General features: G+C 38.4%; 1 protein-coding gene across 1 annotated transcript in view; it reads right to left on the bottom strand.

The window, feature by feature from the left end:
• The window catches only part of LOC104247233 (homeobox-leucine zipper protein HAT5-like), a 1,946-nt gene extending 1,467 nt beyond the window's left edge, over positions 1–479 (bottom strand). Inside the window, exon 1 of the mRNA XM_009803193.2 lies at positions 92–479. Within this exon, the coding sequence (XP_009801495.1) occupies positions 92–185 (94 nt within the window). The 5' untranslated portion in view covers positions 186–479. The remainder of the gene's footprint in view (positions 1–91) is intronic.
• Positions 480–72,089: the final 71,610 nt, after the last annotated feature.

Here is a 72,089-nt window from a genome sequence, read left to right as displayed (position 1 = left end):
ACCAAAAACAAAAGTCACGAACTATAAACATACAAGAAAAAGTAAAATAAATACTAGTCTACATTTTTAGCAGGGTGAAGAAGATTATTACCATGAAAAGTGGGAGAGGAATTGGAAATCCAGAGAGAATCAAGAACCTTAGAAGGTAGGGGAAAACTTTCATTTGGAAGTATAAAGCTATTCATGTTAGAACCTTCATAAACTCTTGCAACCTCCACACTTCCTTCTTTTTTAGTAAGTGGAGAGGAGAATGAAATAAAGAAAATGGGGTTCTTGAATTAAGTTAAAAGTTTGTCAATTGTTAGTATAACAAGCTTGTGATCAGTGCTAAGAAAATGTCAGGGGTCATAGTAAATAAGAAGAAGCAGAGAAGAGAGATGAAGACTCAACATGGAGTGAAGAAAACAGTGTAAGAAGCAGAGAAAGAGGGAGAAAAAGAGAGGAAATAACGAAATAGGAATAACAAGCTCCCTATAAGTAGCAGGAGTCCGACTCTGGAAAATGGGGCTGCTGTTTTACTGTTGAATTTACTAAATTCATCGTAATTACTCTTTTGTTGTTCCAATTTATGTAATATCATTTCTATTTAAAGAGTCAAATTACTATAATTGTCTTAAATATTTTACGGTTAATTATTAGTATAATTTATAATTATATGTAGAGGCGGAGTCAGGATTTGAACTTTATGGGTTCTAAATTCTACGACAGCGACATAAGTTGTTAATAACTATGTTCTGAATTTTATTTTGTACATATTTAAAGTTAATTTCTTAATACGTATAGAGTTTGGACAAAAGTTACTGTGTTCGGCCGACTTTTACTTTGGCTTCTAGCTCCGCCCCTGATTATATGTATAGTTTCACACACACATACATATATTATTTTTTTATTTAAATTTCTTTGAAGAATCTTTGACAAAATTAATATCGAAAATTAAGTAATTTGACAAACATATTCTGAACCTTGGCGCATAAAATAGACATGAGGAAGCACTAATCGAGTATTTTTTAATTATGAAATGTCGCGTTGACAATTTTTTAAACTTAAATCATACTAATAAATATGATATTCCAAAATTATCTGAAAAATGACAAAACTGACAGAATAATATATTCCTAAAAATTAAACAAAATAGTCTTATTTTGAAATTCAAGCTATAATTCTTAAGCCATTTTGGGATAGAGAAGGAGCACTTTATTTCATGCCCTCGGCTTCTCTTTTTCGTTTTCTCTCCGCGAGGGGTAGACCTAGTGTATTAGTTATGCATTTGTCTAAATCTAGTAATTTTAATCCTAATTTTGTATACGTGTTTAAAAGTTCATTTAATTAGTGTAAGAAAAAAAAATTGAACCCAATTAATCATACGAATTGTGGTAAAATTTCATACTTGAACTCATAAAATTCATATCCTGAATTCCTCTCTTTAGCCACATGCCCACATCTCCTATATGGAATCGGAAATAAAGACAGCATACTTCTCTACATATTAAATTTCAATAAGATACAAGTTTAAATTTTTGAATGTATGTCAAGAAAAATTTAGCATTGTACAAGAGTAGTACTAAAGTGGAGGTCGGGTTTCTGTTAAGCAATAGTACTGTTCTTTCGGTTTGAAACCATTTGGACAACCCATCCTTAATTTCCTTCCATAATTGTCCAATATTGGACTCCAATAAATATACCCTTCAAGCCATAAAAGATTTTCAAATTTACATTCAGGAATGGAATAGGACCACCTTTGATAACATATTTCAGAAAGAAAAAAAAGCCTTCTAGCAAGATTACAAGGGATACAAAGTTCACCCAAATATACAACTAGCCAGTTCCTACAAAATTTAGAAAAGGATCTAATTACTCAATTTAATGTTATTCTATAACTCGAAGAAGAGTTTTGGAAATTAAAATTCAGGATAAATTGGCTACAACATGATGATGTCAACACAATTTTTTTTCATTTAACTACACTACAAAAGCGTCTACGGTACTAAAAGACTCCATCGGTAACTAGATATTAGACCAAAAAGAAATAAATGATTCAATCCAAGAATATTACCATACACTATTCACTACTAGTCACCCCCACCACACATTCCATAACTCCAACCCAAACTCCACCAACACAAATGCTTACTCAATATTGGAATCCCCAATTACACACACATAGAAATCATTGAAACCTTTAAGTCTTTCCAACCTTTTAAAGCACCGGGGCTGGATGGTTTACATCCTTATTTTTTTCAGCATTACTGCCCTCAAGTGAAATCCCAAATCATCTCATTTTGCGAGGAGGTCTTTACCACACATCACATTCCTTCAAAAATTAACAAAACCTATTTATCTCTTATACCTAAAACACAACAACCTACATTAATCACTCAATACCGACCAATTAGTCTTTGTAACATCATTTATAAATTAATTACAAAATTAATAGTCAAACGCAACCCTTCCTAATCAATATTATTAGCCGTGAGCAATCAACCTTTTTACCCCATCGACGAGCCACTCACAATGTCATTATAGTGTAAGAGATTATGCACCACTTTAGGAAAAAAAAAAGGGCCATGGCCTCTTTTTTACTAAAATTAGACTTAGATAAAGCCTTTGATAAGCTTGAATAAGGCTTTATCCATGACACACTTTACTATTTCCAATTCCCACCTTAGTTTATAAAGCTAATAATGTCTTGCATTACCACTTCTTCAATATCCACTTTAATTAATGGCCAACCAACTCCTTTTTTCTCACCTTCAAGAGGCATTCGTCAAGGAAACCCCCTATCTCCTTAAGTTTTCATACTCTACAGAAATGCTCTCCAGGAAAATTCATATTGATGTAGACTACCTTAAGTGGCACCCTATAAAATTATCTAGACATAGTCTACCATTATCTCATCTACTCTTCGTCGATGATATTATCTTAACCTCTAAATTGACCACCAAGAGCATCAACTCCATTATTTATACACTAAACCTATTTACTAGAGTGTCAGGGTTAACTATTAACTACACAATATCAAAAATATTCTTCTCCAAGAATACATCCAAGAAAGCCAGAGAAAGTGTGACCACTGTTTTCCATATGAATGAGTGCTTAACTTTCGGCAAATATCTTGGATACCCTATTTTCAACACAAAAACTACTACATCCAATTTTCCGTTCCTAATCAATAATTTTAAAAATAAATTAGCAGGGTGAAAAATAAATTTTCTAACAATGGTAGGACGAACTACTTTAATCAAAGCTACTCTTAATTATTTGTCTAACCATATGATGCAATTAATCAAAATACCTCCTAATGTCATTACCAAATTAGAAAGATATCAACGAAATTTTTTATGGGGTACCACACTACGGAAACGCAAGTTACATGTAATTAAATGGGAAACAACCCAATTAACTAAGCAAAATGGTGGGTTGGGTATACATAACCTCAAAGATAAAAATAATGCTCTATTGGGATCCTCATCTTGGAGACTGTTTCAGTTTTCTTCCTCACACTGGGCTAAAATACTCCTTTCAAAATACTTACGAACTACTACCTCCAAAACTGTATCCTCCAACTGGAAAGTTATCACACATGGGTGGTCTTCATGTCAACTTGGCATCAAATGACACCCCAATAATGGAAGACACATAAGCTTCAGGGATGTTCCTTCGTTAGACACTAATTTAATTCTAAGGAAAATTATTGAAGATCCCTTACCCCAAAATGTTTAATCTTCACCACTATCCCTATATATAACGTGAAATTCCATAAGTTTCCAAAAAATCTCCTTTGATCTCCCAACCCCTCTAAAGGATTTAATTGCTAATTATTATATTCTTACCATCACAAACCCTAATACACATGACGATAGCTACTGGGGTCTCACCCCTAGTGGAATCTTCACGGTCAAATCTCTTTATCAAACATTACATTCTTATGTACAAAACAACTCCTTCCAATGGCTACGGAAACTCCAATTACCCTAAAAAATAAAATATTTTTTTATGGTTTATGAGCCATCATCGCCTACGCACATCCAACCACCTCCATATCGCCTAACATGCACACTGCCCCATCTACCACTCCCATGAGGAATCTATAAGCCATCTTTTCTTCCAATGCCACCATACCCAAATGCTTTGGCAACACTTAGGCATCAACTTAAGGGATGTAAACTTAAATAGGTTGCATGAAAATACCCCTCAGAAACTATCTCAATTCATTTTATGAACCACTATACATAATACTCAAATTTTCCCACACATCTTATGTCACGACCCAAACTGAAGGGCCATGACTAGCACCCGACCACACTTGCCGAGCACCAACGTACATTTCATCTAACCTTCAGTATTATCTTTTAAGGCTGACGAGATCAATATAAATGGTAGACCTAGATCATGGACAACCAGCAATAAAATATGATGGCATGAATATACATAGCAGGGGATGACCAGACAATCAAGAAACTACATATAAGGTATGAGCTACCACGCTACTATGAAAGACTATACAACAAAAACTAGCCGACAAGGCATACCAAACTATACATGAGCCGACACCTGTCTATGAGCCTCTAAAAGAACATAAGTGTTGCAACATAGCCGGAACAGGGCCCCGACATACCCATAATGTCTATAACAAAAATTGCATACCAAGACCAAGGCAAGTCCGGAGAAGGGATCTCGCCAATCACCGCTGAACTGGACAGTCTACTGTGGTGGGGGAGCTGCACCTGCCTGTCTATCAGGACCTGCAGCACGACATGCAGCGTCCACAAATAAAAGGACGTCAGTACGAATAAAGTACTGAGTATGTAAGGCAAAGAACCATAAATACGATCAGTAATGTAAGCAAGGATAGAGAATATACAACCTGTAACATCTTAGTACCTCTAAGGGCTACTTACATGAAATGCATGATACATATGTATAAATACATAAACCTTTAAAGCATTCGCCTCTGTGGGCATCATCATCATCATATCGTACCCGGCCATAATAGGCTCGGTAAAAAAATATACCCGGCCATCATAAGGCTCGGTAGAATCGTACCCGGCCACGTGGAGCTCGGTAAAACCCAACTGATCAGTGGTTGCACAATAGGTGCCGTACCCGGCCAACTATAGCGTGGCTCGGTAGAGTAAAATAGATACATATATATAATGCATGCTCGACTCATGGAATCACATTCTAAACCTTTCGGAGTGACGTAAGGTCGGTATCCTCTGTACACGTTATTAGGACTAACTCTTCACTATGAACCTTATAAGAATCAGGAAGTACCAACAACATTGATAACATAAGAATAAGAGAAGCAACATTAACATCAATCGTTCCATAAGAGGGAAAACAATGTAAGTACTGCTAGCTTCTAAGAGTAGAGTATCTTGGAAGCTCGTTCATTACATTATGTACAATCGGAGTCGTGCAAAAGAAGGAAAGGGATAGCCTCACATACCTTGTATATACTGCCCCAATCTCAAGCTATGCAATTGTCAAAACTCCTTAGTCTACAATAAGAGAAACGATACTATCGTTATCATTTAAGCGTCATAACTATTATGTATCGACCACAACCTATTTTACGATGAAACGGACAGCACCTCCCCTATATATATGACCTCACACCATTCAAAACAGTCACCAAACAGCCCAAACAACATCAATAATAAACATATTGAGCCTCCCAAAATAGTCCACACACAGCCTAATCACTCCATACATACGACGACCACCGTAGTCGTGTCAAACAACCTGGAAATGTTACGAATAACTATCAGCCCATAACCCTACATATATATGGTGTTTCTCCACACCCTTCCTCCTCCAAAACTCCACAAGATAGTAGTAAAATACGCAGCCCAACAACAACGCAAAACAGTCCACAAAACAATAACATTACTACCAAACCTTTCGATATATATCTCACAAGTTCTAGCTTCAATGGCTTAGCCGCAACTTGGATAATCTTAAATACATATAGAGTAAGAGGTTCCTTACCTTTATACAGAAAGAACAACTCCAATTTGACCTTAAATTTCCATGAAATATCCCTCCAATGCTGCCACAACAACAAAAAAGTGAAACTAGCGATCAATTAGTGTTTTTCGGCACTAGAATCACTTTAGAAGGCTTGAAATCACCTAGGATTGATATTAAGAACATGAGGGAGTATTTACAGAACATAAACCCTTTAAAACAACCTCCCACACGAGCTGGAACGACACAAAAATGAGCAACAACAAGAAGAACAAGAGACTTACTAGCGCCACGGAATTCCCGACACTTGATTTGTGTTGTTTGCCCTTTTTTGGGTCTTGAATCTTGAGAGAACCTTGAGAGGATGTTCCTAGGGTTCTAAGGTCTGAAAACAGTGAGAATAAATGACTTAAACCGGGTTGGAGGCATCCTATATAGGTCCAAATATCTTAAACCGCCTTAGTGGGCCCCATAGAGAGGTGCTTGGCGCAGTCTCGCAAAAACGTGAATATCTCTCTACTCCGAGATCGTATCGATGAACGGTTTAATGCGTTGGAAACTAGACTCATAGATCTTTAATTTGGTTAGTAGATCACCCCGTAATTCCTTGTAAATTATGATAAAAGATTAGAAACATTTGACCTAATGTTTAAGTAAAATTATGAACCTAAGTTGCGACAACTTTTGTCGACTTTTGTTTCATAACTCGTTTGACTTCAAGACTTATGATACGGATATTATATGATTAAAATACCTTAATAAATGACCTCTTGAGTGTATTAAGCACTGCTAGATTACCTGAAAATACGAGTTACAACATCCTTGATTCGTTTAACTTCTAATACTGGTTAATCACCCTTATACACTCTTGTATCACTTAAGACCAATAGGATTGACTTCTTATCATCTCAAAGATAATTCCTTCTTGGATTTATGTTAACTAATATATGGCATGAACTAACACATGTGGATATGGGTTGTAACATCTTAATTCCTTACACTCTTTGAAACTTATGAAAAACTAGAAAGCGTACTACTTTTTAAGGGAAATACATAGCCCCTAACCCCAAACAAATCATAAGCCAAGCTACTGAATATTTCTACCTAGGCTTTAACAATCCCACCACTACCTCACAAAAAACACATATGCACATCAAATAAAACCTTCCTAATAATAGTTCCTTTAAACTTAATTCTGACGGTGCATGTAGCCTAACACATCAAAAATAGGATTTTAGTGGAATGATTAGAGACTCCACATGTAAATGGTTACTAGGATACATGGGTACAAGGTTTATGGGAAACCCAAACAATATGAAACTTACGGCTTTACAGGAAGGGCTATGACTTGCCCTACAATATAATTTCACACCATTGGAGGTCAATGTGGATTCAACTGAGGTAATTTCTTTTCTCCACTCTCATAATTCACGTTACTCATACTTGATTAATGAATGCAGGTATCTCCTACATCTACTGGGTAGTCCTTGGGTGACACATATTTACATGGAGCAAAATCAAGTGGCAAATAAGTTGGCCCAACAAGGGGCAACTCTACCTATGCATGCCCCCATTACTGAATTTTTGGAACCACCTCATTTTGTTATGCACGAGTTCATAGATGACCAACATGGAACACTTCACAAAAATTCCATAACTTCTACCATGAAGCTGGACCACCCCTTCTTTTGTTTATTTAGGTCGTCCAACTCTTGTAATATTAACTTTGACACTCCAGTAGAAGTTGGTATCAGTGCACGTCACTGTTTTTGTAACATTGTACCACATATTGCTCCTTGTATTGTTCCTTAATATATGAAATATGCATCTTTGATTGACAAAACAAATATTACTGTTCTTGTTGAATCTCTGTTTGATGTTCTATGTAAATCTAATATTACGTGATTAGTTTACCACATAAATTGAAAAGGCTTTTGATCTTAAGTAATGTAATTATGTGTAACAACCCAGCCAGTTGTTATGAGTTTTAGCGCTTCATTCTCTAATTTGAAACTTCGGAAAAGGGCCAAAATTACCCCCTAACCTTTCGTTTTGGTTAAAAAATACTTCTCGTCCACCTATTTTATAAAAATTGCCCTCACCGTTAAAAATCTGGCCCATTCATGCCCTTATTTCTGACGGACCTTTGCTGAATAAAAATATATTTTATTATATAAAGTTTGTAGTATGATTCAAGAAGTTCACATAGTCATACAATTGAGCAAACGTAAATCATAGAACGCACGTACTCCAAACATGGCATAATAGAAGCCTATAATCTAATTCAGTCAAAATCATATATAACACCTGCATATACACTCGTCACCTTGTATATACTTCGCTTTTCACACATTCCAATTAGAAAAATTAGGTCATATCCTAAGGATTATTTCCTCACAACAAGATTAGGTAAGATACTTACCTTAACAAGTCCAAATCAACCTTCCAAAATCGCTTTTTCCTTAGAAGTCACCTCCAATCAGCTCGAGTCTAGCCACATACAATTCAATAACATCAAATAAATCAATATAAATCAATTCCAAATAGTAAAGCTTCAATTTTTATACAATTTTCAAAGAAATCAACCAAAAGTTAATACTGGGTCCATATGGTCAAAACCCGAGTCAAGGGGTAAATACAATTATCCATAATCCTACGAGTCCAAATATGCATTTGATTTTCAAATACAAGTATAAATTACATCAAAACCTCAATTTACACCTCTTTAAATTATAGGCAAAAACTCCAAATTTCATTCCAAAATTCTATTTTAGGTGTTAAATATCCATATAAATTCTCGAAATAATACCAAAAATGAGTAAGTAATCACTTACCCCAAAGTCTTGTATGAATATTTTCAATAACAAGTGAGGTTTGCTCAGTTAGTAAAAACACCTCCACCCATGACCGTTAGGCCCTGGGTTCAAGTCACACTGGAGGGGAAGAGTGGAAACACTATAGATTCTCCTAATTAAGAAGGAGTTTTAATATATATATCCAAGAAAAATTACCCATCTCCAATTCTAGGGTTCAAAACATAGGAGAATGAGCTAAAATCCCAAAATTTCAAATATTAACCAAACTGTAGATGTTGCATTTGTGATCTAGGGCTCACAAATGTGACCCTCACAAATGCAGTCCTGGGTTCGCAAATGCAAACTAGCCCCCTAAGTCTAGAAGTCGTAATTGCGACCAAGCCCATCACAAATACGACACTAACCTTGCAAATGTGACACACCCATCACAAATGTGATGGTCACAAATGCGACACTAGCGTCGCAATTTCGAAGCTTGCCTTCCCAGTCCCCTATCACAAGTGTGTGGTTAGGTATGCAAATGCGAACCTTGCACTTGCGAGCAGATCATCACAAATACGAAGACTGCAACACTAGCAAATCCCAAACTTAGTAAATCAGTATGAAACCAATCCAAACTCACTCGAGCCCCTCGGGTCACATTTTAAATATCTGCACAAGTATATAAACCTCATATGAACTCGCTCGTAAGCTCAAAACATCAAAATAATATTTACAATCAAGAATCAAGTATCAAACCACAAGTTGCACATCTCTTTTGCACATGCCTAACCAACTCGGAGCACAACCAAAATTTGCACACAAGTTTCATACAACAAAATAAACCTATTCCAAGTTCCAAAATAATATTCAGAGTCCAATATCATTAAAGTCAACTATCGGTCAAACTTGAGAACTCTCTAATTCTTTAAATTGTCAACTTTCAGCAAATATGCTCAAAGCCATACGAATCTATTGGAATCATCAAATCACTAATCCGAGGTTATTTACATAAAAGTGAAACTTTGATTAACTCTTCCAACTTAAGGCTTCCAAAATAAAACTAAGTGCTCCAATTCACTCCTGAACCTCATGAAAACCAAAACACCCATCTCCACAAGCCACAAACTATTAAATATACATATAAAAAGCATCAAATATAAAAACGAGGTTCAAATACTCAAAATGACCGGTAGGGTCATTACTTCTAGTTAGTCCATTGAACAAATTCAATTGTTAGGGTCGATATCTTCTCTTGTAGTCTTTGTTGGGAAATTGCGAAGGTTATCAGACGCGCTTCTTATCCTTTTAGACTCGGTCAGGAGCGTTGGAGTGAACCGAAATACGATTGACGAGGTGGTGGTTGGTTTTGGTGAGTCTAACATGCTCTAGTATAGCCCATATACAACAATGCTTAGGTTAGCAAACCTTGAGTCAGTTGAGATGCAACTAGGCCATATGCAGGGCCATAGGCTGGGGGCGGGGGGAATTCTATATAGATCGTTCGTTTAATGCAGTAAGGTCAAATAACAGAGTAGGTCTTCAGACCATATGTCCGGGGCACACTCTGGGCGTGTATATTTCTTGATCATTATAGTACTCATACTACACTTTCTGTACATTTTTGTGTAGATACTGAGCCTGTCACCAGTGAAACCCAGGAGACCACTTAGGAGTTGATTTAGAGACTCATCGGTGAGACGCCATGCTTGGATTCACAGCAATTTGAGTCACCTTCTACTGTTTCTTTTATTACTCCTACTATTTTTACTATTCAGACAGTGACGTATTAGGAGAGAACGTTTTCTTAGTAGCTCATGACATCGTGACACCAGTCTTGAGGATATTTTAGACATTTTCACACTATATTAGACTTGTTATCGCGTCATTAGACTTTATTTTATATAGTCTCGTTCTTGTTTATCCCAGATATTCATTTGCCTAACAAGTAGTGTCAGATGTCATCATAACCTTAGTGGGAATTGACTCGTGATATTATGTAAATGAAGGAAGCACTGTCTGGCCTAGCAAACCTGCTGACCAAACAACTTGATCAATCTGCGTTAGTTCTGAATTTTGCATTATGTACGTGCTCGAGCTTAGGCTTTTCGCGCTGTCACATAAAAAATGCCATTAACGTGTTAAATCGTCTGTTTTATTTATTTATTTATTGATTTATTTATTTACCATTAAAATGCCTGTTTTCTACTGATCAGAGCAAATGTTATAAGTATATAATATAATAAGGCCTTCGTTTTCCTTTCAAATATTATTTTGTTCTGCTATGGCCTTATGGGAAAAAGTGAATTAAAAGATTGGTCTTCCATGCCAAATTTATTGAACTGCTAAAGAATACATTTAAAATTTAATACAATAAGATGATGAAGCTCTATCGTTGGCTGAATTGCGTGGTCGATAATACTCCCTCCGGTCCAAAATAAGTGATTTTTTTGGATGTTTTCATATAGATTAAGAAATTTACCTTTTAACATTAATTAGCAATTGAATTGACCATATTAACATTTACTATCTCACATAAATACTCCTAACACATATTCCAACACTATTTACTCCAAGGACAATATAGGAAAAAAATAATTAATTCATTCTTAAAATCGGAAAAAATCATTTATTTTGGACTGCAAGAAAAAGACAAAAAAATTACTTATTTTGGACCAAAGGGAATATTACAATTATATGCAAAGTAGAAGACCCAAATGGTACTGCCTTTTGCCTATTGAAAGTTGGCTAAAAAGTTTGTGCCCCATTGATGTGAACTACAGTGTCCTAATTGGAAAGAGCAATGTCAAATATCTTTCAACTCCTTCTAGTGTTTAATTGTCATATTACTAGAAATAATTATTCTAACATACTTTATCCATTCACTTTTACTTGTCCAATATTTTAAAAATAGATTTTTATTTTTACTTATCACTTCTAGCATATCAAGAGAAGATTATTTACCTTCAAAATAGAATAACAATTAAATTTGTAAGTGGTTTTAAAAATACACAGATTAATTTGATACAAAACGATAAATTGAGTTAGAATGAACAAATAAAGGTATAGTAAATTCAAACCACGCGAGGAGGATGATTCCAGCCTTAATGTAACGTTCAATCTCGATCCGGGCTCACAGTGGCTAATATTGATGAACAAGAAAAAGAGCTTTTAATAATAGTAAAAATAGTAGTATATTGCTTTTGAATAAGTGTTACAATGTGTCTAATGAATTATCAGGCCCCCTTTATATAGTAGGGGAGTCCTACTCTAGGTACAACTCCATAAAAGGTAAAAAATCTTCATCGATACATGTCGATTTATCGATACGTGCTGAGATCCACGCCGTGATATCCGGCCCATCGCGGACATTACGACCTTCTGTTGGTTGTGCTGATTGCCTGACAATATTTTTTGAAGTCTTTCATGGTTAGGACCGATCCCGGATCATAACCCCGATATTCTCGAGGGTGAGTGTCATGTTCCCGGGCTCTGACTCAATGAGACCCTTACCTTGATTCCGGTCCCTTGTCATCATGTCTCAAGCTTGATTTATCTTATCGGAGATATGGGGTATACCATGAACCCGGTTTTACCCGTATACAGATAGTCCCCTTGTTTCTCGAAGAGTAAATGACGAGAAACGACATGAGCCCCCCGATTCCTTCTTCTATACGACGTGACAGAAACAACAAAAAGCCCGAAATGTCTCGTCAGTCATGTCATATTGGCCTTAAATGTGTGTCAGCCTTCGGTTAGCCATCCCTGGACGCGAAACGTCGTAGAACCCCTATAAATATCCCCTCTGTTGTTCATTTTTTATTTTATGTCAAACCTTCTACCCTCGTACCCTTAGGATTACTCTTTTTCATACTCTAGCATTTTTACCCCCGTTACTCAAGGTTCTTCAGTACGTTGCAAAATTCTTACTCATCATCCACTCAAGTCAACACATCTGAGCTTCCAACTTTCAACCTTTCTCTATCTTTTTCAGGCTTTTCCCTCATAACATTGGGAAAATTCTCAAAATTTATTCCCTAAAAGGATGCTCCTTCTTAGTTGCGGCCGACCATTGAGGTCGAGGAGATCGCCCCTAATATGGTTGTTGATGTACCGACAGAAGAGCCCCCCTTGAAAATGTTCATTTCTAGGGGTTGATCGGTCACTGACGACTTCAAGGTTGAGAAACCTTCTTCTATACAGGGTCAGCGTGAGGAGGCCTCGAGATATATCTGCTCAATTACCAAAGAGGACCTCCCCACGATCCGAAAAGACTTCAACTGGGTCGAAAAGGCATAGTGGTCCCCGACTCCGAGGAGGCCATTACCACCCATGTTGAGGGATATCTAAGTGTTTACACTTATCCCTTTATATTGGGCCAGGTGGACCCAGTCATCTTAGACTTCTGCAGGAGGTATAACGTATGCCTCAGCTAAATTCACCCATCACTATGGTGGATCGTGATCCTCCTCCAATTCTTTGTGAACAAAATCGATGGGTGCTTGTTTACCATCGATCATCTATTCCGCTTGTACAGTCCCCGAATCTTTTTGAGGGGACTAATAAAGCTTGTACGCGGGGCTAGAAAAGTCCCATTTTCGAGCATCGACGAGGACCAGGATCGAGGTTGGTAAGGGCATTTTCTCCGGGTGAGACCACCGACCTGATACCTGCTGTCACACCTTCTTTTTACCTACAGATCCGGAAGGGTATAGTATAAGGGATTTTTTTCAATTAAAGGACAATCGAAACGAGATTATTGCAATTAAAGATTCAGAGTCGCCACTTGGGATAAGTTGTGGTGTCCCAAGTCACCGGTTCAAATCCCGAGTCGAGGAAAAGGTTGACTTTGTATTACAGTCCGCGAACCAGAAATCCGAGTAAGAAATTCTGTTAACCCGGGAGAAGGTGTTAGGCATTCCCGAGTTCCGTGGTTCTAGCACGATCACTTAACTATTACTATTTGGCTTAATTATCCGATTTTAATACTTGTTTTAACCTATGGTGCAATTTTAACTTTTATAACCGCTTTTATTCAATTTTAAAGAAGATTTGAACGTCGTTTAAAACACGTCTTTGGATTGCGCCACATGAAATGCACCCGCAATCATAAACATATTTTATTCAACGTTTAAGATTTGATTTGGGTCACATGAAATGCACACCCGAGTTTGAGAAAGTAATATTATTAAACTAACGCGCCTACAGCAATTTCGCATTTGCAACTTTGCGAGGGCCATGAAATTTACTAAATGGCACGCCTCAAGTTCTAAGGATAACAAAATTAATTAAGGTACCAATACAAGATTAATTAAATCGAGGGCCATGCAATTGTCATTTTTGTTTGGCATGGCGCTCCTTGAATTATTCTTAGCCAACAGGTTTCTACATTAAATCACGAGGGCCATAAATTGTTTTTGTTGTCTAATATGGCACACCCCGAATGGTTAATAATCTAATTAATTAATACTACATGGTTAAAGGCTCCCTTGAAACTAACTAGCATGGCTTATATGAGGAAATGAACGAAAACAATCCATTTATATAAAGGGCTGTGAGCACGTGATTTTTGCCTCACGAAAACTACTCCAAAATAAATCAAAAATAAAATTAATTTCTTTTAGTGTGCAATTTTAGAATTTGTGTTGCGTTTATTAATTGTTTGTGTTTTGTCCGTAAATGTTAAACGTTGTTATAATTAAACGAAAATAAAAATACATGTTGCATGCATATCTAGGATTTAATTATGCATTTAAAAAATAATTGAAATAAAATCACAAAAATATGCATTTGTTCTAGTTTTAATGTTTCACTTTGTGATTAACGCTTTGTCTATGTGTTAAATAATTGTTAAAAAATAATTAATATTTTTGTAAGGTTAAAATTGTTTTATAATTTTTATTAGGATTTTTTATACTTAGGATTAAAATTAGGAAATGTAAAATAAGTTTTAAAAACTAAAAAATCGGACCTGGACTGAAATCCAGGCCCAAACCAAGTTACCCCCCCACAGCCCAATCCAAACAACCCAGGTCCGGTCCAACTCAGGAAAAAATCCAAACGACGACGTTTGGTCACATCTCATCAAGGACCATTGGATTAAATCAATCCAACGGCTGAGATCCCCTACCCTTACCTGGAACCCTCTACCCGATCCATTGCCCTGATTCAGCCCGACCCCAACGTTAAACCAAACGACGTCGTTTGGTTAAGTGAGATGATCCTGACCGTGAATCTTACTTGATCGGACGGTCAATATCCATCCACCCCTTTCCTATATAAATCCTAAACCCATACCCCGGCCCCCTAACTAAAACCCCCCTCCTTCCTTACTATTCATCATCTTCTCCGAATCACACCCCTAACCCTAGCCGCCCTCATTCCCCACCGCCTGAAACCCGGCGGCAACAACGCCGCCGGTCACCACCTTAACACCCCAGACTCCTCACAACTTCCTCTTCACGGATCTGGCATTAGTTTCCTTCGAATCAGGCCCCAACTCTTCGAATCTTAAATCGAAGGTTGGCCTGAAAACCTCATCTTCTCCAATTGCCTCCAAAATAACATCACAGCTTCCCCTAAATACCCTCACCACGGATCTGTTAGTAGCATGGCTCGAATCCTACTGGAACTGCTCGAATCTTCATTTGAAGATTCGAGTGAAACCTAACCCTACCCCAACTCAAATCAAACTCACACCAGTTATCCACCCGACCTCCCTCGTACCTAGAACACCATTGATTTGGTTCGAATATACCTAGAAATGTTCGAATTTGAGATCAAAGAATCTGAAACCCTAAAAACTTTCACTCGTGGAATCTGTCCAATCCAAATGAGGGATTGAGGTATAAGAGACTTTAATTGAGGTATTCTCAATTGAGAATACATCGAATAAAGTCTGTTCAGCCTCAAAAGGTTCGAATCCAAGTTGCCCCTGTGTCCGTGTGAATTTGAAGAAGTAAAGGTATTTTCCCTATTTTTCTTTTGTTTCCTATGTGTATAATGTTGTTTGTTTCAGTAGCTGGTGTAATTTTTCATATTTGTTTAGTTGGTTCTGTGATTCTGTCTCATACCCGTCTATTTGATCAGAATTATACTATTGTTTCTGTCAGTATGATTATTTACAATGTGTGTAATCGACTCGATTAAGTTCGTCGATTAGTTATATTATGAATTCTCGTTTATGATAATACTGATTGAAACAATCTGTTTCTATTTTTATAGACTGTTTGTTGACAAATGTTGTAGATAATCAGTTTAATTAATACTCGTCAGTTAAATCACCTTTGTTTATATTTCAATGAGTCTGTCAAAATAAATGTTGTGTATATATTGTTTCCTGAACATTAAGTTTCAGGGCATTGTCAGTATATTGACAATGCTTTTGTGTTTGTTTGATTTTAGTGCAAAGTTGAAGTTCAGTTTGAATTATTGTGCTGAATTCAGTGTAATGTTATTGTGATGTTAAGTTTGAATTCAAGTTTACAAGGGTTGGGTAGATACAACTGTGTTAGGAAGTTGATTAGGATTGGTTCTAGCTGTTTAAATTAGAAGGATAATTAAGCCTGGACAGATTTTAAAATCTGTTTTGTATCAGATTCTAAATTTTTAGTTTAAAGGCAGTAATAACAGTAATTACAGTAGGATTTTTGGGGTATTTCTGGGATAAAACAGTGAGGGTAATATGTTAATAGTAGTGTGCTGAAAGTGGAATGTTAGTGGCTGTTAATTTAATGGGATAATGGGAAACAAAGGGTAATGGAAATGCTGGAAATCAGGAAAAGTTCACTTAATGAGATTTAAAGTAGTTAAAAGCAGATTTTGGATATGATTTTCTGGTTTTTAATAGAAGAAGGGGTCCAGGCAACACTTAAAAAGAAAGGGGCAGACCTGTATAAATACAGAAAACAGATTTTTAAGAAAGGGGGACTGATTTTAAGATCTGATTTTAAGAGGAAAAGGAGCTGATTTTTAAGAAAAGGAAGAGATCCAGAAAGAGAAAGAAAAAAAAACAGAGGAGGAAAAAAAAATCTGAAAAGGAAAGAGAGGAAGAAAACAGAAAAAGAAAATAGAAAAGAGAACATTCACACACACACACACACACACAATCTGAAACAGATATAGAAGAAGGAAAGAAAAATCAGAAATAGGAATCTGAAACAGATAGAGGAAAGAAACTGAAATCTGAAATGTTATCTTTCTAGAATCTGTTCGTTGTTTGTTTGTGGATTTTGTTCGGTTTAAATCTGAAATTTTTCTCAAATTTTCTGTCACTGTTCATCTGGGTTAACGGGTATTGTTCAGACTTGCTGTGTTATTGGTATATTCTGCCGGTGTTTTGTTGCTGCTATTATTGCTGAAATTTACTCCTTCTACCTTCATTTCCAGGTACATATCTTTTAAACTCATGTTGTGAAGAGCTTCAACATGACAAATAAATGAAGCTTGAATTGTAATTCTGTCTTCTATTCGTTTAAGCTCATTAGTTTAAATTTCAGCTTTGTTTCATGTTGGTTAACTAGTAGTGAGTTCTACACGATGGCTATAAGTTAATTGTCTTATTTTGAAATTCGTATAAAAGCTTTGTAATAATGTTATCCATTTCGAAATCTCATTAGTTTAGTTATATTTGAATTGTCAAAATAGGGAACATGGCAGAAAGTTGGCCATTATTTAAACTTTATGGCATTGTTAGTTAGGTATAGCATAATATGGAAATATCAAGGAAAAATACGTTATTAGTTTATTTTGTTAGTTAGTTAGTTGTTGTTTAAAGCTAGATGATGTTGGTTGCAATTTGCTATATTTTGGCATAACAATGGTTATGTTTATAATCAATAGTTGAAAGATGCATTAGTAAAATCCGCTATGTTCACAATGTCAAAATATGGCGAATAATGTTGTATGCAATATCTTTTTATTAAGTCAACAGGTAGACTTGTTCTCTTTCTTAATAACAAATGGCCTAGGAATTTATACAATGCGAAAGTTAGTGTTTAGCAATAATTCACATAGATTGAGAATCAAATTGGTTTGATTATATATATCCCAAACTCAATCACAAGCAGAATTAATTAAAGTAATTTCGCCTATTAGATTAAAAACAAGTATATGAGAATGAGATGAGATGTATAAGCACGAATTGCAACATTTTATATCAATGGTATGTAGAAATAGAATTTGCATTAAATAAAAATAATGAAAATTCTTCGAAAACATCTCTTCCTTTCATAAATCATTTTTTTTAGTTTCATATGCAATTCATTTTTGGGTATATATGTATATTGTATTTACGAGAAAAATGGTAGTCTTAATCACACTTTGTTTACTTTTACTCCTAAAATTTGAATGGCCCGAAAGAATATAATTCACACGTAAAAATATAATCAGCGGTCAACATTTAATATATTGTGAATTCTTTTCAAAAAATTTAAGGGAACCTTAAATGGGAATTTCTCATGATTTTCACATAAAAATGTATGGATATAATAAACAATTTGTGGAAAATCCATAATACCATTAAGAATATTTTGCGTGATTAGGGATGCGTTCACGTAACCTGATTATATTTTTAAAAAGCAAATTCGGATTATGCGTTCGCGCAACTTCGAGTGATTATTTAATAAAAGGGATTTCTCCGAGGATGTTAAAATAATTTCATATAACCAGAGATGTGCAGTTCACTGTTTAAATATAAGGGTGATGATGTTCTTAATTTTATTTTAAATCTCGAACATATGATTTTTAATAAAAAATATAATATGGTCAATCTTATTGTGTACACGTATGCGTGACACGATTCTTTATATCTATAAAATGTATAAGGCAAATATACGTACGCGTGATTCGTTTCAAAAAAAAATCTTTAATTTGTAAACAATCTAAACGACGGCGGTAATAAAATCATGCAATAAAAACGTATTTAGTAAAATCAAGATAATTAAGCCAAGAATAAAAACAGTTGAGCGACCGTGCTAGAACTACGGAATTCGGAAATGCCTAACACCTTCTTCCGGATTAACAGAATTCCTTACTCAGGATTTCTGGTTCGCAGAATAACAAGCAGAGTCATATTCTCCTCGATTCAGGGATTAAAACCGGTGACTTGGGACGCCTTAAAATTCCCAGGTGGCGACTCTGCAACAAATAAACAAATCCCGTTTCGACTGTCCTTCAATTGGAGAAAACTCCCCACGCGCCCCGCGAGTGCGGAACAAGGAGGTGTGACAGCTCTGGCGACTCAGCTGGGGACCGAACCCAGAATCTCTGGTTCAGGGTTTAAAGAATTCTAGCTTAAAATAACTGTGATAATTGGCTTTATTTACTATATGATTTTCAACTGTTTATATGCTTAATATGCTAAATGTTGCTTTTTACCGCTTTAATATTATTTGAATTGTGAATATATACAACTGCTACGAAACCCCCTTCTTTCTGAGTCTTCTGAATTTATGGTGTACACGTGCGCGTGACCCACCTTTCTGTTAAAGTCATACCAAATAAGACGGAGTTGGGACAAGTAACTAGGCCGGGTAGACTTTCGTGCTCCCGGTACGTTGTCCCCACTTCGGCTCAAACTGTCCGTTTGGGTAAGCCAGGTTTAGAATAATATGCCTCAGGTTTTTACCTAGAATAACTCAGCCATGTACCGGATCCCTAGTAGGAACGTCTATTTGCATCATGTACATCTGACCTTGGAGACTCAACACAGGGGTTGGGTCTGTCTAGGACAGGTGAACCCGAAATAAAAAGACCATCCTGATGCATCCTACTTGCTACCTGTGCATTCATTTGCCTCGAACATGCTTGTTGACCAGCTTAATTGAAATCATTGTGAGAACCGAGGAATAAAATGGGTTGTTTTAAAAAATTCCCAAAAAATAGTTTTAAATCTTGAAAAAAGGTGTTTAATAAATAAATAAAAAAATTGAAAATGATTTTTTTAGTGTATATTTTCAAAATGAGTCTTGACTTTATTAAAATTAAATTTCAGATACAAAATGAGCACCACACAAAACCCCCCATCCACGAATACAGACGAGTTTCTATTTCAGCTTCAAATGTGGTGGTATGAATTAGGCGAAGATGGTCAAAAATGGGTCGTCAAGCATTTGGGAAATCTCACGGATATTATGAAAGTTAAACCCCGTGATGATCTGATTGCGGCGTTAGTAACTTTTTGGGACCCTGTTCACAATGTCTTTCGTTTCTCTGATTTCGAGCTTACTCCTACATTAGAGGAGATAGCTGGATATGCTGGTTTTGACGGAAGTCTAAGAAATCAAAACCTGATATTCACAAAGGCTCCCTCGGTACATCGATTCTTCGGTCTTCTGAACATCAGTAATCAAATCAGGAAAAGCAATGTCATCAACGGATGTTGTTCTTTCAACTTCTTGTATTCAAGGTTCGGAAAGTCAGATGGATTCGAAATTCATGAGAAAGGCCTTACTAACAAGCAAAACAAAGACACTTGGCAGATTCACCGTCGCTTTGCCTTCATGGTGGCTTTTCTAGGAATCATGGTCTTCCCAAACAAAGAGCGAACAATTGATATTCGCACCGCAAAAGTTGTGCAAATCCTCACCACCAAGGAAAATCACACCCTTGTCCCCATCATTCTCTCAGACATTTATCGGGCGTTGACTTTATGTAAATCAGGAGCAAAAGTCTTCGAAGGATGCAAAATTTTGTTGCAAATGTGGGTGATTGAACATCTCCAACAACAGCCCAAGATCATACAGTATGGGCCAAGAAATGATAATTGCATCGAGAGTTATGAGGAAAGAATAAAAGATTATAAGTCTCCAGAAGGGATAGAAGCATGGGTATCTCATCTAAGGGTTTTAACGGCAAATCAAATTGAGTGGACTTTGGGATGGCTCCCGATGAGGGAAGTGATACACATGTCAACCTCAAATAGTTATTTGCTACTATTGGGATTGAGAATCATCCAGCCATATGCACCCCTAAGAGTCCTAAGACAACTAGGGAGATACCAAGTAGTTCCTGATGATGAAGATTTGAGTATGCAAGTAATCGAATTACACCCGGAAGCCACTATTCCCGAGGCTCTAATTCAGCAGATGTGGAATGGATGTCGATACTTGAAAAGTGATACTCAAGTCCCAGACACTACAAAGGGTGAGATAAATCCTGGATATGCAAGGTGGTTTGAGAAACGGTCTCGCATGGATGATGTACCAGAACCTGAGCTAAGAAGGCCAACAAAAAGACCCCATATTCAAAACTTTAATGATAAAATCCAAGAGCGGTTGATCTGGGGAGAAAAGGAAAAAGGGTACAAAGCAACTATCCATGCCCTAAAGGAAAATCTGAGGAGCCTCAGTCTGGAGGAAGATTTGCAAGCACAAGAAGCTGAAGGCGAGAAGAAGAGTCTAGCTTGTGAGAATGAAAATCTTCATGCTCAATTTCAGAAAATGAAAAAGGCTTCTGAAACACCAATGAGGAGTTGGAAAGATCAAAAAACCATCGCCAATCTTTTTGAAAGAATGCAAGATTATGATTCCATTCTTGCTAAAAACGAAAGGGCGTTGAGCAAAGCAAAAGAAAGAATCCAATAATTAAACGAAGAAGCCAGGTCTAATAAGGAACGCCAAGATAGGCAATCCGAAGAAGACAGGGCACAATTCAAGAAGGAAAAAGACCATTGGATACGATCAGAAGACCAACTTCGTGCACAACTAGAAGAGGCAAGAAGATACAACAGAGAGCATCAACAAGCGGACATCGACAGAGAAAGAGCGCAGGCAAGATTAGAGCAGGCCAGACTCTGAGCTCTATTAGAGTCAGCTCTAGATCGTGAAGACCGTGTCAGAGATATAGCCACCACTCGCCAGCAGCAATTGTAGAACCAAGGCCAACGTCTCCAAGATTTCAGGGCACAAATCCACGACCTGGCGGTCTACACCTCTCAAAGTTAAATAAAAGACCAAGAAAAGCTGGGATGACACAAGCAGCCAAGCAAATGCATAATAGAAATGGGTTATTTGTCTAGGAGCATTGCATCTCAACGTGTAATTATATATGTGTTAAACTCTCAAAACTAACAAGTTTGTTCATTTCCAGAATTCAAGCAGTTAGTTTCTCTAAAGAGTATACTGGCATATTATCATTATCACACGAGATCAAAAGGACCAATACCCGAAAGTATGTCTATCCCAGATGTTGACACAGGTATTGAGCTAGAGGAGATGGATGTCGGGAAAATGAAAGAAGAGATGTTTAAACTCAAGCAGCAAATGGCTGAGATGTACCAAGCCTGGTCTACAGGACAGTTACCCCCATCTTACCCAACTAACCCTGCTCCATCAATGACCCAAACTCAGGATAATATTACCACTGAATTATCCCCAAATTTCCCCATTTACCAACACTACTGAGGCACCACCTCTCAGACACCGCAGTCTCCCCCTCCTAAACCAGTTCCATACTTTCCCCCACCTATAACTCCTGTCTTTGTGGCACCTCCCACAGCTACACTCCACAAATCTCCAAGTGAGCCTACATTCCAGGCCCAGGACAACCAATATTATCCCCCGGAGCCCACCCTCAAAGCCTCCGAAATCCATTCAACTACTCCTCGTTTTGACCTCCCAACCGAAATTGACAAGCCAGCCAAAAATGCTGAACAAGAAGAGATGTTCAGGAAGGTCAAAAGCCTAGAACAATCGTCCCGAGACATACGAGGGCTAGGTGGGCAAGTCAGTGTAGCATACAAGGATTTGTGCTTGTTCCCAGATGTACAATTACCAGTTGGCTTCAAGATGCCTAAATTTGACCTATACAATGGGCACGGCGACCCAGTAGCCCACTTAAGGGGTTTCTGCAGCAAGATGCGAGGAGCTGGGGGAAAGGACGAATTATTGATGGCTTACTTCAGTCAAAGTTTAAGCGGATCAGCTTTGGAGTGGTATACACGCCAGGACCATGGGAGATGGTACACCTGGGATGACCTGGCACAGGCATTCGCATACCATTTCCAATACAATCTGGAAATCATCCCAGATCGACTATCTTTGACAAAATTTGAGAAGAAACACAATGAAAGTTTCAGAGAGTATGGCTTCCGGTGGAGAGAACAGGCAGCAAGAGTGGATCCTCCTATGAAGGAGAGCGAAATGGTAGACTACTTCCTCCAAGCCTTGGAACCAACTTACTACGCCCACTTGGTTTCAGCGGTTGGAAAATCATTCAACGAGGTAGTGAAGATGGGAGGTATGGTGGAAGAAGGCCTCAAGACAAATAAAATTATGAGCTATTCAGCAATTAAGGCAACTACTCAAGCTATTCAAGGCGGGGTAGGAGGAATCGGAAGAAAGAAGGGGAGAAAGCAGCGGTAGTTGATTCAGGAATTTGGTTGAGACCCAGAGGTTCACCGCCTTACTATAATCAACAACGACCTCGCCAATCAACTTACCACCACAATTCATCCCAACACTACTATCACCCTTCGGAGCCTCATTTTCCCATTAACCATGCACAAGCATGCAATCAGCCACCTGTTCACGCTAATTGGCGTGCTCCTGCCATACCAGGTACTTACCCACGAGCCTATCCCGGACCAGGTTTCAGGCCTAGGCCAGCATTCAGGGGAGAAAGGGAACAGAAAAAGAAAACCTACACTCCATTGGGAGAGTCTTACACTAGTCTGTTCCACAAGTTGAGACAGCTGGACATGCTAATACCAATACAATCCAAGCTACCCAATCCTCCTCCAAAGAATCTGGACTATACCATTAGCTGTGAGTATTGCTCCGGTACACCAGGCCATGATACGGAGAAATGCTGGCATTTAAAAAATGCAATACAAGAGCTGATTGATACTAATAAAATCGAGGTTCAAACCCCCGAAGCTCCCAATATCAATAGAAATCCAATGCCAGCCCATCAGGAGGCCAATATGATAGAAATCATACAAGCTGATGGGGAGACAAAGAAGCCATCACAAACTGTCATGATGATCAAGTCTCATGAAGCCAAGCCAGATAAGCAGTTAACAGAGGAGAAGCCGGTAATTAATCAGAACAGAGATGGTAATGAACCATATGTGGTAGTCGAGAAGGGGTCTTCGAGCAAAGTTGCCACAAAGCAAGAAAGGTTGAAAGTGATAGTACCAGGGGTTGCCAGCAAACCCATTGTAGTCATGGAAGGAACCCGTGTAGATCGGGTTATTATCAAACCTGTAACCCAGCTACCAGTGATCAACAACAAAGCTATTCCATGGAACTATGAACGGGTGACTGTAATGTACAAGGGAAAAGAAGTCAAGGAAGAAGTATGTGAGGTGCAAGGCTTGACTCATTCGGGAAGATGTTTTACGCCCGAAGAGTTAGGAAAAACTAAAAATAATCCAACACCAATAAAGAAAGCTGTGACAGAAGAAGAAGCGGAAGAGTTTTTAAGAAAAATGAAACTCCATGACTATTCTGTTGTGGATCAACTGAAGAAGACACCCGGTCAAATTTCATTGTTGTCATTACTGATCCATTCAGAGGAGCACCATCTGGCTTTGATGAAAATCCTGAATGAGGCTCATGTTCCTGAAAAAATCTCTGTAAATCATTTGGGAAGAATAGCCAACAGAATCTTTGAGGCAAACAGAATTACATTTTCTAATGATGAATTTCCTGTGGAAGGTACTGAGCACATCATAGCTCTTTACCTCACCGTAAAATGTGAAAACTCCGTAGTAACCCGGGTATTGGTTGGCAACGGGTCAAGTGCAAACATCTGCCCTCTCTCCACTTTAAGCAAATTGAAAATCAAAGAGGAGAGGATCCAGAAGAATAGTATCTGCGTACGGGGGTTTGACGATGGAAGCAGAGATTCATTTGGCGACATAGTGTTGGAACTGACAATAGGGCCAGTTGAATTCACAATGGAGTTTCAAGTACTGGACATAACTGTTTCTTATAATTTGTTGTTGGGTCGACCATGGATCCATGCTGCTAAAGCAGTCCCGTCAACACTACACCAGGCGGTCAAGTTTGAATGGGATCATCAAGAAATAGTTGTGCATGGGGAAGAAAGTTTAAATGCTCACAGCAGTGCCATTGTACCGGTCGAGGGAATAGAAAATGACCAGGGACCATGGGTATACCAAGTGTCCGATACAGTGTCGGTAGAGAAAATTCCAGAGGGGAAGTACCTTCCGAATCCAAAGATAACCTCTGCATCAGTCATGGTAGCCTATGAAATGTTAAAAAATGGTTTTATACCCGGCAAAGGTCTGGGCTCATCTTTGCAAGGAATTATACAACCAGTATCTCTCCCCGAGAATTGGGGAACATTCGGTTTGGGGTTCATACCCACTGTCAATGACGTGAAAAAGGCCAGAAAGCTGAAACAAAAGGCATGGGTTCTTCCAAAACCAGTCCCACATCTATCAAAGTCTTTTTTCAAGACCAGTGCTAAAAATCGCCCGATAACAACAATTCCTAAATCCCTGGTCAATCCTGAGGAGGAATTAATTGAAAGATTCGAGAAATTGTTTGACGATGTGAATATGGTGGAAAGTGGGGAAGGTTGTAGCAACGCAGAAGTTCAATTCGTTAGGCCAGAAACAAAGCTTAATAATTGGAAAGCCACTCCTCTCCCCATTCGAAAGGAGTCTTGGTAGTTTATTTTGATTTTCTTTCAGTTTGTTTGGGTTACCTCAGGGTTGTAATCCCAATGCTTATCTTACAGTTTGTTTGAAGTGTGCAAACCTTGTTATCTTTCATCATCCAATAAAATACAGTTTCCTTTTTCATTATCATTCCTGATAGTTTTCTTTTTCTCTTTCTTCTTTTTCTGTACAGTTCTTTTTACGCTGGCTCTAGTGATATGGCATGCATGAGGAATCCTCAGCCCAGTCTTAAAAATCAATCTGGTTCCGAAATATTAATTCAAGAAATATATTGTGATTATGAATCAGAATATGATGAAGATGAGGTTTTTGAAGAGATTAGTAAAGAGTTAATTCACTTTGAGGAAAAAATCAAACCTAACTTGAGTGATACCGAGGACATCAATATAGGGGACACGAGTAATATCCGAGAAACTAAAATAAGTGTCCATCTGGAACCAAAGATCCGAGAGGAGTTAATTAAAGCACTCATAGAATTCAAAGATGTTTTTGCATGGTCATATGACGACATGCCGGGCCTGAGCACTGATTTAGTGGTTCACAAATTGCCCACCGATCCAATGGTGCCTCCTGTCAAGCAGAAGGCTGAGAAAATTCAAGCCTGATATGAGTGTGAGAATTAAGGAAGAAATCACCAAACAGTTGGAAGCAAAGGTCATTCGAGTCACTCGATATCCTGTTTGGTTAGCTAATATCGTTCCTGTACCAAAGAAAGACGGCAAAATTAGAGTATGCGTCGACTACCGCAATCTCAACAAAGCAAGTCCGAAGGATAATTTCCCATTACCCAATATCCATATTTTGATCGATAATTGTGCCAAGCATGATATAGGATCTTTCGTGGATTGTTATGCCGGGTATCATCAAATTCTAATGGATGAAGAAGATGTAGAAAAGACGGCATTCATCACATCATGGGGAACTTATTGCTACCGGGTAATGCCATTCGGTTTGAAGAACACCGGAGCAACCTACATGAGAGCGATGACCACAGTGTTTCATGATATGATACACAAGGAGATTGAGGTATACGTGGACGATGTAATCATAAAATCAAAGCATCAGGCCGACCACGTTGGGGATTTGAGGAAATTCTTCTTAAGACTTCGCAGGTACAACCTCAAGCTTAACCCTGCCAAATGCGCATTTGGAGTTCCGTCTGGAAAGTTGCTGGGATTCATAGTCAGTCGACGAGGCATCGAGCTAGACCCATCAAAAATCAAAGCCATCCAAGAATTGCCACCTCCAAGGAACAAAACTGAAGTAATGAGTTTGTTGGGAAGGTTGAATTACATCAACAGGTTTATTGCTCAGCTTACGACAACCTGTGAGCCTATTTTCAGATTGTTGAAAAAGGATGCTGCAGTCAAATGGACCAATGAGTGTCAGGAGGCATTTGATAAGATAAAAGAATACCTGTCAAACCCACCCGTGTTGGTCCCGCCAGAGCCAGGAAGACCTCTGATTCTTTACTTGACGGTCTTGGAAAATTCATTTGGTTGTGTATTGGGGAAACATGACCTCACCAGCAGAAAAGAACAGGCCATCTACTACCTTAGCAAGAAATTCACAGCTTATGAGGTTAAGTATACTCATCTGGAGAAGACATGTTGCGCCCTGACTTGGGTAGCTCAAAAATTGAAGCACTATTTTTCATCCTACACTACTTACCTCATTTCTCGTCTGGATCCGTTGAAATATATTTTTCAAAAGCCTATGCCAACGGGAAGACTTGCAAAGTGGCAAATATTGCTCACAGAATTTGACATCATCTATGTGACTCGAACTGCAATGAAAGCCCAAGCACTGGCTGATCATTTAGCTGAAAACCCGGTCGACGAGGAGTACGAGCCGTTGAAACCTATTTTCCCGATGAAGAAATAATGCATATCGATGAGATGGAGCAAATTGAAAAACCTGGCTGGAAACTTTTCTTTGATGGGGCCGCTAACATGAAAGGAGTCGGGATAAGAGCTGTAATCATTTCTGAAACAGAGCATCACTATCCTGTTACGGCTCAACTACGATTTTATTGCACCAATAATATGGCTGAATATGAAGCTTGTATTTTGGGGTTAAGGCTAGCTGCAGACATGGGTATCCAAGAAATCATAGTCATGGGAGATTCGAATCTTCTGGTACATCAAATTCAAGGAGAATGGGAAACCCGAGATTTGAAGCTCATACCATACCGACAATGTCTACATGATCTTTGTCAGCGGTTTCAATCAGTGGAGTTCCGGCATATTCCAAGGATCCATAATGAGGTCGCCGATGCATTGGCTACCTTGGCATCAATGTTGCACCATCCAGACAAAGCTTATGTGGATCCACTACATATTCAAGTCCACGATCAGCACGCTTATTGCAATATGGTTGAAGAAGAATTTGATGGTGAACCATGGTTCCACGACATCAAGGAGTATATCAGGATGGGGATATATCCCTCACAAGCCACGGGAGATCAAAAGAGGACCATTAGGCGATTGGCAAATGGATTCCTCTTAAGCGGAGGAGTTTTGTATAAAAGAACACCAGATCTTGGATTATTAAGATGCATAGATGCCCGACAAGCTATGGCTGTCATGTCTGAAGTACATTCGGGAGTTTGTGGACCCCACATGAGCGGATATGTATTAGCAAAGAAAATCCTCCGAGCTGGTTATTATTGGCTTACCATGGAGCGAGATTGTATCAGTTTTGTGCGCAAGTGTCATCAATGCCAGATACACGGAGATTTGATTCATTCTCCACCATCCGAGTTGCACACAATGTCGGCACCATGGCCCTTCGTTGCCTGGGGCATGGATGTGATTGGACCAATTGAGCCGGCAGCATCCAATGGGCACAGGTTCATTCTGGTAGCCATTGATTATTTTACCAAATGGGTTGAGGCCAAAACATTCAAATCAGTGACCAAGAAAGCTGTGGTCGATTTTGTCCACTCAAATATCATATGTCGATTCGGAATCCCAAAGGTGATCATCACAGATAACGGTGCTAATCTTAACAGTAACTTAATGAAGGAAGTATGTCAACAGTTTAAGATTACACATCGCAACTCTACCCCATATCGGCCCAAGGCGAATGGAGCAGTCGAGGCAGCCAACAAAAACATAAAGAAGATACTTCGGAAAATGGTAGAAGGTTCAAGACAATGGCACGAAAAACTACCATTTGCGTTATTGGGATATCGCACTACTGTTCGCACTTCAGTAGGAGCAACTCCTTATTTGTTGGTATATGGCACTGAAGCAGTAATTCCTGCAGAAGTTGAGATTCCTTCCCTTCGGATCATCGCCGAAGCAAAGATTGATGATGATGAATGGGTCAAAACCCGTCTGGAACAGTTAAACTTGATTGATGAAAAACGATTGGCCGCAGTATGTCATGGTCAATTATATCAAAGAAGAATAGAAAGAGCATACAACAAAAAGGTGCGTCCACGGAAGTTTGAAGTGGGTCAGCATGTGCTGAAACGTATTCTTCCACATCAGGTTGAGGCAAAAGGCAAATTTGCCCCGAATTGGCAAGGACCATTCATTGTGACCAGAGTATTATCGAATGGTGCACTATGCTTAACAGATATTGAAGGCAAATGCATAGACATGGCGATCAATTCTGACGCGGTAAAGAGATATTATGCATAACTTTTTGAATGTTTGTATTTAGCATTATTTCGAAGATTGGAATGACAAAGGCAATTTATTCTGCTATCCAAACACTATACCCTTTGCTTCCCCTTTGAGCCATATTTGTTTCTTTCCTACCCTCTCTTGGAATCAATGAAAATCAAATATGAAATAATTATTAAAAAAAAAAAGAAGAAAAGAAGTCACTATTATTTAGTGAACTACGTTTGACCTGATTCCTCAAAGAAGGATACGTAGGCGCCTCACGGCTCGGTCATAGGGTGCACAATATGCATAATGTGCACAAAAAAGAAACATCAAGAGACCCCAATCAAGAAACTGGGGCAGGAATTGTATTGGTAATAAGAAAAGATTCCAAGAGTTGTAATTTTAAACCCATATCAAAACTGTTTAACTTTTGATACCTTTCCATTTCCAACCACATACCAAAAAGACCTTTCGACCAATCTTAGAAAAATGCTGAGTCAAGCAAATGAAGATGGTTCACAACACTCTGGTATAAACAAGAAAAGAAAGTAAAAATGAGAGAGTCTTATAGGTGAAAACCCACACGGGCACCATAAGACGACGGAAGTTGAGAGAAAGTAAAATGAGAGAGTCTTATAGGTGAAAACCCACACAGGCACCATAAGACGACGGAAGTTGAGAGAAAGTAAAATGAGAGAGTCTTATTGGTGAAAACCTTCGCAGGCACCATAAGGCGAAAAGGGAAGTAAGAAATGAACAAATGAGGAAGGTTTGTCGGTGAAAACTCTTTGAGATATTGCAAGTCAAACAGGTCTGTAAAATGAAAAATGAAGTTGGGTTATGGAAATTTTGGGGAAAACAAAATGAGACAATTGAAAGGAGATTGATTAAAAGACTGGGTTGATTAATCCAAATTGCATACCATGATCATTGGCGTCAGTGACTCCAATCAGATAAGTCTCCAACAATCATCCAAATTTGAATTTTTCTTTTCATTCTAGATTGTTGAAATCATCATGTTTTTGTCACTAATAATCTTACTCTTCTAAAGCTTTTGAGATGAGTTTTGTTCAAAACAAATAAGAAAGAATGTCAAGGTATACTAGCAAGATTCAAGGTTGTATAGGACAAAAATACGGCCATGATGGGCAAGAGGTAATAAAAAATAATAAGATATGGGTGTAAGAAAAGTGGAATCAAAAGCGGATCAGCAATGTCAGGAGAACATATGATTACGGTTAAAAGGGTTTGAAGGAAAACATACAGATGGGGATCCTATAGTTAAGGATCAACTACAAGGACAAATAGTCTTTTCAACCATTCCAAGGCAACAAAACAAGACAGAGAAGCCCCACCGTCGGCAAGAATGCCCCAGTTAACCATCCTGTTTTAAAAGTAACAAAGTTTTCTTTGATTTAAAACAGGGGAAAAAACAACATTTGTGTCAGGAAACACCCGATGAAGAATTTAAATCAGGCGTCCACCTGGAGAATGAGGATGAAGAATTAAAGAAGAAGTCAGGCGTCCACCTGGAGAATGAGGATAAAGAATTTAAGAAGAAGTCAGGCGTCCACCTGGAGAATGAGGATGAAGAATTAAAGAAGAAGTCAGGCGTCCACCTGGAGAATGAGGATAAAGAATTTAAGAAGAAGTCAGGCGTCCACCTGGAGAATGAGGATAAAGAATTTAAGAAGAAGTCAGGCGTCCACTTGGAGAATGAGGATGAAAAATTCAAAGAAGAAGTCAGGCGTCCACCTGGAGAATGAGGATGAAGAATTAAAGAAGAAGTCAGGCGTCCACCTGGAGAATGAGGATGAAGAATTAAAGAAAAATTCAGGCGTCCACCTGGAGAATGAGGATGGAGAATTAAAGAAGAAATCAGGCGTCCACCTGGAGAATGAGGATGAAGAATTAAAGAAGAAGTCAGGCGTCCAGCTGGAGAATGAGGATAAAGAATTTAAGAAGAAGTCAAGCGTCCACCTGGAGAATGAGGATGAAGAATTAAAGAAGAAGTCAGGCGTCCACCTGGAGAATGAGGATAAAGAATTTAAGAAGAAGTCAGGCGTCCACCTTGAGAATGAGGATGAAGAATTAAAGAAGAAGTCAGGCGTCCACCTGGAGAATGAGGATAAAGAATTAAAGAAGAAGTCAGGCGTCCACCTGGAGAATGAGGATGAAAAATTTAAGAAGAAGTCAGGCGTCCACCTGGAGAATGAGGATGAAAAATATAAGAAGAAGTCAGGCGTCCACCTGGAGAATGAGGATGAAGAATTAAAAAGAAGTCAAGCGTCCACCTGGAGAATGAGGATGAAGAATTTAAGAAGAAATCAGGCGTCCACCTGGAGAATGAGGATAAAGAATTTAAGAAGAAGTCAGGCGTCCACCTGGAGAATGAGGATGAAGAATTAAAGAAGAAGTCAGGCGTCCACCTGGAGAATGAGGATAAAGAATTTAAGAAGAAGTCAGGCGTCCACCTGGAGAATGAGGATGAAGAATTAAAGAAGAAGTCAGGCGTCCACCTGGAGAATGAGGATAAAGAATTAAAGAAGAAGTCAGGCGTCCACCTGGAGAATGAGGATGAAAAATTTAAGAAGAAGTCAGGCGTCCACCTGGAGAATGAGGATGAAAAATTGAAGAATAAGTCAGGCGTCCACCTGGAGAATGAGGATGAAGAATTAAAAAGAAGTCAGGCGTACACCTGGAGAATGAGGATGAAGAATTAAAGAAGAAATTAGGTGTCCACCTGGAGAATGAGGATAAAGAATTTAAGAAGTCAGGCGTCCACCTGGAGAATGAGGATGAAGAATTAAAGAAGAAGTCAGGCGTCCACCTGGAGAATGAGGATAAAAAATTAAAGAAGAAGTCAGGTGTCCACCTAGAGAATGAGGATGAAAAATTTAAGAAGAAGTCAGGCGTCCACCTGGAGAATGAGGATGAAAAATTTAAGAAGAAGTCAGGGGTCCACCTGGAGAATTAGGATGAAGAATTAAAAAGAAGTCAGTCGTCCACCTGGAGAATGAGGATGAAGAATTTAAGAAGAAATCAGGCGTCCACTTGGAGAATGAGGATGAAGAATTGAAGAAATCAGGCGTCCACCTGGAGAATGGGGATAAGAAATTGAAGAAGAAGTCAGGCGTCCACCTGGAGAATGAGGATGATAAATTAAAGAAGAAGTCAGGCGTCCACCTGGAGAATGAGGATGAAGAATTTAAGAAGAAGTCAGGCGTCCACCTGGAGAATGAGGATGAAAAAATTTAAGAAGAAGTCAGGCGTCCACCTGGAGAATGAGGATGAAGAATTGAAGAAATCAGGCGTCCACCTGGAGAATGAGGATGAAAAATTAAAGAAGAAGTCAGGCGTCCACCTAGAGAATGAGGATGAAAAATTTAAGAAGAAGTCAGGCGTCCACCTGGAGAATGAAGATGAAAAAATTTAAGAAGAAGTCAGGCGTCCACCTGGAGAATGAGGATGAAGAATTTAAGAAGAATTCAGGCGTCCACCTGGAGAACGAGGATGAAGAATTAAAGAAGAAATCAGGCGTCCACCTGGAGAATGAGGATGAAGAATTAAAGAAGAAGTTAGGCGTCCACCTGGAGAATGAGGATGAAGAATTTAAGAAGATATCAGGCGTCCACCTGGAGAATGAGGATGAAGAATTGAAGAAATCTGGCGTCCACCTGGAGAATGAGGATAAGAAATTGAAGCAACAGAAGTCAGGCGCCCACCTGGAGAACAAGGGAATATAATTGAAGCATTGAAATCAAAAGCCCACTCATATGACAAAGGAGCACACTTAGAGTCAATAAAGTAGAGGAGTCCAACAAAGTCCCCAGCAGGAAACAACAAGAGTCCCAAACAGAGAAAGAAAATACGGGACACAATGAAAGAGAATGCGGAATAAGCCAAATGCCCAAGAGTCACCAAGATATCAAGACAACAAGAAACGCAAGGGCATGATCTAGATAAGATTTTATAATTCATGTACCATAGTCTAGTTTAGCTTTTTGTATTACCTTTGAAGCAAGGTGTAATAAGGAGGTCAACAAGCAGTAAAAGCAGCACGAAATAGCAGTAACATCACAGTCCCACGGTAGTCCCAGCTACCCAAAACTTCCCGAACTACATTGACCTGATTCCTTTATAGCCAAGGATAAGTAGGAAACCTTTGAAGCAGGGATTCGGTCAAATCTTTCAAAAAAAATGCTTCCCACGGAGTATTTGAACGGGCAAAAATCGCTCGTATCCACTCACTTTATCTTTGCACGAAAAACTCTTCGAGTTTCCGCACAAAGAGGGGCAGCTGTGAGCACGTGATTTTTGCCTCACGAAAACTACTCCAAAATAAATCAAAAATAAAATTAATTTCTTTTAGTGTGCAATTTTAGAATTTGTGTTGCGTTTATTAATTTTTTGTGTTTTGTCCGTAAATGATAAACGTTGTTATAATTAAACGAAAATAAAAATACATGTTGCATGCATATCTAGGATTTAATTATGCATTTAAAAAATAATTGAAATAAAATCACAAAAATATGCATTTGTTCTAGTTTTAATGTTTCACTGTGTGATTAACGCTTTGTCTATGTGTTAAATAATTGTTAAAAAATAATTAATATTTTTGTAAGGTTAAAATTGTTTTATAATTTTTATTAGGATTTTTTATACTTAGGATTAAAATTAGGAAATGTAAAATAAGTTTTAAAAACTAAAAAATCGGACCTGGACTGAAATCCAGGCCCAAATCAAGTTACCCCCCCCACAGCCCAATCCAAACAACCCAGGTCCGGTCCAACTCAGGAATAAATCCAAACGACGACGTTTGGTCACATCTCATCAAGGACCGTTGGATTAAATCAATCCAACGGCTGAGATCCCCTACCCTTACCCGGAACCCTCTACCCGACCCATTGCCCCGATTCAGCCCGACCCCAACGTTAAACCAAACGACGTCGTTTGGTTAAGTGAGATGATCCTGACTGTGAATCTTACTTGATCGGACGGTCAATATCCATCCACCCCTTCCCTATATAAATCCTACACCCATACCCCGGCCCCCTAACTAAACACCCCCCTCCTTCCTTACTATTCATCATCTTCTCCGAATCACACCCCTAACCCTAGCCGCCCTCATTCCCCACCGCCTGAAACCCGGCGGCAACAACGCCGCCGGTCACCACCTTAACACCCCAGACTCCTCACAACTTCCTCTTCACGGATCTGGCATTAGTTTCCTATGAATCAGGCCCCAACTCTTCGAATCTTAAATCGAAGGTTGGCCTGAAAACCTCATCTTCCTCAATGGCCTCCAAAATAACACCACAGCTTCCCCTAAATACCCTCACCACGGATCTGTTAGTAGCATGGCTCGAATCCTACTGGAACTGCTCGAATCTTCATTTGAAGATTCGAGTGAAACCTAACCCTACCCCAACTCAACTCAAACTCACACCAGTTATCCACCCGACCTCCCTCGTACCTAGAACACCATTGATTTGGTTCGAATATACCTAGAAATGTTCGAATTTGAGATCAAAGAATCTGAAACCCTAAACACTTTCACTCGTGGAATCTGTCCAATCCAAATGAGGGATTGAGGTCTAAGAGACTTTAATCGAGGTATTCTCAATTGAGAATACATCGAATAAAGTCTGTTCAGCCTCAAAAGGTTCGAATCCAAGTTGCCCCTATGTCCGTGTGAATTTGAAGAAGTAAAGGTATTTTCCCTATTTTTCTTTTGTTTCCTATGTGTATAATGTTGTTTGTTTCAGTAGCTGGTGTAATTTTTCATATTTGTTTAGTTGGTTCTGTGATTCTGTCTCATACCCGTCTATTTGATCAGAATTATACTGTTGTTTCTGTCAGTATGATTATTTACAATGTGTGTAATCGACTCGATTAAGTTCGTCGATTAGTTATATTATGAATTCTCGTTTATGATAATACTGATTGAAACAATCTGTTTCTATTTTTATAGATTGTTTGTTGACAAATGTTGTAGATAATCAGTTTAATTAATACTCGTCAGTTAAATCACCTTTGTTTATATTTCAATGAGTCTGTCAAAATAAATGTTGTGTATATATTGTTTCCTGAACATTAAGTTTCAGGGCATTGTCAGTATATTGACAATGCTCCTGTGTTTGTTTGATTTTAGTGCAAAGTTGAAGTTCAGTTTGAATTATTGTGCTAAATTCAGTGTAATGTTATTGTGATGTTAAATTTGAATTCAAGTTTACAAGGGTTGGGTAGATACAACTATGTTAGGAAGTTGATTAGGATTGATTCTAGCTGTTTAAATCAGAAGGATAATTAAGCCTGGACAGATTTTAAAATCTATTTTGTATCAGATTCTGAATTTTTAGTTTAAAGGCAGTAATAACAGTAATTACAGTAGGATTTCTGGGGTATTTCTGGGATAAAACAGTGAGGGTAATATGTTAATAGTAGTGTGCTGAAAGTGGAATGTTAGTGGCTGTTAATTTAATGGAATAATGGGAAACAAAGGGTAATGGGAATGCTGGAAATTAGGAAAAGTTCACTTAATGGGATTTAAAGTAGTTAAAAGCAGATTTTGGATATGACTTTCTGGTTTTTAATAGAAGAAGGGGTCCAGGCAGCACTTAAAAAGAAAGGGGCAGACCTGTATAAATACATGAAGCAGATTTTTAAGAAAGGGGGATTGATTTTAAGATCTGATTTTAAGAGGAAAATGAGTTGATTTTTAAGAAAAGGAAGAGATCCAGAAAGAGAAAGAAAAAAAACAGAGGAGGAAAAAAAAATCAAAAAAATCAGAAAAGGAAAGAGAGGAAGAAAACAGAAAAAGAAAATAGAAAAGAGAACATTCACACACACACACACAATCTGAAACAGATATAGAAGAAGGAAAGAAAAATCAGAAATAGGAATCTGAAACAGATAGAGGAAAGAAACTGAAATATGAAATGTTATCTTTCTAGAATCTGTTCGTTGTTTGTTTGTAGATTTTGTTCGGTTTAAATCTGAAATTTTTCTCAAATTTTCTGTCACTGTTCATCTGGGTTAACGGGTCTTGTTCAGACTTGTTGTGTTATTGGTATATTCTGCCGGTGTTTTGTTGCTGCTATTATTGCTGAAATTTACTCCTTCTACCTTCATTTTCAGGTACATATATTTTAAACTCATGTTGTGAAGAGCTTCAACATGACAAATAAATGAAGCTTGAATTGTAATTTTGTCTTCTATTCGTTTAAGCTCATTAGTTTAAATTTCAGCTTTGTTTCATGTTGGTTAACTAGTAGTGAGTTCGACACGATGACTATAAGTTAATTGTCTTATTTTGAAATTCGTATAAAAGCTTTGTAATAATGTTATCCATTTCGAAATCTCATTAGTTTAGTTATATTTGAATTGTCAAAATAGGGAACATGGCAGAAAGTTGGCCATTATTTAAACTTTATGGCATATTTAGTTAGGTATAGCATAATATGGAAATATCAAGGAAAAATACGTTATTAGTTTATTTTGTTAGTTAGTTAGTTGTTGTTTAAAGCTAGATGATGTTGGTTGCAATTTGCTATATTTTGGCATAACAATGGTTCTGTTTATAATCAATAGTTGAAAGATGCATTAGTAAAATCCGCTATGTTCACAATGTCAAAATATGGCGAATAATGTTGTATGCAATATCTTTTTATTAAGTCAACAGGTAGACTTGTTCTCTTTCTTAATAACAAATGGCCTAGGAATTTATACAATGCGAAAGTTAGTGTTTAGCAATAATTCACATAGATTGAGAATCAAATTGGTTTGATTTTATATATATATATATATATATATATATATATATCACATAGATTGAGAATCAAATTGGTTTGATTATATATATCCCAAACTCAATCACAAGCAGAATTAATTAAAGTAATTTCGCCTATTAGATTAAAAACAAGTATATGAGAATGAGATGAGATGTATAAGCACGAATTGCAACATTATATATCAATGGTATGTAGAAATAGAATTTGCATTAAATAAAAATAATGAAAATTCTTCGAAAACATCTCTTCCTTTCATAAATAATTTTTTTTAGTTTCATATTCAATTCATTTTTGGGTATATATGTATATTGTATTTACGAGAAAAATGGTAGTTTTAATCACACTTTGTTTACTTTTACTCCTAAAATTTGAATGGCCCGAAAGAATATAATTCACACGTAAAAATATAATCAGCGGTCAACATTTAATAAATTGTGAATTCTTTTCAAAAAATTTAAGGGTACCTTAAATGGGAATTTCTCATGATTTTCACATAAAAATGTATGGATATAATAAACAATTTGTGAAAAATCCATAATACCATTAAGAATATTTTGCGTGATTAGGGATGCGTTCGCGTAACCTGATTATATTTTTAAAAAGCAAATTCGGATTATGCGTTCGCGCAACTTCGAGTGATTATTTAATAAAAGGGATTTCTCCGAGGATGTTAAAATAATTTCATATAACCCGAGATGTGCAGTTCACTGTTTAAATATAAGGGTGATGATGTTCTTAATTTTATTTTAAATCTCGAACATATGATTTTTAATAAAAAATATAATATGGTCAATCTTATTGTGTACACGTATGCGTGACACGATTCTTTATATCTATAAAATGTATAAGGCGAATATACGTACGCGTGATTCGTTTCAAAAAAAATCTTTAATTTGTAAACAATCTAAACGACAGCGGTAATAAAATCATGCAATAAAAACGTATTTAGTAAAATCAAGATAATTAAGCCAAGAATAAAAACAGTTGAGCGACCGTGCTAGAACCACAGAATTCGGAAATGCCTAACACCTTCTTCCGGATTAACAGAATTCCTTACTCAGGATTTCTGGTTCGCAGAATAATAAGCAGAGTCATATTCTCCTCGATTCAGGGATTAAAACCGGTGACTTGGGACGCCTTAAAATTCCCAGGTGGCGACTCTGAAACAAATAAACAAATCCCGTTTCGACTGTCCTTCAATTGGAGAAAACTCCCCACGCGCCCCGCGGGTGCGGAACAAGGAGGTGTGACAAGGGTTGTGGACTGATACGAATGGAATAGTGGCCCGACGAAGGGACAAGCAGGATTTGGAACTGTGCCTCGTAATGAGCCCAACTCAAACATGCAAACAAACTGTAACGGGTATCCAGTCGCTGTGCTCCAGGATCGAGCCCTCAAGGGAACAATTCAGACTTATGGACCCGTTTATATATGCATTAGTGCCATAGTTGAGAGTGGATTAATTTAATAGAAACACAAGGTGATTCAGGCATTCAAACATTTTGTATTCAAACTATAAAATCAGGCCTTAAAACCAGCTTCAATCCATCTTCTAACCTTTAGCTATACCCAACAATTGTTTCAGAATCAAAAGCTTCAGAAACTAGCAGAAAAAGTAATGGAACAGTAGATTTTTTTTGTGTTTTCAACTGTTTCAAAAATAAAAACCTTCAAGTATTTCAGAAAAAAAAAACTTCAATGGAACAGTAGAATTCTGCAGATTATTTTTCTGGGTTTTTCAGCTCCTCCCCCTTTTCTTGAAAGGCAAGTTAATGTGCCTTTATAGGCAAGCAAATTAGGGCAGATATTTGGTTCTGATTTTGCACTTTAGCCCTCTTGCAATTTTCCTTTTTGCCTAGATATCCTCTAGTTATGGACTTTCTACCCAAGTTAACTAACCAAAAGTCTGAAATTGGATAGAAATCCCTGCTAGAACATTCCTACTTCAGTTATGAAAAGATTCTCTAACTTAGACTACCCAAACTACCCCCCGACCCCTAGTTATTTACCTAAGCTACCAAACAAGGATCTGGGCCTAAATGACCCAACTCAACGGGTCTGAATAGACCCAAATGACTTCATTACTGGGCCTACTGACTTCTAAGAATTGATTCAAACAAATCCAAGTCCACAATATGAGGGACTGAACAAAAGAGAAAATGGACCTAAAATTAAACTAAGGAAAAATCCATTAACACCTAAAGCTAATTGACTTTAATCAATAAGAAAACTAGCACTAACTCTATCACTAGCTTAATAGATGCCACATAAAACAGAAGAGATAAGCAATAATATGCAAAGCAGGACAAAGAACAAAAATAAAGAGACAAAATAAATTCGAATGAACAGACAATAAAGGCAAAAACAACAAGAAGAAGAAGCTGGGATTAGTACCCTGAACTTTAGTGAAGAAATTCGGAAAATACCCCTGAGCCTCCGACTCTTTGATTCCTGACCCAAATCGAAATTAATCATGTGCTTTTTATGAAAAATACACGAATAAGATCGATTTGGGCCCAAAACTTCCAACATGATTGACTCTAAGACCCTTCGATCCGAGATTCGAGCAGTTCCGGGGAGATTCAAGGGTAATGGGTTAGGTATTTGGAGAAAGGGTGTCATGGTGGGTCTGTGGTGTCAATCTGGGGTCGTTTGGTGGCCGGTCGCCGCCGGAGGGAATGAGGGCGGCGCTAGGGTTCGCGACTTCAAACTCAAATTCGAGGGATTCTGAGTATATTTGAGGGGAGATGGTTGTGGATTGGGGATGTGGAGGCGGAGAGGAAGCGACGGTGTAAATTTGGGGTGGTTTGGAGACTCGCCGCCACCGTAGGCGATTTCCGGCGTCGGTAGACAGTGGCTCATGGCAGGGACAAGCGGTCTCTAGGGTTTGAAGAGAGATGAGGGGGTGGGGGTGGGGGTTCGTTAGGACAGTTATATATTATTTCTACCCCAGTTCTCGATCGTCGGATGAAGGGAAATCAACGGTCCAGATCAGGACTTAGACAAAATGGGGTCGTTTGGTGGGGTGTGGAGATGGACCGGGTAGAAAGTAGGGTTTGGGCTGGGTCTGGGCGTTTTGACCGGGTTCAGGGGTTTAACATTTAGGCCTGGGGGTTTTAAAATGAATTTGACCCAAATCTCTTCACTTTTTCTTTTCTATTTCAAAACAATTCAATTCAAAATTCCTTTTATCTTTTTCTCTTTTTTTTTTTTAAATTTAATTAAAATCAAGATTAATTCCTATAACTAAAAAAACTAATTAAACCTAAAATGATAATTAACACAATTAATTAAAACAAATTAACAAAAAAGCTAAATTTAAAAGTGCAAATTAAACTATTTTTTGTGATTTTTCCATTTTATAAAACAATTAATTTTCTAATTAATCCTAAAATGTAAAATTAAACCCTAAATGCAAATGCCAAGTATTTTTGTATTATTTTGTTAGTTAAATAAACATGCACAGACAAATGCGAACAATTAGCAAAAATTGCCACAAAATCCACAAAATTGCAAATACTGAAAGAAATTATTTTGTTTTGAATTTATGGGAGTGATTCATATAGGGGCAAAAATCATGTGCTCACAGCTGCCCCTATTTGCTTGGAAACACGAAGAGTTTTTGTGCAAAGATAAGTGAGCGGATACGAGCGATTTTTGCCCGTTTGAATACTCTGTGGGAAACATTTTTGAAAGAGTTGACCGCACCCTACTTCTGAGGTTGCCTACATATCCTTAGCTAAAAAGGAATCAGGTCAGTGTAGTTCAGGAATGTCTGGTAGCTGGGACTACCATGAAGCTGTGATTGCTGTTGCTGCTGCTACTACTTACTGAACCCCCTTATTACACCATGTCCAAATAAAACAAGAAACTAGACTAAACTATGATCTATGCATAACAAAAAATCCTATCTATATTTTCAAACTTGATCTCGTAGTTCTTGTTGTCTTGTTGACTTGTATTCTCCCGATGAAATCTCTTTGTTGCCGCCTTGAATTGTAATCTGAGATGTTTTTCGCTTCTCCAGGCGGATGCCTGACTGCCAAGTATACTTTGAGATGTTTTTCTTTTCTCCAGGTGGACGCTCGACTACCTGAACTTGAATGTATTCCCTGCTCTCCAGGCGGGCTCCTGATTGCTGAACTTGAATGTATCCACTGCTCTCTAGGCGGGCTCCTGACTACTGACTTGGAATGTATCCCCTGCTCTCCAGGCGGGCTTCTAACTTCCAACTTGAAATGTATTCCCTGCTCTTCAGGCGGTCTCCTGATTGCTAAACTTGAATGTATTCCCTGCTCTCCATGCGGGCTCCTGACTTCAACAAAATAGACGAAAAACAAAGAAATTTTTTTGCCCCAGTTTGGTGGCTGGGTACAGATGTGAGTGTAAAACTAAATCATATTACCAAGTATTACTAAGAATTTGAAAGCTAGGTCCCATTATCCAGGGGGGTCTTGACAACTCTTAATTAAATGACAATTTTAAATCTAAGTTATATCTTCTAAAGGTGTGACTTTTACTAAATCTTGTTATCTAAGGGGGTCTTTAAACTACTCCCATTATCCAGGAGGGTCCTGAAAATCAAAGGTCAAATTTTATCTTAAGAGTGACAACTTTTATGGCTGAATTATACTACCCTACAGCAGAATTTACGCTAAATGTTGTTATCTAATCGAAATCTTAAAGCTAAGTCCCATTATTCAGGAGGGTCCTAAAAACTCCTAATTGAATCCTATCTCGAACATGAAAACTTCTAAGCCAACTTATATTCTTTTAGGATGCATTTATGCTAGATTATGCTATTTTTGAACATTTAAACTAGGTCCCATTTTCTAGGAAGGTCCTGAAAATAAAAAATCAAGCCTGTTTGGCGACTGCCTTTCTCTACGGAAGGTTTCTCTGAAACAATTGAAATTTTCAATCAAAGAACATTTTGTCAGTTTAAAATGTTGGTTAGTTGATGGCATTCGTGCTGAAGATCCTTCCACTGCATAGTTTTGTTTTGAATGTCTTCTCCGCACATGCCCTGAACCGTCTGACTGACTTTCAAAGCCCATGACTTTAAATGACCCGAGTGTTCTATACCCAAATCGTTGTTTCACACCTCTAACCCCTTAAACTGAAACTCTGCATCTCCCATGAAATTACTAAATCATTCTGCCGATGGAACTTTTGCCGGCACTTTATCCCACCTTACACCATGCTATTTTTGGTATGCTCTGGCCACATTATGCTTTGTAATCTTGAAGCTGGTAGTGAACTTTGAAATTCCTTCTTATTTGCTTAAATATAACTGACATTGGGGAACGTCTTAGAGAAATAAACCCGAAAGAAATGAAATGCAATGACTTTCAGAGTTAAAAATAAGAAAATCCAGAACTGGGAAACTATCTGAAAAGGAAAAGAGAAGAGACTTATCTGAGTGGAGCAGTTGGCACCGATGATCATGACATGCAATTTGGATTAATCGGCCCAATCCGCCTAACCAATCAACTTTCAATTGTCATACTTTGTTGCCCCAGAATTTCCATAACCTGATTTCTTCACCCAAATCCTGACCTTGTTCATCCTGCGGTGCCTTGAAAGGTTTTCACCAGCAGACCTCTTTCATTCGTTCATCTCTCAACTCGCTTTTGCCTTATGGTGCCCGTGAGGGTTTTCACCAATAAGGCTCTCTCATTTTTGATTCCTCTCAGCTCCCATCGCCTTATGGTGCCCGTGAGGGTTTTCACCAATAAGACTCTCTCATTTTTGATTCTTTCCCTATTTGGACCAAAGTGTTGCCCTTGATATGAATCACCGCTACCTGCTCGACTTGGCATTTCTCGAAGACTAATCGGAAGGTTTTTCTTTGGACTGTAATGTGGCTTTTGGATAGGATTAGCAAGAAAGGGTATAAAAGGCTCAAAACCATTCGAATGGGTTCAAAATTACAACTTTCGGAATCAGATTTCTTACAACAACCACAACTTCTGCCCCAGTTTCTTGCTTGGGGACTTTTGGATTTTTATTTTGATGATACTGAACCGTGAGGCTGCCTACGTATCCTTAAAAGGAATCAGGTCGAACGTAGTTCATGTCATAGAGATTACTTTGTTGTTGTGATTTTCTTTTTCTCTTTCTTTTCTTTCTCTTTTTTGCTTTCTTTTTCTCTTTTTGTTGTTTTTTTTCTTTTTTTCCCTTTCATTCTTTTCTTTCTCTTTCTTTTTTCCTTTTTCTTTTCTTTCCTTCTTTTTTTTGATTTTCATTTTCTTCTCTCCCTTTTGTTCTTTTCTTTTCTCCTTTTCCCTTACTTATCTTTCATGCTTGTGTTCCTGATCTTTGCTACTAATTCCAAAAGAGGGGTATGAAAGAAAACAAATAAGGCTCAAGAGGGGTGACAAGGGATAAAGTGTTTAGATAGCAGAAAAAATTCCTTCGTCATTCCAATATTCGAGACATGCCAAATACAAACAAGTACAATTAAACAAAGAAATCATACATAGTATCTCTTGACTGCATCAGAATTGATAGCTATCTCCATACATTTGCCTTCTACATCTGTCAAATATAACACGCCATTGGACAACACTCTAGTTACAACAAATGGCCCCTGCCAATTTGGGGTGAACTTTCCTTTTGCTTCAACCTGATGAGGAAGAATGCGTTTCAATACTAACTGACCCACTTCAAACTTCCGTGGATGCACCTTCTTATTGTATGCTCTTGCCATTCTCTGTTGATACAACTGGCCATGACACACTGTTGCCTGTCTCTTTTCATCAATCAAACTTAATTGCTCTTGACGGGTTTTGACCCACTCATCATCATCGATCTTAGCCTCTACGACAATTCGAAGGGATGGAATTTCCACTTCTGCGGGTATCACTGCTTCGGTGCCATACACCAACAAATAAGGAGTCGCCCCTACTGAAGTACAGACAGTAGTGCGATAACCGAGCAATTCAAACGACAACTTCTCATGCCACTGCCTAGAACCTTCCACCATTTCTCGAAGTATCTTCTTTATATTCTTGTTGGCCGCCTCAACTGCTCCGTTCGCCTTAGGGCGGTATGGGGTAGAATTGCGATGTAATCTTGAACTGCTGACATACCTCTTTCATCAGATGACTATTGAGATTAGCCCCATTGTCTGTAATGATCACTTTTGGTATCCCGAACCGACAAATGATATTTGAATGCACAAAATCGACCACCGTTTTCTTGGTTACTGACTTGAATGTTTTCGCTTCTACCTACTTAGTAAAATAATCGATGGCCACCAGAATAAACCTGTGCACGTTGGACGCTGCTGGCTCGATTGGCCCAATGACATCCATTCCCCAAGCAACAAAAGGCCATGGTGTGGACATTGTATGTAATACAGTTGTTGGAGAATGAATCAAATCTCCATGCACTTGGCACTGATGACATTTACGCACGAAACTGATACAATATCGCTCCATGGTGAGCCAATAATAACCTGCCTGGAGGATCTTCTTTGCCAGCACATACCCACTCATGTGCGGTCCACAGACTCCAGAATGTACTTCAGTCATGATATCCATGGCCTGTTTGGCATCTACACATCTTAATAACCCAAGATCTGGAGTTCTTTTGTACAAAACTCCTCCACTGAAGAAAAATCCACTTGCCAAGTGACGAATCGTTTTCTTTTGATCACCTGTGGCTTGTACTGGATATACTCCCCTTCGGATGTATTCCTTGATGTCGTGAAACCAAGGCTCCCCATCGAGCTCTTCCTCCACCATGTTACAATAAGCATGCTAATCGCGGACCTGAATATGCAATGGGTCTACATAAGCCTTATCTAAATGATGTAACATTGATGCCAGAGTATCCATAGCATCAATGACCTCATTATGAATCCTCAGAATATGCCTGAACTCTATTGATTGGAACCGCTGACAAACATCATGTAAACATTGCCGATACGGTATGAGCTTTAGATCCTGAGTTTCCCACTCTCCTTGAATCTAGTGTACCAGAAGGTCTGAGTCACCCAAGACCAAGACTTCCTGGACACCCATATCCACAACCATCCTCAAACCCAAAATGCATGCCTCGTATTCTGCCATGTTGTTTGTACAGTAAAAACGAAGCTGAGCCGTAATAGGGTAGTGCTACCCTGTTTCAAAAATAAGTGTCGCTCCTATACCCACGCCCTTCATGTTTGCAGCCCCATCAAAGAAAAGTTTCCATCCCGGCTTCTCAACTTGTTCCAACTCATCAATGTGCATCACTTATTCATCGGGGAAATAAGTTTTCAAAGGTTCATAATCTTCATCAACCGGATTCTCGGCCAAATGGTCCGCCAAGGCCTGTGCTTTCATTGCAGTTCGAGTCACATAGATGATGTCAAATTCTGTGAGCAAGATTTGCCACTTTGCGAGCCTCCCGGTGGGCATTGGCTTCTGAAAGATATACTTTAACGGATCCAAACGAGAGATGAGGTAAGTAGTGTAAGATGACAAATAGTGCTTCAACTTCTGTGCCACCCAAGTGAGGGTGCAACACGTTCTCTCAAGATGAGTGTACTTAACCTCGTAAGTTGTGAACTTCTTGCTAAGATAATAAATGGCCTGCTCCTTCCTGTCGGTAATGTCATGTTGTCCCAACACACATCCAAATGAATTATCCAAGACTGTTAAATACAGAATCAAAGGTCTCCCTGGTTCTGGCGGGACCAACACAGGTGGGTTTGACAAGTACCCCTTTATCTTATCAAAGGCTTCCTGACATTCATCTGTCCATTTGAATGCAGCATCTTTCTTTAATAATTTGAAGATAGGCTCACACGTTGTTGTGAGCTGGGCAATAAACCGGCTGATGTAATTCAATCTTCCCAATAGACTCATCACCTCAGTCTTGTTCTTTGGGGGCGGCAACTCCTGGATAGCTTTGATCTTTGACGGGTATAATTCAATACCTTGTCGGCTGACTATGAATCCCAACAACTTTCTAGACGGAACACTGAATGCGCATTTTGTAGGATTGAGCTTTAGATTATACCTACGAAGCCTTTGGAAAAACTTTCTCAGATCTCTGACATGGTTAGACTGCTTTCTAGACTTTACAATCACATCATCCACATAAACCTCGATCTTCCTGTGTATCATGTCGTGAAATATGGTCATCATTGCCCTCATGTAGGCTGTCCCAGCATTCTTCAAACCAAATGGCAGGAACCCGATAGTAGTACGTTCCACATGGCATGATGAATGCTATCTTTTCTGCGTCTTCTTCATCCATTAAGATCTGATGGTAGCCCGCATAACAATCCACAAAAGAACCAATCTCATGTTTGGCATAATTATCAATCAATATATGGATGTTCGGTAGTGGGAAGTTATTCTTAGGACTCGCCTTTTTGAGGTCTCGATAATCAACACACACCCTGGTCTTTCTATCCTTCTTTGGCACAGGCACTACATTGGCTAACCAAGTGGGATACCGAGTGACCCGGATGACCTTGGCCTCGAACTGTTTGGTGACCTCTTCCTTGATTTTCACACTCATATCAGTTTTAAATTTCATCAGCTTTTGCTTGATAGGGGGGAATGCCGGATTAGTGGGCAATTTTTGAACCATCAAACCAGTGCTTAGACCTGGCATGTCATCATAGGACCATGCAAAAACATCTTTATACTCGAACATTGTTTTAATTATCTCCTCTCTGAGTTGTGGTTCAAGATGGACACTTATTTTAGTTTCCCGGACATTATCTTGGTCCCCTAAATTGATTGCTTCTGTATCACTCAGGTTAGGCTTCAGTTTTTCTTCAAAATGGCTTAATTCTTTACTAATCTCTTCAAAGGCTTCATCCTCGTCTTATTCCGATTCAACATCACACTCTATTTCTTGAATTACTATTTCAGGATTAGATTGGCTTTTAAGACTGGGCCGGAGATTCCGCATGCATGTCATATCATTGAAGACAGCATAAAAAGAACTGTACAAGGAAAAAGGAAAACAAAAATAAAACTATCAGGAAGAAAGAAAAAGAAAAATTGCATTTCATTGAAATTAAAGACAACGGGATTTATACATCCAAACGGATGGAACATAGAATCTGAATTACAACCCTGGAAAAATCCAGATAAATTGAAAGAAAATCAAAGCAAACTACCAAATCTCCTTCTTGGTGGGGAGAAGAGTAGCTTCCCAATTGTTAATCTTTGCACCGGGCCCAACAAATTGTACATCCGCCTTGCTAGAACCCTCTCCAGCTTCCAACATGTTCACATCGGCGAATATCCTCTCGAACCTTTCCATCAAATCTTCATCCACATTAACCACTGAAATGGGAACCGACATCACTGGGTGCTTTCTGGTACCAGTCCTGACAAATGATCGGGAAAGACGCGGGACTGGCTTTTGAAGGGCCCATGCTTTCTGTTTCATTTTTCTAGCTCTTCTCACGTCTGCGACTGTGGGCTTGAACCCCATACCAAATGTATCCAAGTTTTTAGGAAGAGAAACCGGCTGTACGATACCTTGCCGAGATGCGCCGAAATCTTTGCCCGGCACAAAACCATTTTTCAACATTTCAACGGCTACCATGACTGATGCAACAGCTACCCTTGGAGTCGGCACGCATTTCCCTTCAGGAACTTTCTCTACTGCTACCGTGTCAAAAACTTGATAGACCCATGGCCCCTTGTCATCTTCAAACTCTATGAATGGAACAATGGCATCACTAGGAACACAAAAATTGTCTTCGCCATGCACAACAATTTCTTGTCTATCCCATTCAAACTTAACCATTTGATGCAGAATGGACGGGACCGCTTTGGCAGCATGAATCCTTGGTCGACCTAACAACAGATTGTAAGAAACAGCCACATCGAGCACCTGGAATTCCATAGTAAATTCAACCGGCCCTATTATAAGCTCGAGCACTATGTCCCCGACTGAATCTTTCCCTCCACTATCGAATCCCCGAACACAGGTACTGTTCTTGTAAATTCTTTTATCATCCACCTTCAACTTGTTCAGAGTGGAAAGAGGGCAAATATTTGCGCTGGAACCATTGTCAACTAGTACCCGAGTAACCACGGAATTTTCACATTTCACCGTCAGATAGATGGCTCTATTGTGCTCAGTACCCTCCACGGACAACTCATCATCAGAAAAAGTGACTCGGCTTACCTCAAATATCTTGTTGGCTATCTTTTCCAAGGGGTTTACTAAGATTTTGTCAGGAACGTGGGCCTCATTCAAGATCTTCAGAATGGATCAATAATGACAGGAGCGAGATCTGAGCCGGTGTCTTCCTTAATTGCTCCACAATGGAATAGTCCTGTACTTTCATCTTTCTCAGAAATTCTTCTGCCTTTTCCTCGGTCACCGCTTTCTTCACGAACACTGGATTATCTTTTGAGGTCTTAGCTTTTTTCAACTCTTCGGGGGCAAAGCATCTCCCCGATCGAGTCAAACCATGAGTCTCACACTTCTTCTTTAACCTCTTTCCCCTTGTAAGTCACTGTCACTCGTTCATAATTCCATGGGACTGCCTTGTTGTTGACTATGGGTAATTGAGTTACCGGTTTGATAATGACAGGATCTGTGCAGGCGCCCTTCACAATTACCACAGGCTTGTTCGTCACTCTTGGCACAATCACTTTTGCTCTTTGATGTTTTCCTGCAACGTCACTTGAGGACCCCTTCTAGACCTCTACGAATGGTTCGTTATTTGCCCCGTTCAACTTGATCACAAACTTCTCTCTTGTTGACTTTTCAAATGGCTTGGCTTCACTAGCCCGAATCATCATGACGGTTTGCGAAGGCTTCTTAGGCTCCCCTCCCTTATGCACTATCTCAATCATATTAGTCTCATGATGGGATGACAACGGGTTCTGGTTGATGTTGGGTGCCTCCGGGGCTTGGACCTCAATCCGATTAGTATCAATGAGCTCTTGAATAGCTGTTTTCAATTTCTAGCATTTCTCTGTGTCGTGACCCGGGGTCCCTGAACAATACTCACAACTCACTGAGCGGTCAAGATTTCTGGGAGGGGGATTCGGCAGTTTAGCCTCGATCAGATTCAACATACCCAACTGTCTCAGTCGATGGAGTAGACTAGCATATGATTCTCCCAAAGGAGTGAATGTCTTCTGTTTCTGCAATATCTCATTCTTAAAGGCTTGATTTGGCCGGAAACCTGTCCCAGGGGGATTTATGTAGGATTTCGGGGGTGGATGGGCATTTTGTGGAGCTAGGTATGGACTTCGTGGAGCCGGCGCACGCCATTGTGCGTGAGCGGTAGGTTGGGTATAGGTTTGTGCGTGATGGACGGAAAAATGGGGATCGAGCGGTGGGTAGTAGTATTGTGGTGGACTATATTGAGTGTGGGGGTAAGTTTGGTGGTAGGGTCGAGGCGGGTTGTAGTAACGTGGAATGTTTCTAGATCCCACCCAAGCTCCTGATTCAATTGTAGTGACATCCTCTTTCTTCTTTTTCCCGAGTACACCCCCAGTACCATTTTGAATGGCCTGGGTGGTCGCTTTGATTGCTGAATAACTCATGATCTTGTTGGACTTGAGTCCCTCCTCGACCATGCCTCCCATTTTTACAACTTCATTAAAGGACTTGCCCACTGCTGACGACCAAAATAAGTGGGTTCCAAATCCTGCAAGAAATAATCGACCATCTCGCTTTCTTTCATCAGAGGGTTAACCCTTGCTGCTTGCTCTCTCCAATGGAATCCATATTCCCTGAAGCTCTCACCAGGCTTCTTCTCAATCTTTGTCAATGACAGATGGTCTGGGATAATTTCGAGGTTGTACTGAAAATGGCAGGCAAACGTTTAGGCCAAATCGTCCCATGTGTACCACCTGTTGTGATCTTGTCTGGTATACCATTATAAGGCCGATCCACTCAGGCTTTGGCTGAAATATGCCATCAACAATTCATCTCTTCCACCTGCTCCTCTCATCTTGCTACAAAATCCTCTTAAGTGTGCTACTAGGTCACCATGCCCATCGTACAGATCAAACTTGGGCATTTTGAACCCCGCTGGCAACTGAACATCTGGGAACAGACATAAATCCTTACAGGCCACACTTACTTGACCTCCCAACCCTCTCATATCTCGGAACGACTGTTCTAAGCTTTTGACCTTTCTGATTATCTCTTCATGCTCAGGATTTTTGGGTGGCTTCTCGGTCTCTGCCGGGAGATCAAGATGAGGGGTGCAAGAATATGGTTCTAGAACTTTGAAGGTGGGTTCAGGGGGATAGTACTGGTTGTCGCGAGTTTGAAACAGAGGTTCACTGGAGGATCAGTGTAATGTAGCAGGTGGAGGTGCCACAAAACGGGGGTGATTGGTGGGGGAGGGTATGAGACTTGTTTGGGTGGAGGAGCTTGTGATGTATGGGAAGTGGTGCCGTGTCATTTTTGGTAGAGGGGAAAGGCTGGAGATGAGTTCACGGTGGGAGGTTCCTGAGGTTGATCCAATGGTGGGATATAAGCAGGGTTGGCGGGATAAACCGGTGGTGGATGACCCTTTGCCCAGGCCTGGTACATTTCAGCCATCTGTTGCTTTAACTTATACATCTCTTCCATTATCGCATTAACATCCAATTCTTCCACTTCTTTTGACGGGTCGACAATACTTGTCTCCGGTTCTTGGTTGGCCATATTCAGCCTGTCTTTTGATCGATTGTTGTATGAGTGAGTTTCCAGAATGCCAATCAACTAACCACCTGCCTGAACTCAGTACATCAACAACAACCATGTTAGCGGTTAGGGCTTTAACAAATTAGTAATCGCACATTTGGGGAATGAATGCACCTAAGCAGTTAACCGTTTCTATCATGCATTTGATCGGCTGCTGGCGTCATCCCGGCTTTTCCACTTACAACTTTCTTTCTTTTCCACTTTCTTTCCATTCTACCCTTTGCTCTTCTTTTCATTTCCCTCTCGTTTTGCCATTGTTTCTTTTATCTTATTTTCTCTCGTTTTCTTTTCTTTTTCTCTCTTATTTTCTTTCTCTTTTTCTTTAGTTATGGTCGAATCCTATGAAGATTGCCTACATATCATGACCCCGCATGAATTAGACCGAGCGTAGTTCTGGGAGATAAATATGAAAGTAAATAATAAAACCATTTTTGGGATTTTCACTTTTTATAAAAAAACAAATGCTTTGATTACAAAGACTCAACACTAACAGACTCCAAGAGAAACTAACAGACGCTGATGAAAAGATAATATATAGAATCCAAAAATAAACTATCATACTCTAACAAAAGAAAATACAGACTTGAACACAATTGACAGACTCCAGCAAAAAGAAAATACAAACTCCGCACAACTGACAAACTCTAACGGAAAAGGGAATACAGACTCAAATGAAAAATCATGAATACATCAATGCTCCTGGTGCCCGCGGGACATCATTCGGTCTCGCTGCGGGCCTATATGCAAGATCTCTTTGAAGTCAGTCTAAGTCGTTCATTATATGTTTAACAAATGTCATCACTGCCGCGAAGAAGGTAGTACGAGTCATATCCTCACAGATTTGGCACTTTATAACGATGTAATCGGCGATGTTTCTGATTCTTTCTCTTATGATACCTTTTTCTTGTAACAAACGCCCAATCTGCTGGGCCCTGGCCCCTAAAGTTTGCTCGGCCACTTGATTTTGCTCCTGAAGTTGTTGCAGATCTATTTCTAATTGTGCCAGTGCTGTATAACAATGTTCTCTTTCAACCTTGAAGTTTTTCGCCTGTTTGATCATTTTGTTTTCCGTGGCAATGGCCCTTTTCTTTAATCTCGCGACCTCATCATCATACTTTTCTTTCATTTGCTTAACCAGGCATGCTCGTTCATCTGCATTTTTAACCAACTGTTTTCGAGCCTTGGCTAGTTCACCTTCTGCTTTATTCAAATCAAAACTATAGTCACTCACTTTCTGCCTCAAGTTAGCTATGAGTTTCTCATCTTTGACACTTCGTGCTGGGTTTTCTGCCGCTATTTTCATTTTCTGAATCTGGGCTCGAAGGGCCTCATTTTCTATGGATAGCTTTTTCTTTTCTCCTTCGTCCGTCGCGGCTTGCAAGCTATTTTCAAACTGAAGGTCCCTGACTTGTTTCTCCAATTTGCTTATGGTAGCCTTGTACTCGTTTTCTTTGGCCAACCAGTCCCATTGCACTTGTGCTACGTTAGTGAACTGTTGGATGTGGGGTCTTTTTGCGGGACTTTCGGGCTCATGTTGAACTCGGGACCTTTTACCATACCAAGCAGTATAATTAGGATCTACCTTGCCTCTAGATAGATCTCTTACTTGAGTATTAGGCCCTAAGAATCTGCACTGATGCCAAATCCGACGCACTCTTTCTTCTGGGAAGGCAGCTTTTGGCTCTAACTCATTGGCTTGCCGACTCAAATCTTCATCGTGTGGGACGGTCTGGTATCGGCCTAACGAACATAGTACTCTGTGCAGAGCATAAGGATGGATAATCCGAAGACCCATTAACAGCAGAAAACATTCCTCAACCGACATGTAGATTACCTCACCGACCGAGAGCCACTAGAATGTCCATTCGATCTTATTTGCAGTCAAAGATCTCAAATGAGCATGCCATACTTCCATACCGTCCGGGAACTCATAACCCTCTACCCGTTTTTCTTGTTTTTCGATGCATTCAAGGCCAGTCATACCACAATTCAAGTATCTGGGACGGTGGCAAAGGTGTTCCTCCATCCATAGTTGTAACAGCATATTGCACCCTTCAAAGAACTTCCCTCCTTCTCGACAATGGGTCAGTGCTCGGTAAATTTCCGCCAAGATCAGCGGCACTATAGTCCCATTTGCCTTTTTCATCATAAAATCGGCTATCCCTACAAGTCCCAACTCTATGTTCCCGTCTTTTCTAGGGTAAACCAAAATACCCAGGAACGCTGCTATGAAAGCTAATCCTCTCCGAGCTTACCACTTGTCTTGGTTTCTCGCGTGAGTAAGACCGGTATCTGGCGTTGTGAAGCCACGGGGATTCCCGTAACGTCGATACAGAAAGTAGAAGGTAGAGAATCCTTTGGCCAAATTTCCATCTCGGATGTCACGACTGATGCTTCACAAGTCCAAAACTTTATGAGGGGTTATTATTCTCGGTGCCACCGGGTATTGACTTCTAAGATTCCCTTCGAAACCGGTATAATCTGCTATCTCCTCCAATGTAGGAGTTAACTCGAAATCAGCAAAGTGAAATACATTATGTGTTGGGTCCCAGAATGGTATCAAGGCCTCAATCACGTCTTTTCTTGGCTTAACCTTCAAGAGCCCGATAAGACCACCCAATGCTTTTGTCACAACCTTTCTACTATCTTCCCCCAAATTATGCCACCACATATTTAGCTCCAAAGGGATCTCTTCACGGACTGAGAAAGGTTCATTTTGAATTGTGCTCATCCCGCACATTTATTAAGGTGATTTTAATTAAAAGGAAACTATGAATCGTTTTGACTCAAGAAAAATGACCACTTTTTTTCCAAAATCTCCACACAAATATCCGGCTTTGCCAATATGACCTTTCAGCACTTCGAAAACGAAGATTTTAAGGCTGTGTCGGCTAACCAGCCAAAACCTTTAAAAGTGACTAAAAGTGGTTGTTCTTGCAAAAAAGCCTTCCGGCGCCCTTTTAGGGACATTTGGCTATTTTTTACAAGAATGGCATCACCCTAATTATTTTCAAATTAAAGTAAAATTTTTGTTCTTTTGTGTTATTTTTGCAAAAGGGAAGTTGGACCCGATGGGGGTTGCTTACGTATCTCACACCCTGTGAGAATCAAACTGGCGTAGTTTGGGAAAATTTTTAAGAACCCAACTTCTTTTTTCTTTTCCCAAAAACAAAAAGATATTTTTTCCTATTTTTCTTTAAAATTCACAAAATTCCCCTATTTTTCAAAATTTCGGCAGAGTTTCGGTATACTTTTAGGGATAGTGGTTTTCACTGCAGGTACTTACCTCACACTGCTATTTTCTTTTCCAAATTCTCTCCCTTTTATTCAAAAGTCGGTCAGCATGCAAATTCGAAGCAAATAAATGCACAAGTAGCAAGTAAGATGCATCGGGATGGTCTTTTTTTATTTCGGGTGCACTTGTCCTAGACAGACCCAACCCCAGTATTGTGTCTCCAAAGTCAAAATGCACATGAAGCAAACAAATGTTCTTACTAGGGATCCGACATAAGGTCTTGTTATACTAGGTTTAAATCCTGGGGTTTATTGTTCTAGACCTGGCTTACCCGAGCGGACAGCTCGAGCCGAGGGGGCAGCGTACCGGGAATATAGAAGCTTCGCCGGCTTTGCAACTTGTCCGAACCTCGTTCTAAATTTGGAATATGACTCTAACAGAAAAGAAGTCACACGAAGTGCACACTTCTTCATGATTTAGAAGACTCAGAGAGAAGAGGGATTTCACAATAATTTATATACAGTTCACAATATATCAAAGCGGTAAAAGCAATCAATTAGCACATTAGGCCCAAATCATGTAACAAAAATCAGATAATGGATAAAGCCGACTATAACAATTATTCTAAGCTCGAATTCTTGAACCCTGAACCAAAGATTCTGGGTTTGATCCCCAGCAGAGTCGCCAGAGCTTTCACACCTCCTTTTTACCTACACCCCCCGGAAGGGTATAGTATAAGGGAGTTTTTCCAATTAAAGGACAATCGAAACGAGATTATTGCAATTAAAGATTCAGAGTCGCCACTTGGGATAATTTATGGTGTCCCAAGTCACCGGTTCAAATCTCGAGTCGAGGAAAAGGTTGACTCTGTATTACAGTCCGCGAACTAGAAATCCGAGTAAGGAATTCTGTTAACTCGGGAGAAGGTGTTAGGCATTCCCGAGTTCCGTGGTTCTAGCACGGTCGCTTACTGTTACTATTTGGCTTAATTATCCGATTTTAATACATGTTTTAACCTATGGTGCAATTTTGACTTTTATAACCGCTTTTATTCAATTTTAAATAAGATTTCAACGTCATTTAAAACACATCTTTGGATCGCGCCACATGAAATACACCCGCAATCCTAAACATATTTTATTCAACGTTTTAAGATTTGATTTGGGTCACATGAAATGCACACCCGAGTTTAAGAAAGTAATATTATTAAACTAACGCGCCTACAACAATTTCGCGTTTGCAACTTTGCGAGGGCCATGAAATCTACTAAATGGCACGCCTCAAGTTCTAAGGATAACAAAATTAATTAAGGGACCAATACAAGATTAATTAAACCGAGGGCCATGCAATTGTCATTTTTGTTTGGCATGGTGCTCCTCGAATTATTCTTAGCCAACAAGTTTCTACATTAAATCACGAGGGCCATAACTGGTTAATAATCTAAACAATTAATACTATATGGTTAAAGTCTCCCTTGAAACTAACTAGCATGGCTTATATAAGGAAATGAACGAAAACAATCCATTTATATAAAGGGCTGTGGGCTGATATGAATGGAATAGTGGCCCGACGAAGGGACAAGCAGGATTTGGAACTGGGCCTCGTAATGAGCCCAACTCAAACATGCAAACAAGCTGTAACGGGTATCCAGCCGCTGTGCTCCAGGATCGAGCCCTCAAGGGAACAATTCAGACTTATGAACCCGTTTATATATGCATCAGTTCCATAGTTGAGAGTGGATTAATTTAATAGAAACACAAGGTGATTCAGGCATTCAAACATTTTGTATTCAAACTCTTAATCTTTGAGAAACCATTTTAAAGCCAACTAAAAAAACAGACGATGGATCCTTTATCAAGCAGACTAGGCTACAAATCTGATTTTTTATTTAGAATTTCATACCAAATCATAACTACACATGCTTGATCCTAAATCAACCTGAAACCATTAACAATCTTCAAATTGAATACACCTTTTCACCCTTAACCATTCTCGAACATAAACTATATCACTGAAGGAAACAAAACTACACGACTTCAACTTTTATCACATGCTTAATATAATCTATTCAAACGTCCGGTTACCAAACTAACAATTTAAAATGATAGAGTCCCTGCCAAGCCAAAAGACTAACTCACACAAACCAAAAGAAAATATACATCTGATTATTAACCAATACAGACTCAAATTCGAAGGGACACTTGAAGATACAACACACAAAACAACGATCCCAACACTGATTTCAAGCATTGTATTACAGTCACGGGAACAACTTATGCCAAACTATTATAATCTAGTCATAAAATTGAAAGAAGAACAAAATAGAATCCAAACAAACAATCACATTTCCATTTCATATTTTCCAATTTTGCTTCAAGTTACACTTCAATTGACACCCATAGAGCTGAAAAATACCTAGAAATGAAGAATAGAGGTTAAGGGTTATCAACAGCCACGAACAAAGATCAGCAGCAAGGAAACAATTCAGTGAATCGATTTTAAAAAAAACAGAAACAAGGCTTAACCAATCTACTAGAACATGTTCACTCAAATATAACCCAGAAACTGTAAAATCAGGCCTTAAAACCAGTTTCAATCCATCTTCTAAACTTTAGATATACCCAACAATTGTTTCAGAATCAAAAGCTTCAGAAACTAGCAGAAAAAGTAATGGAACAATAGAATTTCTTTTGTGTTTTCAGCTGTTTCAGAAATCAAAACCTTCAAGCATTTCAGGAAAAAAAAACTTCAATGGAACAGTAGAATTCTGCAGGTTTTTTTCTGGGTTTTTCAGCTCCTCCCCCTTTTCTTGAAAGACAAGTTAATGTGCCTTTATAGGCAAGCAAAGTAGGGCAGATATTTGGTTCTGATTTTGCACTTTAGCCCTCTTGCAATTTTCTTTTTTGCCTAGATATCCTCTAGTTATGGACTTTCTACCCAAGTTAACTAACCAAAAGCCTGGAATTGGCTAGAAATCCCTGCTAGAACATTCCTACTTCAGTTATGAAAAGATTCTCTAACTTAGACTACCCAAACTACCCCTCGACCCCTAGTTATTTACCTAAGCTACCAAACAAGGATCTGGGCCCAAATGACCCAACTCAACGGGTCTGAATAGACCCAAATGACTTCATTACTGGGCCTACTGACTTCTAAGAATTGATTCAAACAAATCCAAGTTCACAATATGAGGAACTGAACAAAAGAGAAAATGGACCTAAAATTAAACTAAGGAGAAATCAATTAACATCTAAATCTAATTGACTTTAATCAATAAGAAAACTATCACTATCACTAGCTTAATAGATGCCACATAAAACAGAAGAGATAAGCAATAATATGCAAAGCAGGACAAAGAACAAAAATAAAGAGAAAATAAATTCGAATGAACAGACAATAAAGGCAAAAACAACAAGAAGAAGAAGCTGGGATTAGTACCCTGAACTTTGGTGAAGAAATTCGGAAAATACCCCTGAGCCTCCGACTCTTTGATTCCTGGCCCAAATCGAAATTAATCATGTGCTTTTTATCAAAAATACACGAATAAGATAGATTTACGCCCAAAACTTCGAACATGATTGACTCTGAGACCCTTCGATCCGAGATTTGAGCAGTTCCGGGGAGATTCGAGGGTAATAGGTTGGGTATTTGGAGAAAGGGTATCATGGTTGGTCTGTGGTGTCAATATGGGATCGTTTGGTAGCCGGCCGCCGCCGGAGGGAATGAGGGCGGCGCTAGGGTTCGTGACTTCAAACTCAAATTCGAGGGATTCTGAGTATATTTGAGGGAAGATGGTTGTGGATTGGGGATGTGGAGGCTGAAAGGAAGCTACGGTGTAAATTTGGGGTGGTTTGGAGACTCGCCGCTGCAGTAGGCGATTTTCGGCGGCGGCAGATGACGGCTCAGGGCGGGGACATGCAGTCTCTAGGGTTTGAAGAGAGATGAAGGGGTGTGGGGGTTGTTAGGACAGTTATATATTATTTCCACCCTAGTTCTCGACCGTCGGATGAAGGGAAATCAACGGCCCAGATCAGGACTTTGACAAAATGGGGTCATTTGGTGGGGTGTGGAGATGGACCGGGTAGGGAGTAGGGTTTAGGCTGGGTCTGGGCGTTTTGACCGGGTTCAGGAGTTTAACATTTGGGCTTGGGGGTTTTAAAATGAATTTGGCCCAAATCTCTTCACTCTTTTCTTTTCTATTTCAAAACAATTCAATTTAAAATTCCTTTTTTCTTTTAATCTTTTTTTTTTTCCAAAATTTAATTAAAATCAAGATTAATTCCTAGAACTAAAAAAACTAATTAAACCTAAAATGATAATTAACACAATTAATTAAATACAAATTAACAAAAAAACTAAAATTAAAAGTGCAAATTAAACTATTTGTTGTGATTTTTTCATTTTATAAAACAATTAATTTTCTAATTAATCCTAAATTGTAAAATTAAACCCTTAATGTAAATGCCAAGTATTTTTGTATTATTTTTTTGTTAGTCAAATAAACTTGCAAAGACAAATGCGAATAATTTGCAAAAATGCCACAAAAATCCACAAAATTGCAAATACTGAAAGAAATTATTTTGTTTTGAATTTATGGGAGTGATTCATATAGGGCAAAAATCATGTGCTCACACCTGCCGAGTGGAGGTCGTTTTTTCAGAGGTAGAACATATCACGTAGTACAAATCCATTTAAGCGTCGATTTTATGATTTATCTTCCCTTTTCTTATCGATGTTTGTTGTGGTGCAACCCTTGCTCGAGTTCCAAGAGCTATTCCTCGGCTCAAGGAGTGGGTTGAGGGTATTGTGTCATAGATTTCCTATTCCGAGCGCTTATGGAGCAAACTTTTGAAAGGCCGTTGGGAGGCTCGTTCCCATGGTAAGGTTCCTTTCCCGAGCAAGTTGTATTGAGCTTCTTCTTCTAGCATTGCGTTCTTATTTACTTTATTTTCTTTTGCAGGTTTGCCTAAGACTATCGAGCTTAGGCCTCCGGTCGAGGACGGGGACTTACCTGTTGAATCTCCTGCTCCAGGGCAGGCCGAAGAGAAGAAAAAGAGGAGGGCTCTGAGTTCCTCGAGCTCGGAGAAAAAGAAACCGAGAAGGAGGCTGGTTCGTAAGCCAAAGGAAACCTCCAGCTCCAGAGTGCTCGACTCAGACTCACTCCTCCGGCTCAAGGACGAGCCCGAGAAGGATTACCTCTTTATGGCCCACGAGCCGTCTGTCCCCGAGGAATGGGCGACAACCGAGGGCTAAACAACGGAGGCTAATACCTCTCAAGTTCATGAGGCTGATACTGTAGTGTGGGCCGAGAACTCTCGAGATACCAGCTCTGCTCCGCCCGATGTTATAGATATTTCGGGATCGCCTTCGTTCACAAATCAATGTTCGATGAAGCCTGAACGACGAAAGAGCAATCTAATGTGGGGATCTATGGAGCGGACGATCCCCGTCGAATCTTCTTTGACGGCGTAGACTCATCCGCCCGGGAGGACTTCACCGCCAATACTTTAAAATTATTAATTCGCCTAGATATGATTTCAATATCATTAATTTGATATTGCTAATTATGTCAACAGTTTTCTTTAGAATTTTAAAACTCAAAGATTTGCATTGCCATTCGAGGGGTACATTTTGAGTAACCAGCATATTATAGCAACCATAAGAAATTTCTTTGCTATAAAAGAAAATCTTTATCATTTAAGTAATATGATTCCAATCTCATATTTAGTATGGAGGAAAATGTTTTCCTTATCAAAAGAAGGGAAAATATTTTCCAAATTCCTTTTCAACCTTTTCCACCCTCACCAACTCACCCCACCCCATCTCTCCAAAAAAAAATGTTTTTATTTTTTAAATTTCAGTTTTTCCGTTACCACCCACCCTACTACCCCTCTACCCCACCCCACCCCCTCCCGCACCCCCTCCCACAAAAAAAATAATTTTTTACCTTTATTTTTGTAATTTCAAATTTCTGTTTTTTCGTTTTTCTGCACCACCAACCCCTTTTACCTCCCTCCTCCCCCATAATTTTTTTTACTTTTTTTTTGTAATTTCAAATTTTTATTTTTTCATTTTTCTGCCCCCCACCCCCGAGAAAAAAATATTTTTTAAATATATTTTTCAGTTTTAGTTTTTTATTTATCGGTTTAAAGATTCAAAATTTTACAAGTTCCAAAATTATGAGTTCGGAGGTTTATGTATTTGGAAGTTTACGGGTTCGAAATTCCGCGATTTCGAAAGTTTAGAGGTTCGAAAGTTTATAAAATTTGTGGGTTTGGAAGGTTGTTGGCTTGAAAGTTTACGGCTCCATGTTTATTATATCTAAATTATTTATGAATACTCTTGAGACGTCATTTTCCTTAATTTGCGTACCAACACCGAAAAATGAATAAGATTACTACTTATTTTCCAAGAATATCAAATTAATGATATTGGAATCATATCTAGGCGAATTAATAATGATATTGGAATCATATCTAGGTAATATCAAATTAATGATATTGGAATCAATCTTTGAGATTGGTTGCTATAATATGCTGGTTATCTTATGATTGGAATCATATTACTTAACATTTTCTTTTGATAAAGATTTGCATTGCCATTCGAGGGGTACATTTTCCTCGATGTATATGAGATTACTTAAATGCTGCTAACCAGCATATTATAGCAACCATAAGAAATTTCTTCTTTGTGTTATCTAAAAATGAAAAGGGTTAACAGAAAATGGATAGGGTATTTAATTTTGACAATATCCTTCATGTTGTGTATGTAGCCTGCCTATTTGACAAATCATGCTTGCTTAGAAAAAGAAGTTTCATTGAAACTATAACATGTACAAACATCAATGGCTGGACTTTAAAAGGAAATAATGTACTGTATTCATTTCATCAAATGGGTAAATGTGCTGAAAAGATAATTAGAGATCGATAACGAGGAGAGAGTACATAACAAAAGGGTACACGTTTTTGTATTTCGTTTTTTTGGAATAAATACAATAAGCGAGAGCAAGAAAAATTAAATAAGACAATTATAATTAGCAGAATATCAATATCAGAACTCGTAACACTATGCTACTAACTTATAGTCAATACATTATACAGTTCAGGTTCATGTTAGATGATATCTTTGGGTTCTTCTGCGCATGGCGGATGTAGTGTGTTATCAACAGATTCAATTGAATTCATTACTTTCGACGTCGAGTAAAAAATTATATCAAAATTTATTACAATTATAAAAATAATAGATATAAATCTATAACTTTAAAACTATAATGAGCTCAATGCTAAATTCTTAAAAATTGATTTTATAGATAAATCATGGATCCACCCCTTCTTCCACGCTACGATGCAGCTGTCACATCTAGTTTTGATTTTTAAAAGAATGCAAATTGAGATAAAGGTTCACTCACAATACTTTATTTTTCAAGTGGCATGATATTAAGGGTAAAGTTAAAGCTATTCCGACATTACTTTCACACGAAAGGGAAGAAAAACAGGATGAAGTGAATCCTAAATAGGTATCTGAGTGACTGAGTCATCTAACAAATAGTTTACTCTGAGTCATACATTAATCTTTTGTAATTATAAATCACTCAACTTATGAATAATTTCTCAGGAAATAAATATGATCGGAAAATCATCGGAAAGCCACATAGGCAAGCCACATCAGCCTCGATGCATGTTGACTTTCCATGGAATACTCCTTGCCATGTCATAGAAAAAGAGAGACGAATCATAACTCAGAATTATCCCAATCCCCTTTTTTTGTTAATTTTTATATTACAAAATATTGCAAATTGGAAGCAATAAGAACTTGTGAACTAGGTATCCAGTACCTTTATTGGAGCCCGATTATATGGGATTCGAGCGGCATAAGGCCCATGGAAAATCACTCCCTAACAAAATTTTTTTCATACAAATAACTCAATCCGAGACCTCTAATTAAATGTGGAGGGATCCTATCCATCGCACCACATGTTGGCAGCTAATCTTTTGTCACGTTAGGCTAAATAGTTTTTCGAATAAATTTTTTTTACACCTTGGTTTACTCGCAAAAAACACGTATGATTTCTGAAAAACAAAACAAAACAAATTCATTGTTTGGTTGAACTATCCAAACATGTAGAGCATGGGTTAAGTACAATACAATTAGAGACAGATTCTTAATTTCAACTCTATGTATTCTATCTTTAAAGTTCTTAATATTAAATTTATTATACTTGTAAAATTAAAAGTTTATGTCTACTACTGTAAAATTAAATTTATTAAATTTATGACTTGTTTGTCAAATTTGGTGAGAAATAGAGTTGGTTTGACGTGATTCGGACGTCCGATTGTTAAAATAGCAATTTTAAAATTTTCTTGCAAATTTATTTGATTTTGGTATCTGATTCATAGTTCTAGATATTGTTTTGGCGATTTTATCACGCGAACAAGTTCGTATGATATGTTTACACTTGTGTGCATATTTGGTTTACAGCCCAGAGGGCTCGGTTGAGTTTCGGATAGGTTATTGAGTGAATTGGACTTAGAATTCATAGCTGCTTCTAGTGTCTGCTGCAGATCTCACTGTAGACAATAAATTGCGCCGAGAAAACTAAAATCAAAACAGAAAAATATTGCAACAATCGTGGTATTTTATTTCAAGTAATATGAGTGTACAATCTCTATGATTCCTCTGATTCTACTTTTCCAGTATAAATTCAAGGGCCTTTGAGCTTGATCTTGAATTTGAATTTGATTTATCCGTGGCGAACACTTTGATTGTTGCCAGGAATTGTATCACGAACAAATAGCCTTGATATTGACCGCCTTGTATTTAATTTGACTTCGTTCTTAATCATGAATACTTGAAATTTGTGTTGAAGTGCTTGAATACTTGAACACTTGTAGTTTGCAGAGAATTGTGGGTTTTGATCCACGAGCTCCCTTGTGTCTTCTTGTTGTAACTTCTGGTATCTTTTCTGAGTTATGAAGACCCATCTTTATAGTTATGGGAGGGAAGTGTTATGATAAGAACAAACTCTTTCCGACCAATCAGATTGAAGAGTGACAAGACCGCATTTGATTGGCTAGAATATGTCACTTGCACATGTGGTGCGATTTCATTGGCCTTCTAATTTGACTTGACATGCCTTGTTATTTTGATACATGGCATGATTCTATTGGCTTTTCCGTTTGACTTGTCATGCCACGTCATTTGACATGTGGCATCAAACTGGGCCTTTAGGAAGATGATATCTTGGGCCTAATGAGGTGGACTCATCATTTGCAGCCCAATTAAATGGGTTGGCCCAATAATATTGGTCTTATATAATTAATCAAATTATATTAGCCTAAAATATTTATTTTGGACTAATATATTTAAAATATAGTCCATATTATTTTATCGAATTAAATTCGATAAAATTTAATTATTTATAAATACCCCTACTTTAAAACTTGTCAAGATGTAGACTTGTCGAGCTTTGAAGACAACAATTGAATATATAAAAAGAAATACACTTCATTTGATTGATTTCTTATAAAAGCTCAGTTGATCTCTCACGTGTAGTTATAACCTAAGAAGAATGAAATTTATGAAGATGTAGGCTTTGTATAACTTCATGTGACTGTCTCACTAATAAACTTGGTGTTAGCTTTCTTTGATCAATTATTTAATATTGATAAAGATAAGCCTAATAATACACATAGGGCAATTCTTTTGTATCTTAGTTGGATTCTTTACGAAATCCTACTAGAAGTTAAAAGCTACGGTAGTATTGGATAATGGCTTGTCCAACTCCAAATGTATTAGAGAAACTTTCCACCGCCAGTAGCTTTTTCAATTGCGTAGGAGACCTAATTCTTCTTCAATATTGATACCTACCGATCCCACATCGGTATTAAATCATCAACACCCGTCTTTAGAAGCTCTATAAAAACGGCGTGATTTTACTTCAATTGGCATCAATTGTAATATTCGTAAGCTACGATTAGGGAGCGCTCACTGCTGAGGTAAATTCTATCTTTTGTTCTACGCTTTCTTTTGTTCTTTCCTTTTTTTTTCTTTGTAAGCCAAGAAAAGAAAAGTCGTCGAGTGCCAAGTTGATGCGCAATTCCATAACATTTTATAGAAGGGTAACTCTACAACAACATAAAGGAGGATAAATCATGCGCAACATATAAACGGACAAATTCACATTGCCATAGAGATAATTCCATATCAACATATAGATGGATAAATCCATAAAGAGGCCAACTTAAGGTGCAAAGGGACTTAAATGTCCACATTAAGATTGGAGAGTTACAGTTCCTTTTAAGAACAAAACCACGGAGAGTCCAACTTAAGGTGCAAAGGAACATAAATGTCCACCTCAAGATTGGAAAATTAGAAAACTTCAACTTGAAGACTTGGCGGACTTTGCAGATTGCAACTTGAAGACAAACAAATTTGAAGATTTGACGGCCTTAAAAATTTGGTGGACTTTGATGCTTCAACTTGAAGACTTGGCGGACTTTGCAGATTTTAACTTGAAGACAAACTAATTTGAAGATTTGACGGACTTGAAAATTTGGTGGACTTTGATGCTTCAACTTGAAGAGCAGTGGACATTTAAACTTCAACTTGAAAAATTAGTAGACTTGAAGACTTTATCTTTAAAACCTGTCGGACTTAGATAATTCAACTTGAAAACCGGCGAATTTGAGGATTTCAATTTGAAGACCGATAGATATGAAGACTTGGAGGAATTGAATACTTCAACTTAAAGTTTGGTGGACTCTGCAGACTTCAACTTGAAGATTTGGCCTTCTACTAAAAGTCTGCATCTATCCATCGGAGATGCCAATTTGCTATGGAGGCTTGCCCCCATTGAACCACTAATCCTTGATAAGGCAATAAGTTCATGTAAGCCTAATTTTGAAATTCCAATCAAGTGGATTATATTCCATTATTCTTCCTTCGAATAACGATTGGGGTAACATGTATATTTTAAGCTCATGCAATTACTCTAAGCTGCTTACGTACCTCGGTGAAGAGGATCAAGTCATACTGTAGTTCAGAAAGGGTGAATATTTTTTATGTCCAAACTTTTGCCTAGGCCGCCTCTTTCGAGGTTTTCGACCTAGCGGACCTTTTTTTATTTCCTAACTTTTGACTAGATCGCCTCTTTCGAGGTATTCAATCTAGCGGACTCTTTTTTTGGTGGGCCGTACACAATTTAGACTCATGCGGGCCAGGAGTATAGGAACATGCAGTTTAGGCTCGTGCGTCAAGGAGTATAGAGACTTGCAACTTAAGATCGTTTTTTGAGGTGCTTTGCAAGTTGAAAATTTTGCTCAAATTTGAAGAGCTTCATGACATGCAGTTTAGGCTCGTGCGTCTAAGAGTATTGCAACTTGAAGGTTTAGCTTACAATTTAAAGTTCCACTCGAATTTGAAGAGCTTCGTAACTTGAAGATTTATCTTTGAAGAGCTTTGCAACTTGAACACTTTGCTCGAATTTGAAGAACTTTACAACTTGAAGACTTTGCCGAATTTGAAGAGCTTTACGTCTTTAAGATTGGCTCAAATTTGTGAAACTTTGCGATTTGAAGTCCTTGTTCGACTTTGAAGAGCTTTCGACTTGAGTCTTTGCTTGTATTTAAAGAGCTTTGCGACTTAAAAACTTTTTACAAATTGAAGAGCTTTACAACTTGAAGACTTTGCTTGAATTTGAAGAGCTTTTCGCCTTAAAGATTTAGTTCAAAATTGGGGAGCTTCGTGATTGGGACATTCATTTCCATTCCATTTTGCTATAATGCATAGTAGATAGTCTTATTGTGCCACGCACTTGTCTGCACCCCATGGACTCGTGGTATCATTGTGTCTGGTTTGTTGAGTTTATCGCGCCACTATTTCACCACCAGTAGTCTCACTTTCCATTGTAATATGTAGACATGAACTCCCTCTAAATATTTTAGTTGATATTCAGTGTCACCAAGTCGGTAACATTATGATTAGTCCTTTATACCTTCTATTAACACTTGTGCTCCAGGCGATTCCACCATTCTGATATGAACTATTTTGCGATAACCATGGACATCTCGATTTATAGATTTTCTCCCCATTTCTTCTCGCCTCATTATTCCAAGCTAGTGAATAGCCACACACTCTTCCACATGTTACGTGGTCTTTGCACTCATCCCACTCACCTCTTAACTCTTGTTAGGATATCCGTGGGAAAGTGTGTTCATCGTCTTATTACTTAACATTTTTTTGCTTGTAAGATTCTTTAGAGGCTCTCCATCAAGCCCAAATACCCTCTTGGTTTATTATAGCATCACATTTATTTCTCCCACTCATTTAGCCTTTCTTAACGTCTTGAAACTTTGGTTAAATTGCAAATCTATGATTAACCCATTCTAAAAACTCGCAACCTTCCACATTTGACCTATAGTACTTCCTTAGGTTCCATTATTCCTGACCTCTAACAAGTATAAAATCCCTTTACAAACATACTCTTAGTTTCTAGGATCGTTGACCCTATCATTCACATTGCCCTGTATGAAGAATTTACCTTCCTTAACCGTCTACCCTTTTTAGGGGTACTAGGGGTCTATCATTATCATATCCTTTCAAATAATCACGTTATCCATTATCACTATTCTAGACTATGCATGTCTTCAATAAATATTCAAACATCATAGCTATATGGTCTTACTCTTGTTTCATTGTATTTAAGTGGCCTCACTATGGCCTTCCTTCCCCACTTGGGCGAATGTCCCGGATTTTGACACAAGTCTTGAATTTAGCAACTTGAGGAACATATGTCTCATGTCTCTAGCCCTTGTATTTATGCTCAACTATTGGGAGATTTAAGTCGCCATGGTACTAACCTCATAAGTTCTTTTCTCTTATTCAGCCTCACGAGCTTGGGATTCAAATTCCTCATGTCAATATCCGTTAGGAGTGTAATATCACTTCGTACACTTATGGATTTTATAAGGTTCGTTGTACATGGGTCTTCTTATCGGGGGTTCAATTGAGTCTTCGTTCATAACTTCTTGTCTCCCGTGAGAGACCTGCATGTTTGTCATTACTCTCGTGGTCATGCCTTACATATACCACATGCTTATATAACAAAGTTTCTTTTACACCTTAGGATCATATACATACTTCCCACGCTATCCACATGTGCCATATAAGCTCGCGTCTCATTTATCAAGTCAATGTCTCTTTGGAGGTGGTCATAATTTTTTAACACTTTTCTCGAATAAAGTATGCTTCTGGTACCATATACGTACCTCATAAATTCGTACCATTCGTTCAACACGATACATGTTCCATCTCCTTAATATTCAGGCCTTTTCCCATTTGTCATGTCATATGACAACATTACTTGGAATAGACGAAAGATCATTTAAACTTACCTTGAACCTCAAAGCACGTGTTAGAAGATAATTTCATAGTCAAGCTCTATCGCACGATCTGGAGTTTTGAAGAAGGGTAACATTCCTAAAATGTCCATGTAGCCTCCAACTTATAGATGTGGTCGACTACACACCGATAAGAAGGACTCTACTAGACACGGCTCCGAGATATCCTAGGACACTTTAAAACCTTAGGTTCTGATACCAAGTTTGTCACGCCCCAAAATCCGAGGAGCACGACCGGCGCTCAACCGAGTAAACCCGACTGAGCAAGCCTGTTAGGTTTCATTCTACCCAAACTAATTCATGAATAAATAGGAGATGGGCTCCATTAATCATACTTAGTAAGTATTTCATTAACAATTTCCATTTCATTTCCATTAGCAGCTTATATCATAATTATCAAAATATTACAAGTTTTATAAATCTTTGCTAAACATCAATATTTCTACTTTAATTCCAATACCCGACACTACCCACAACCTGTCTACGGAGCCTCTAAGCACAAATGAAGAGTAATGTAATGTGAAAATACCGGAAACAAGGCTCCGACTATACCTCAAATACAAAGTACATGATGAACAGATGAAACAGGACCCCGAAATGAAGTGGGGCTCACCAAGTCAGCTGAAAGGATGATGCGGCACTAGCTGCGACCGACACTGCCTGCTATAGAAACACCTACATCCATTAAAGACGTAGCACCCCCGACAAAAGAGACGTTTGTGCAATCGAATAGCACTAGTATGTATAACTAAACACCATCTATTTAGAAAGAACTATCATACAAGAACAAAGAAATCATAAACACCTTCTCATTAGAAAGAACTATCAAACAAGAATAAAGAAATCATAAAGTCAATCAAATGCATTAACGATCACCGCATCATCAATTAAAAGAATCATACAACTTCCACATCATTTTTCCATAGTTTTTTAGTTTGGGGCATTCCATACTATTCATCATATCTTTCCAATACCACCGCTATCTTGAGCGGAGTCCAATTTCGACCCGATCGACTAGGTCGCATCATTTGAGACATATGCTTCAATCACAATCTCTTTTTCCTTCTTTTTCGGAATTCATTCACAATACCTTTCCAATACCACCGTTATCTTGAGCGTAGTTCGATCTCGATCCGATCGGCTAGGTTGCCTCATCAAGGCATTGTTCCCTTCTCATAAATCAATTCATTTCACATATATCATTTCATAGGCACTTGGGGCCAGGACTTATCAAATCATTCTTGGAACTAGGCCGTATTTTACATCGTTCCCAATTTTCAATATTAGCTTTGCCAATCAGGACAGTAGGTGCACACAAGAGCAATTTTAAATTGTATACATAGATAAGATTTCACGTAGATAGCACAATATATTCAGCTGCAATCTCAATTTAAGGTCTAAACATTTCCAATACATAATTCATACCTTTGCCCCTTTCAAGCTGTCAAGATAGCACGTTGATTATGTTGGGACACATTTTTCACACACATAAGGTTACAACACCAACTCATGTAAAACAACAAGCAATGCAACAATTCAACTTTAATCTTGCCATGCCTACACAATCACCGATGAAGCTCAATTTCTAAAAGCCGGGGTTTTAGCCATACATACCTCAACCGAGCTTTCCTTAATCCTATAACGTTCCGGAATGTTCGCACCTCAATCTATTTAAGCAATATAGCACAATTTAACTCATAATCAAGAAAAGATCATAATCTAAGCTCTCTTGAGCATTTTACCGTGCAATTAGTGTTTATTAAGGCCTTAGGGTTCTTTTTTATGCAAGATTACACTAGCCCATTACCCATGCCTCCTCTTATATAATTCCTCATACTCTTCAAGAACACATGCATGCAATGCAAACCCCCTTATCCCCATGAATTACCTCACTAATGACCCTTTGTAGCTATGTGTAAAAATGAGAGCTGAGGTGATGAAGCCTTACCTCGTGGGATGAAGGTTTAGGTCCCTCACTTGATTATATTCAATGATTCAACAAGGATTTTTGTATCAATATTGATGAAAGTCACTTCCCCTCTCTAAGACCCTCTCTCTCTCTCTCTCTCTCTAAGAGCATAAGAAAAACCAGCTCAAATGAGCTATTACACCGTATATAATGATAGGAGGGTTGGGTTTAAAATTTAGAAAATTGGAGCCTCGAGTCGGATCTACGATCGCAAAGCTGACATGCGGTCCGCATAATGGACCGCAGAAATGCTCCCCAAGACCTGAACACACTGCCTAGGTATGCGGCAGAAATGCGGTCCACACACCCTTTCTACGGTCGCATAATGCACCACATAACTGCTCCTCACAAAATCCCAAGGGAAATATGTGACGACTATGTGGTCCGCATATCGGTTATGCGAGCGCATACTCAACCACATAGTTGACCTCAAATTTGACCAACACACTGACTCACTTTGCGGCGATTATGCGGTCCGCATACCTGATATGCGACCGCATTCTCGACCGCAGAATCGCGTTTCTGGAAAATATTATTTCTTGACTTTTTATATCATAGATCAGTCCAAAAAGGTCTGAACCGCAGAATTGAAGAATTTTACACATCTCTAACAGATGATCCTAATTGCCACTACGAGCTTTTGGGTTTAGGGTAGAAATTTTTCACGGGGCTTCACAATGTTAACCTCCATAAATAGATAAACAAATGCATGTTGTTCAAACAAATGATTTAAGGATCTTATAGGCAGGATATCTAGTGAGCATAAACAGAATATACAACAGTTTTATTAAAGTGGGCAGATGAGTACCTATCAGTTTGCCTACTGATTTTGTTAACAATCTAAATCCAGGCATATTTCAAACAAGAAATCACAGTTTTAGGCCCAAAATTTTAATTAACCTACATGTTTGCCTAAGTGATAGTCGGGCATAACCCTATAGACATGACATCTAAGCTGTAAATTAACTACTAATTCTTAACAGGCAGATTTCTATCTTTAAATCCTGTAGGCATGCTTTCTAATTGCTGAAACGGGTTTTGAAATCCTATAGGCATAATTTCTAAATGCAGAAACAGATTTTAAAACCTTATAGGCATGATATCTAAATGCAGAAACTGATTTTAAAACCTTATAGGCATGATATCTAAATGCAGAAATTGATTTTAAAATTCTATAGGCATGGTTTCTAAATGCAGAAACTGATTTTGAAAACCTTATAGGAATGATATCTCAATGTAGAAACTGATTTTGAAATTTCCTGTAGGCATGGTATCTAGGTGACTTTAGTTCCTATAGGCAGGATCTCTATTACTCATGTGTAGGCAGAATTCTTTAAGCACGTTGCCAGAAAAATTGTTATTCAAACAGACAAGATCCTATAGACATGGCTACTAATGCACATTGAATTGAAAATACGTGCGGATTCTATAAACAGGATTTTTAATGTGCAGAATTAAACGTAAAGTCCTATAGCAGGATTTCTAACATGCAGATGTGCAGCACAAAGTCAAACGATCATAAAATCCTATAACAGGATCTCTAAACATAATACAGTATCCACATAGTGTAATCAGCATAGTCAAATCCTATAGGCATGTTCTCTACCCAATTTTCTATAGAGATGTAGGAATAGACCCCCCTCCCAGCTTTTACTAATAACTCCAATATCTGTTTTTACAAAGATTATTATGACAGACCAATACGAATGAACTACACAAAGCTATTCATTACACTATAGGGAGCCTTAGCAGGCCCAATATAAACCTGAGAGCTAGGCCTTCAACACAATAGTCTTGAAACAGTAGTAGGGATCCATTCATAGCATATCAAACCAAACTTCTAGTGTGTAAAAATTCCCAAAGAGCCTCAAAGACCCCAGGCAATGGTCACACTAGAGCCATGTAAGCAATACAGAATTCATAAAGTTTGGAAACCAGCTCCAATGTGTCAGAGTTCAAAGGAGTCTCAAGGACCCTAGGTAGTGCTCACATTAGAGGTGATAGGAACCTAGGTAGCTAAGAGTGGAAATTTGAAAAGTAGTTCATGTAAGGGGTAGGGGATAGTTTTTAGAAAGCAGTTTTTATTCAAGAGCAAACAGAAGTAGAATTCTACCAAGACAAGCAGAGTCCAGACAGATTGGTATGAATACTGTGTCAACCAAAGCAATCACAAAAGAGCAAGGGCACTTGAGTTATAAACAGAACCGATCACACATGTTTGCAGTATCTAAACATGTTACGAATAGAGGCATACAATTGAATCAACAAGGTTACATATGACTGAAGTTGATTTAGCTCTTTAATTACCACTAGGTGGACACATGTAGACAAACATTGAGCAGGAGCATGCTGAAGTTAAGATGAACAACCAAACAAACACATAAAGCAGGACAGTAGGAAGTTAAAGCATAACAACACAGAAATCATGGATCAAAAAGAAATATGTTAAGGTAAACTATCCATGCTACCACACAAAACATGATAGGTTAACAAGAGTTAGGCATACTAGTTAGGAAGAAACAAACAGGAAACATATGACAAATAGAAGCATATCGAGATTTGAGGTGAATTAATCATATAATCACATGGAACAAAACAAGATAACAGGAGCTAAGGCAAAGAAATGGTCAGGAATCATGTATCAAATAAGAGCATGTTGAGGGATGTGATAAAGCTAACTACTTGAACATACATAATAGAACGAGATAATAGGAGTTACCACATACTAGTAAAGGAGAAATTAAATATGCAAAAATAGGTAGGTTCCATAATAGCTTGGCCTTAACTTTCAGCCGGCCAAATAACAACCACTTAGCACAGAAGCTAGAGAGAGCTTAAGTTTGTAATGAAAAAAAATATAAGAGAGTTCGAGTGTCCTCTAAAATGGAGAAGGGGAAGAGTTTTATAGCATGTAATAGAATAGAACACACAAGGTAATGAACCAATAACACACAAATAATGTATTAAAATCAAGTAATA

Source organism: Nicotiana sylvestris, chromosome 4 (assembly GCF_000393655.2).
Source record: "Nicotiana sylvestris chromosome 4, ASM39365v2, whole genome shotgun sequence".
In the NCBI taxonomy this organism is placed as follows: domain Eukaryota; kingdom Viridiplantae; phylum Streptophyta; class Magnoliopsida; order Solanales; family Solanaceae; genus Nicotiana; species Nicotiana sylvestris.
This window is presented reverse-complemented; position numbering and strand designations above follow the sequence as displayed.